The sequence below is a fragment of the Spea bombifrons genome, chromosome 1 (assembly GCF_027358695.1).
Source record: "Spea bombifrons isolate aSpeBom1 chromosome 1, aSpeBom1.2.pri, whole genome shotgun sequence".
Taxonomy (NCBI): domain Eukaryota; kingdom Metazoa; phylum Chordata; class Amphibia; order Anura; family Pelobatidae; genus Spea; species Spea bombifrons.
Genome location: NC_071087.1, coordinates 44,195,788 through 44,267,876, shown reverse-complemented (window position 1 = coordinate 44,267,876; position 72,089 = coordinate 44,195,788). Strand labels below are relative to the sequence as shown.

The window sequence follows — 72,089 nt, the reverse complement described above, 5'->3', positions numbered from 1 at the left end:
AAGACATGGTTGCTAAAAATATTAACTGACAAAGTCCAATGAGTTTCTGCTTTTAAATATACATATATACATACTGCATACTGTATATTATCAATTAAGTTTTTAAAAGAATTGTTGTAATGCAGCTAAAGCTACATATTATCTGGGGTTTTTTTTGCTAGCAATTCTGTCTTTTTATGCAGCTGACCAAAATAATTGGTGTGCATAGGACATGATCTCACTGTCTAACAGGTCAGTTTCCTGAGCAGACAAAATATAGGCTTATATATCTGTGATTATGAAACAGCTGGAACCAAAGCTGTAGCTGGCTGGAGCTACAGTTTGATGGGAACTGTCAGACTAGTGGTGTCATAGCGTCAATTGCTTCTTCAGGGAATTGATTATGTCATACATTTATTAATTAAAAAGTGTTTAGCCAATGTTGATAAACTGTAATTTCCACACCATGTCCACCAACATCTTTCATTGCTTTTGATTTTTAAAAATGTAGTTTTATAACATATGGTAAACTCATTACATATGTTAGACTTTTGGAAAGCCACATAAATTTACTCAGTATAATAATCTTTATATAGCCCTGTAAAATTAAAATTTACGCCAGTACTTATTTCTTAATAAAACTAAAAGTGCTACGAATAGTTGTTATGATTTACGTTGGATTTCATTTATACTTGAAAACAGAGATAGGCTCCAACATGGTGAACATTTACTGAAACTGTTTGATGTTAGTAAACCTTCCGAATCTTCAGTAACTTTTCAGTAACATATCTAAAGATGAGTGACCATTAATGAGCTTATTTGTCTGTATGTAATTATGAAGGATTGGAGTAGTAATGATGTAACAGTATTGTTTAATGTCCCTTCTGATGGTAAACATGCCATTTCATGGACATGTAATACTGGGTTCAATCCTTTAAGCCCTACCAATGACTCTGACTTGATGTCTCTGATGCTCCCGCTCCCTCTAGAACAGTAGAACTGGCAGCATTTAGGCCAGATATAAGGTGCAGTTTCAAGTTACTGATTTTACTGCAATTTAAGGGCCCAACATTCGCAAGGATCTCCTACAAGAAGTTGTGAGTTGGCCCTTCATAATGAATAGTTCAATTTATCAGGTGACTTACAGGATATCTCCAGAGGCGAGTTTTCGGTTAGTTGCACCTGGGTGCATTATTTGTTTGGTGCATCCCCCCCAACACACTAACATGCAAACTTGTTCAAATACTATAACACCATATGCTAACACACATAAAAGAAACACCATTCACTCTCTAACACATTCACGCACTTTTAAATCATACATTTAAATGCACCCTAACACACTCTAACACCATACACACACTCATATCTCTCTTACTTATGCTGTGCAGAGCCAGTAGGTGCAGATTTTCAATGCCTCTCATACTCCCTGGGCAAACTGACACACTACTACTGTTGCCTCCTGGGTTTCTTAGTGCCCCTGGATATCTCACAGATGTAACTATGAAATGAAGCAATTACAGATTAACTAGGTCTTCATACAGCATAATATGGTTTAACAGTTTAAACTGCAACTGTTTTGCAAACTCCCTCTTCCTATGTTTTTTCAGTGATACGACAATTTGCTAATAGAATATATACAATGATGCTAATCTGAATGGACTAAACACCAGTTGCAATAATGCATTCACATACTTACATTACCCAGGAAGAAAGAATCTTCACCTTGATATTAATACTCTGTGGCATCTCTTTGGGGTACTTATACCAAGAGTTTCTTTTAACTATTTATCATATAACATTTTCTAAAATCTGTTTTACAAATATGGGAACATTTACACGTCTTTAAAGAGCTTCTTGTTTTCTGTACAGTTCATTTGTATACAGACAATGTTTTAAATAATTATTTATAGGGTGTCCATCAATGAAATGTCACCTTTTATAACCCACTTGAAATCTTTATGGCTAACTCCTTAATCCAATTTCTGGCAGCATAAATCTATGCTGAAGCCAATATTCCTATACCCTGATCTCTTTCCCTACAGAGTTCGTGTGAAAGACATACTGTGCTATGCTAGTTCTACAAGGTTTTTTTTATTTTCAATTGTTCTATTTAAAATATATAGAGGCAAAGCTAAAACAACTGTTATTTTTAATAATAAAGAGTGAATAAAACGAAATTAGACCAAAAAGTTATTATGCTAAGGCATGAAATTCAGATGATTATTGACCATAATTACACTTTAGTTAAAATGTAAAAAATATGCACATATCAAACATCTAATACAGAGTAGACATCTGACAAATGAAGTCTCTTGAAACACATAGGTCAGAGATCAACTCAAGATTGCCTCTTGTTTTAGAACAAGAAGTCATAATCTAAATTTTAAATACTGAGAGGGTGGTCCATAAGTGGAGCAACCTTGCAGCAGAATTTGAAGAGGCTAATTCAGTGAGAACATTCAAAAATGTATTGGATACGGGCAGATTCAACACTCAACACATGCTAGCACCATATGCTCACACATACATTTTAACACCCTACATTAGCACATGTACATTCTACTGCCATAAAGTAACTCATACTAACTCCATAGACTTACATGCTAACAACATACAGTAACACACACTCACACTATCACCATACCCTTACAATTTCCAGCACCAAATACTTACACAAACACACATTCTTCAACATACATTTACACACACACATCCACTCTAACACCATACACATACTATATACTATATTCCATCATCAGCGTAGCTCCCTATCCCTCTTACCTTGTGTGCAGTCCTCTCTTCACTGCTGCTCCCACTCTCCATTCTACTACTACAAGGTCACAGGATTTTCTTATCTGAGCCATGATCCAGCAGCTGCTCGGGATAGTGGGACAGTAGGACAGTGTCTAAAAATCAGAACACGTTCGGGAGGTATCCACTTGCATAGTAGTGAACAAAGTCTTGATACCAAATTTAGTTTCGGTGTATGTCAGCATTATATACAGTACCTAACTCACTTAGTTTTTTAAAAATTGTTCTATTTTCAAAATTGTCACTCATTTTAAAATTCTAAATGTAAATATGAATGTAATGAGCGTCGAGTCCATCCGTTACAACACTGTAGCTCCAAAAATAAATTAATTATGAGAAAATACTACAGTGTCACAGACATTACTTACACAGACTTCAGCATCAGTCCAGCCGATCTACGAAGCAAGCTTTTTAATTAGTCCCAAATGTCACAGCACATATACTGTGACACTAAACCCTTCTGGAAACTCATATAAAATTCAGTCTGAATGTTCTGTATTTCACACTAGTCAAAGTATGACTTCTTCTTATACCACTTCAAATAATAAGCATGTTCCTCAAATATGTAACCTATTGAAACCACAAGTCATTAATAGATTTTTTGATATCAACAAAATAAACCATCTTCAGGTTTTATAAGACAATAATAAAGTGTTTTGCATAATTACAGGATTCTGCCTTTAATGTGATACCAGACTCTGTCGTTTTTAGTATTTATTGTGTAAACCTGCAGTATTCGTCATGCAGGTGTGCTGATTTCATAGTACATTATTGGCGTCTGAGTTAATATTAGGGTTCCCCTGAGTTACATCTGGTAGGATTTGGAAGATTTCATTCTCCATAAAAATATCTCAAGTTTCAATGCAAGAACCAGTAATTGGGCCAATCGTCCAACCAACAATAATCAACAGCAGTTAGAAATGTGACTTATACTCCAAACTTTCTCGTGGATAAAGTATTTTTCTACTTAAGCATGCAAAGTGATGATGCATACAGTAATGTAGGCTAACAAAACAGAGCTAGAACACATAAAAATGTGTAATGTAAAAACGATAACTGTTAATTTACTGATAATAGTAAAGTCTTGTGGAAAATATTTTTTTGCATACTTTTTGTGGCTCAATAAGGACACTAAAGTCTGTGGCACAGCCTGTGTATATCATTGAGGGGAATTTAGTGAAAGGTCCTCCACAAAGCCCGATACTGTATACTAGAGGACTGCATTGGGAGGCGGGTCCCGCCAAAAAACTTGCGAGCGGTCTTGCTGGTGTTGCGGGCGGTCAGTCACTGTACCTGCGGGTCCCGGTAATCCCGCGCAGTCCCGCAAGGCTGCCTTGGAGCTGCTCCCTTACAGTGTCTCCTCTCTTACTCCGCCCAGGAACAAAACAGAGTCACGTGATGTGACGTCACTTTCCGTGACTCCGCCTTGTTCCTGGGCGGAGCAAGAGAAGAGACACTGTGAGGGAGCAGCGAGAAGGCAGCCTTGCGGGACTGCGCGGGGACTCTGCAGTTCAGGTAAGGAGGTGGGCGTGATTGGCCACAAATGTGGCGGGAGCGGGCGGGATTGGCCACAAATGTGGCGGGAGCGGGGAAAAAATCAGCGGGAACGGAATTAAAAAAGCCATCCCGCGCAGGGCTCTACTGTATACCCCACATTCCAATGGTTGCTACATAATAAATATTTTGGGTTATTTTATATAACATTCATAGATAAATGTGCACAACAATGAGACAGTTTACTTGTTTAAGAATTTACTTTTAAATTTAAATCATACATTTAAGTTAGAAATACAAGTAAATGGACAAAACGTTACTCACTTTCATTGTATTTGCACTGGGAAAAGTGGAAGACAGAAACTGAATTAATGGATTTTCATAATTTCTAAAGAAACTTAAATGTTAGATTTATGGTTTCACCACCTGTCTAACACAATCCTTTTTATTTATTTTTTTAACAATCACTCATTATAACATTTTAAATGGAAGAAAAAGTTACAATGCCAAGCAACCATGCCAAGAAAGAATAATAACACACGAATGGTAACTGTAACACAAACCATCTGGAAAGCCCTTGTGTTTACTATGTTCATAAAATATCATATATTATTCATCAATGTTGCACATGTGCAGGGTACTCCGGCATATTTTTACTATATTTGGGACAATTAGACTGACAAAAAATTACCGATAGTTATAAACTATCGTAGTTATCATTCTAAAGTCATCTTTTTTTTACTTACTAAACATTTCCAAATGTGACATGGGACTAACCTAAGAGTTCAAAGCATGATTACGAAATTGATTAAAATAGTTTGCAGGATTAAAATTATCAGGAAAGACTAAGGGATCTGAATATATATTGCTTGGAGTAAAACAGAGAGAGTATATGTCATAGAAACATTTAAATACTTAATAGGATTTAACAAATTATGGAAGAGAAGTTTATACCAAAGGTGAAGGAATATTAGAACAAGAAGCTATGGTTTATGACTAAAGGGTCAGAGGTTTAGATGTATTGCAATGAAGTTGTACTTTACTGAGATGGTGGTAAATAAATGGAATAGCCTCCCAGCAGAAGTAGTGGAGGCTTATAGAGTGAGGCAATCTAAACATACATTGGTGGGCAAAAAGCTAGCTTGAATCTAAGACCAAGGACTGATTAAGGTCTAAGTCTTAAATAAAGGAAATGGGCAGACTAGATGGGCTGAACAGTTCTTATCTTCCATTAAATTATATGTTTCTAAGTAGAAAACATATCTTCTCTAAAATGATACTGTTTCCACCACATTTCCATTTTAATTGTATATTGTTAATAAGCCATTGTCATTAAAAATAACAGTGGGGAACTCCGATGTAAAAGATTCAACTTGCTTTCACCCTAGTACTATTCTGCTCATTGTCCAGGTACAATTTTCAATGTTTCTTTTCTATAAACTCCCTGATATAACATGTTTTTGATTCTTTTTATGGGTTTAGTTTACTATAAATAACTGTAAATTAACGTTAATTTATTATTATGAATGTACGTGGAACTTTTCATGCTTCATAAATTCTTCTCCCATAGAGCATCCAATGTTTTCATTGGCCTGCTTTTACAATTATCTTCATATATGAATTATTTCATGTTTAGAATTTTATAAAGCAGTAATACTTAAACATGCATGTCATTTTTTTAATAAAAGAAAAATACATTATGTTAGAAAGCAAAATATTAATAAAATAGTTTCTGCATAGTTTATATATAAATATATATTTGCATCCAATGAAATTACTGAGACTGGCCTAGAATGAGAAGAATTATGAGGAGAGTGAAGTCATAACATTTTAAAGAACACATTGAAGTAAATTCACTGCATACAGTTAAATCTCTGCCCTCTATTACAGAATGCAAATAATGGCTACATAGGGCCATTCAAATGATTTCTTTGAATCCAACAAAAGAGAAAGGGGTTTCATTTATAATTTTCATTATTCATTATTCATAATTCATCTTCAACTCTCATACTATAGTATTTCTTTAAAAGTAAAACTAATTTATGGAATCATAATAATAGTTAATTGAAATGTTATTAGGCTATGATTACTTTAGTCAGAATATTATATGTGCTGAATGTATTTGCCGAGAACATAATGATTTTTTAGATTAAGTTCTAAGACATTAATAACAGACACAGATATTATATTTATAAATTAGATTTTTTAATGTAAGAGAAATGCCTTAAATTAAATTCTTTTTAAGATAGGGAGAACTTGAACTTAGGGCAATATGGCGGCACTTGCTGTAATTTCCTCGATCCTCCAAGATATATATGTTCTTTGTTTTTGAAAAGTCAATTAAAATAACATAAAATGGTTCAGAAATACAGTGTAAAGATTGTTAATATTTTCAATGACTATTGTAGCTGACAACGGATGATTTTTAATGGAATATCTTCATAGGCGTACAGAGGTCCTTTATCAGCAACCATCATGCCTGTGTTCCAATGGCATGTTGTGTTAGCTAATCAAAATTTAAGTCTAAAGGGCTAATTGATCATTAGAAAACCCTTTCTTTTTTTCTGTCCTCTTTCTTCTCTTGAGGTCTCCTTGTACCAGCTCTCCCCATTGTTATCCCAGCCTGTTTGATCTCCAACAGGATGGAGCCTCCCGCTCTCCCCTCCAACTGGAGGAATGGAGCAGTGTCATGCGCCATGGTCCTGCCCTGTTGCGGAAGTTCTACCACTGGCCAGAGTAATGCAAACAAGTCCACAGAGAAAAAGAAGAATTTCTCCTTCCATTGGGGGAGGGGATGTGCCCTAAGGCAGTAAATCTTCCCCAGCAAAATTCCCCAGGATACAGTAATACCCCACATACTTGTTTTGGAGGAAATTAAAGGGTCAATTTCTTTTGATTATTTTGGAGTTATTGGATTTATCTTACTTTCTGGCTTTTTCAGACTTTCATTCTTATTTCTGCTGGCAGATTGTTCGGGGTCTTGTTTAACATTTATTTTTTTTTCCATTTCTTTTTCAATATTTTTTGCACTGCTCTTTATGAGGGTGCAGTCCAACATGACTACATACAAGCTTGGTGTCTTTGTAAACCCAAAGCTACTGCATAAAACCTTCTTTGAGCAAATATCCTTAATTAAACTGTGTTCCCCTTTAGCTCTTTGATGAGCTGTCACTGATACAAGGTCGTGTACAAAGGATAGACTTACCTTTTCTTGGGAGTCTTGGATGCTATCCAGCTCCATATAAATGTGAAGCCTTTTGGGAAAAGTAAAAGTAGGCCTTAATGTAATCATTATTCTTCAGCGGAGACAGAGGCATCTTTGTGTACCACCCTCATATTTTTTGTCGCTGCCCAGAGGTCAGCATTCTTTACTAACAGCGAAAGAAATGTAGTTTACTTTTAGAGTAAACATTTACCACCAACACATTCTGTTTCAGGAGGTGACCTTGGTTGCCTGGCACATTGGAGCCAATATTAAAATGGGGTATTTATTTAGGCTGCTTATATTTTATTTGAAGACTGCATCTCAAAGGGTCCCTTGAAAAAAACTGGGATATAAACATAGTATATGCCTTTACAGTAGTAAAATACGGTCATTTATAATATTTGTTATTATAAACAACAGCTTTTCGGTGAGATTTATATAACACTGCTATTTCAATTGCAATATGATTTATGTATCAACAATTTATTGATTTGTTGTAATGTATTATGTCTCATTATGCATTTCAAAATCGTTGTCATACAATAACTCTTAATGAATTACACTTAAAAAAAATACTGTAATTAACTAGGAGAATAACAAATAAGACAGATTTCCAACTATAGCAATGTATGGCTTCTACTAAATTGACCTTTATACACAGTAAGAAGTCCTCTAACTTTGAGGTCTACTTAATTCCTTAATTTAAAACCCTCTTTTAACACCATTAATGAAGCACCTATAGTATGGGAGGATAGTATGATCTGAACTTTAGAATATGAATAAAAAATACCAATCTGGTAACGCTTACCTGGCAAACATGTCTGTATATTACTAATATGCTGCATATATATTATATAATAGATCTTTTAAAGGTTGGTTTAAAATATCTATCACATAAAAATATTTGGAATCTGGTCACATTACATGCAATTGCATTGGGACAAGGTTTAGAAAATAAACTACTTTAACTCTGCCTCTGTACCGTACAAACACTTGTTTTATCCCTAGAAACCCAGCTTCATCAAGACTGTAGATTTCATCATCATATAAATTACTCAATATAATTTACATTTCTAATATGCATGATTCATTTTTTTTAGAAGACTTAGAATCTCTCTAAAATTTCATTTACAGCTACATTTTTTTATATTCCCATATATATTCCCAATTTGTTATTGCAATTATAAACGGCCTCATTTCCTCTGCCTCTGTACCACACACATACGTGTTTTATCCTCAGAAACCTAGGTTCATCAAGACTGTATATATCATCATCATCATACAAATTATTCAATATATTTTACATTTCTAATATGCATGATTCATTTCTTCCAACATATCATTTACAGTTACATTTTTTACATATATTACCAATTTTCCATTGTAACTAATGAAGTGTGTAATAGCTGGTTTTATTCTTCACAGGAACAGTAAATGATTCTATGTTTGGTTATTTTCTCTATTGCACATTGATGGCTCTTAAGTGCTATTTTGTAATGGATGTAACTTGAATGGAAAAAGTTAAGCAAACTGAATTCCGCAAATAAGATATTTTCATGAAAACATAGCCTTTTTTTTACTGTTTTTGGTTTGATCAAATCTGGTTGACTTATGTCTAAATTCTAAGAACTTATAACTGTATGTCACAGAAGTAAGCTTTAACAATGATGTTTCTATTCTATTGAGAGTTAGAACTGCTATTACTCTAAACATTTGTTTAAATAATCTTAAATTCTGATTGAGCCAAAGGAAAACTTTTGCTGGCAAACGCTCATATAACATTGTACAAGTCCTTTTAAATGCGCTGTATATTAACATAAGCCATGTAGTATGGTTTCTAGTCGTATAATATTTAACGTAAAAAGACAAAATCATCCTTTCCTATAAATCACTATATGAAACTGACAGGCAGAAAGTGGGCAAATACTGTTAATGCTAGCCTCAGATGATGGTTGGATTCCAGGCAACTGACCCCTTTACAGTGTAGAACACCTTAAGACCTAAGTATTGTGGTACCATATTTAAGTTGTTATAATAGGTCAAGGGTGCAAGTGCATGTTCATGACAGAAAATGTAAACCATAGATTGATTTCCCTGATTGTAGTCTAGCACACTTTTGTTAAAGTTGCAACCATTTTGGTTTAATCACTTGTTAGACCAAATTGTTTTATTCCCTTGTTTCTTTATTTTTCAACATCATAGCATGTTGGATTAGACATTCCTGCTTTCTTCATTCAGTTTTTAATGATAAAAAAAACTAGAACAAATGACCAATGTACTAAGTTAAATTAATTAATTAATTTAATTTATTCCATGGAGAAATGTATACTTTTCTTTAACCCAGCTGTGTTACAACGATCACTGAGACAATGTGTGGGGGTTATTAAGTATTTGACTAACATGAAATGTTTACTCTGATCAATGACTGTAAAGGTGTCACACCATGGGATTTTCCAGGAAAAGCTTGCTTTTCCACCTGCTTCAGGAGTAACTTGAAAAGAAAACAAAATGTGAAAGTGGTCACCAACTACAAGTTTCCTTTCACTGAAAGAAAAAACAAAACATGCAACAATTATTAAAACGTTGCATGAGTTGCATGAGTTCTATCCCTGAGAATTTTCATGTGGTCAGAGTGTGGTACCTTTCCTATATTTTTGGAGATGGACCAATATAAAAATTAGCCCACCTTTACAAGTGTATTAACTCAGATGGTTTTATTCACTAAAGGGAGCATTGGTAGTTGAGTTTGCCACACAGCTGTGGTTTCAACTCTCCCACACTAGTATTCATTAAAACAGCCAACACTGGAAGGTTTCTCTAGCAAGAAGATCCGTACTGGCCCTATATAATGTGTAATTCAATGTGTGAGGGGCTTTGAAGACTAAGCTAAGTATATCCTACAGCTGAAGAGCTCTAGGTTTGGCCTTCATAATGTATAGTGAAGTCAATGAGCTGAAACACAACTCTCATGCAAACTCTCATTACAAGTCTCCCTTTGGTGAACAATTTTCTAGATGTATCTTTCTAGATGTAAATTAATACACGTAGGTCTAGAGTTACTATAAAAAATATAATGTAAGCTTTAATATTGCCATTCAGATTAAAACCTGATGCAATCAAAGAAGAAACAATAAACAGTTCAATTCATTCAAGAATGTTATTGCAGGTTACAAATAGGAAGCTTTCTAAATAGAGAGTTTGGCAAAGCACGGGAAGCTGGTATGCCAAGATTCTTTATTATAGTGCCACATTAATTTTTATCCATTTCCACAAATAGTTTCATTTTCAGTAGGCCCTAGACAGATGGATGAAATGCAGACTTTCAAACAATTTGGATTCTTTAAACAATTTTCACATAATCATGTATTTCTGTATCTGAAAAATGTGGTAGCTTGATTTCAAAAGCTTAATGGTAACAAGTGTGGTGTTAAACCAAATATAAAATATATCACAAAGGTTTGTCTACATTAACAGATATTTAATAAGATACATTACACAGTAACCTACAATAGAGTGACAGCCCAACATACAATGCAACACTTTCCAAGACTAACCTGCAACCAAAAGCCCCAACATAACCCAGCGCACCACAGATTGGTCCATCCATGCAAGATGGTGGGCAGAGAGAGACTGAAAAGGCGTATTGAATCACTGGAGGTTTGCCCTCGTTAACATATCAAAAGACACATTTGATACAGGAAGTCCAACTATTATATAGAACATTTGTAATACAATCTGTTTCATTTTGCAAAGTAGAATAAAGCTTCTTCCCTTATGCTGCAATCTTAAATGTTTCAAACAGATTAAATAAAATATGAAAGTATGTAAATCATGTTCCAAATTCATCATGCTTCACAAGGATCAACATATATCTCAGAGATACAAAATTTACATTCAGATAGAAAAAAAAAGCAGATTAAATATTTTACTAAATATAGATTTTTTTAAAACCTTCTTCTTTTTCTCTAGTTACGATGCACGTACTGTAGTGTATATCAAATTACCATAGCAACAATAGGAAGAACACAAAATTAATATGTTCTGAAGCACATAGCACCTCGGCTATAATAAATTTTGAGTGGTACATCTTCTAGTACCTATACTTTATCTTTCAAGAACAGCTCTACAAAATACAGTATTTTTCATAATTATATATGGTTGGCATGTTGGAAACTTATATTAAAGCTGTGCTCTATTTTCTTATCTTTCTGCACATTGTACTGGCCAAGCTTTTAATAAACATGTAACATGCTCCCTCATGGCACATCCTGTATGATATCGCTTTTATACACACCTGCTCCATTACACCCAACACTAGTAATTTATATTTATTTAGTAATGTATCATTTATACTGTATTGTACAACTGTAGCATACCACAGATCTTAAAGGTGAGCCAGTTTGTACCTTCGCATATTGCTAGGAAAATATATAAGAACAACAAACTAGAATCCTTCAAACATACCCAAGTAACTGTTGATAGTAATGTGCACTTTATTGTAATCAAGGGTGTCCAAGTTTTTTCTGCAGTGGGCCACTTCAATGTATGTGTGCGTGGGCCGCACTAATTTTTCACTGAGAGAAAATACGGCCTTTTATTTTTATAATGCATATTAATACAGGCTTAATTTGTCAATAATTAAAAAAGCAGTGGACAAACAGTTTTTTGATCAACTTTTATATGTCATTGGATCAATACTTAATTACTTAAACAGTAAAACAAAGTCAGTCCACAAACCATTTAAAACAAGTTTAGCCAAATAAAACTGCACAGCGCTGGAGCACGCTGTGGGTACAAGCTGGTGATGACTGACGCACACTGGAGGCAGGGCCAGATTAAGAGCATCATGGGCCTGGTGCTGAGGATTTTGGTGGCCATTTTATTAAAATAAATAAAATAGAATCTTAACTCCTCAGCATCCATGTGTACTGGATAAAGATGACATCAGTGCTCGGCAGATAATACAAGATAGAATCTTATGTGATAGGATTGGGAGTACATCAGTACACTAAAAAATAAACGTCATCATACACGGGATGCCGGAAGTCACAATTTAGTACCACTAATCCGTTTGGTAAAATATGCAGATTGAAATAGAGTAAATAACACAAAACCTTTACTTTTCCTCTCACTGATTTCTGGGCTTTGAAAGTGTTGTCCTCTCAAGTGACTACAAATTCAGGAGGGTGTTTTATCTCTGGATAGGTAAAAAGGAAATAGTTATATTTATTCATACAGTAAGTGAAGTACCAGAAAAAAAGATGACCAAACACACACCAGGACAGGCTCTGCCACACCGACACCCAAACACACACCAGGACAGGCTCTGCCACACCAACACCCAAACACACACCAGGACAGGCTCTGCCACACTGACACACACACACCAGGACAATCTCTGCTACACCGACACCCAAACACACACACCAGCACAGGCTCTGCCACACCGACACCCAAACACACACACCAGGACAGGCTTTGCCATATCCAAACACACACCAGGACAGGCTCTGCCACACACACACCAGGACAGACTTTGCCACACACACACCAGGACAGTCTCTGCCACACCGACACCCAAACACACACACTGTCAGGAAACTGGGTCAATACAGACGACTGTAAAGACCCAGAGCGCCCAAAGATAGTGTTCAGGAGTTACGGTGCAGGAGCAGAGTCTCAGTACAGGGCCTGGTGCAGGTCGACAGCACTCTCCCGGTGGGCATCCAGGGTTGTGCAGTCACATACCAGCACCCCGACAGCAGCGGATGATGGCAGAACAGAGCAGAACTTGGAGATATCCTGCAGGCACCCTGGAGCAGTCATGAGACATAGCACTGGAATCATGTGCAGGATACTGCAGGCTGGAAGTAGGGACGCTAAGCAGACTATATAGCAAAAACATAAGCAAGCAAGGGATAGGGAGACCAAGAAAGAAACATAACCAGACAAGACATACATAATACAGGGCACAACAGAGAACAAGACAAGGAATACCCAAGATCAAACATGAACAGGACAGAACACCCCTCTACCGGGGTTACAAGACAAGACACCCCTCTACCGGGGTTACAAGACAGGACACCCCTCTACCGGGGTTACAAGACAAGACACCCCTCTACCGGGATTACAAGACAAGACACCCCTCTACCGGGGGTTACAAGAAAATGCCCCCCTCAACCGGGGTTACAAGACAGGACACCCCTCTACATACATACAGGAACTAGCCTAGGACTATATGATAACTATTGGAGATTCCGTCACATCTTATTGCCATAGTATGCTTAGCCCACCACTACGCCAAAGTACTCCAATGACGGTGGGTCCTAACGCTAATCCCTGCTGACAGTGGTACGAAACAAACCAAACATGTAATCCAAACACATAGCACTGAGACATACCTTTAGACTGCAGACTGAGACAAACAGAACACACGGGTGGGGCACACCTTATAAAGGAAACAGAGCTGAAGCAAAGAGCTGAAGCAGAAGCAAGGAATGGAAGATCAGAACAGAGCAAAAGGAAATCCAGGAATGGATCGTAGCAAAACAGGGAAACTGAAGCAAGAGCGAGATATGCAGCTCTGCAGCCTGGGTAGGACGTGACACACACCAGGGCAGGCTCTGTCATACCGCCACCCAAACACACACCAGGGCAGACTCTGCCACACCACCACCCAAACACACACACCAGGACAGGCTTTGCCACACCCAAACACACACATCAGGACAGGCTCTGCCACACTGACACCCACACACACAAACCAGGACAGGCTCTGCCACACTGACATCCAAACACACACACCAGGACAGGCTCTGCCACACCAACACCCAAATACACACACCAGGACAGGCTCTGCCACACTGACACCCACACACACACACAAACCAGGACAGCCTCTGCCACACCGATACCCAAATACACACACACCAGGACAGTCTCTGCCACACCCAAACACACACCAGGACAGTCTCTGCCACACACACAAACCAGGACAGGCTCTACCACACCAACATCCGCATCAGGATGGGTTAAGCTACACAAAGCATAAGAGATGCTTTCCATGCTGCTTTGTTGTTTCTGTGTTTGCCCCTTGTGTATTGATGCCCCAGCAAGGCCCCCTTTAGTATTAATGTACTCCCCCTCACTTTTGTATATTGCCCCATGTGTGGTCACCCACCCACCCCTTTTTGTATTGAATCATATGTGATGCACCCTGTTGTGTGCTTATAACCCTCAGCCGCCCTCTTTTTGTATTATTTAATTGTTGCCCCAAGGCAGCCCCCTTGAATATGGGTCCCCTTCCATTTATCACCCTACGTATTTTTTTTTTTTTTTTGAAGAGCCTCACTAAGACACTGTGGGGCATGGTGCCTGCACGCCGGCCACTTCAAAATCATTAAGTGGTCCGCGAAGGCTTCTGGCCAACCAGGAAATCTCATAAACAATAAATCACAATTCAGGTGGTAATAATTCTCTATTTGTTTTAGAAGGATACGTAAGCATAATGTTATATCACAACCATATTCTAGCAATATATTTACATGCAGATCCTGCTTTCATTCAAATGTCATATCAGATAAACATACGCAGAACCCCTGTTTTTTATGTTACAGAGTATGCTTCCAGGGGTTTCCAGTTATGGAATTTAAGGCCTTCTTAAGCGCTGCCCAGCAATAATGAAGCAGATGTAGAATGGTGGCTGGTGGTCTTGCTCTGGGCTAGTCCTTGGCCAACGTCCAAGGTAAATATGGCCCTGTGTCAGCATTGGGTTTGGAGCGTAAGAGCAGAGGATAGTCCAAAACAATGTCAGGAACAGTCCAATAGGTCAGGAGCCGGCGGCAATCAGAGAAAACGGTAGTCCAAGCTAGGGTCAGGAAACAGACAAGGGTAGGAGAGCCAAGGTCAAATAACGGAGAATCCAAAAAGGGTCTGTAGCAAGGTGAGCAGAGAAGAATGGGAATCTGGAGTCCAAGGGCATACAGGAACCAAAGTTCTGGAACACTGGAGTAAAGTGGTAACAGTCTGAGGGGTTTTTATAGTGCTGCAGGTATCTACTCCTCCCCTGCTCTGTACTGGATTGGTTGTGTGAACATTATTGGTGGATAGTTGATGGTGGAAGCAGGTTTCACCTACCCTCCACAGGTATGCAACATTATGCCGATGTCTAGGCAACACCTGGAAGTCTTCCCTGTGGTTTGCTGGAACTTTGGGCTGCGGTTTTGGCCTGCCATGATCGTGGGTAGACACTGCTACTACAGACTGTAGGCTTTGGCCTACTCTGCAATCCCGGGGCTTTTTGATGGCTTGCAGTGACAGAGGACAGCTGGGGAGAGCAGGTAAGAGTCAGAGGGGCATGACACCCTGTTTGTGGATAGACAGGAAAACAGGCTAGCAAGCTCACTGACTAGCTTGTTTGTATGTTCTTAAATTAATTTCTTTGTTGTTTCAGTAGCAATGCAAGACAGTAAGGTAAGTGAGTGGTTTGCATATTTTTGAGAGCATGTCTGGGGATGTTAGTGTGTATAGGCATCTGACACTTGTAATATGAGGGTGGAGGTGAAGCTGTACATCTTAAACATAGGACCCTGGGGAGAAGGGGATGACTTCATTATGAAAAGCCCTGTGAAGTAGAATATGTTTTTTGTGATGTTATTGTGTGGGCAAAATGCTGAATATTTAACACAAAACACCCCAAGTAGGATTTAAGAGATTCTTGGATGTAAAACCATGTTTGATTAGTGAAAAATTAATTCACACCGAGCTTAAAACAACTGCAGTGAAAAGAAATCAATCTGTGGTGATAAACCTAATATGTTCTAGAGCAGAAAAAAGTATCAATGTCTTATCAAATGTTTGTGGATTGAAGCAAATTGGAACAGTGTGTAACAAGTCAGTCTCTTAACTACCACTGGATCAGCGGAAGTATTTGTTGCCCAAAGAAATCTATCCTACCTACCAGAATTGCAAGTCACACAGGGATCGGGTTCCTCTACACAGTCCCCCCAAAAAAACCAGAATGTTATGCTATAGTTATCCTATTTTGTCTGCCAAAAGTGTATTTTGTTTGAACAATGCAGGCAACCAATGAGGTTAAACAACATTATTGCACTATGATCTTGTGCTACTGATGTACGTATGAAGTATAACTACCTTTTTTACATTTAAACTGTAAGCAAATGTTTGGTCTGTCATATAATGCGGGCTTTAACAGCTAGTAATGTGGAGCAAGTGGACAATCTTGTTCCTGCATGCAGTAGCTCATAAAAATGTTTGCTGTTGACAGATATTATCATGGGATATGGCATTAATAGGAAGAAACAGGTATAGTATTAAAGAGAAGGAGTATTAACAGGTAGGGGTAGTAACCGAAGCAGTGGGTCACCACATGAAAGCAAGATCAATGTTATAGCCTTGTCTACCAATAGAGACGCCAAGGAAATCCTGCATACAGTATTTGGTAATATATATGTACACAAAATTTTAAGCAGTTCCGTAAATACTCAAAAAGCATGCTAATCCATGTCCATCTTTCATTGGAGAATTGCACCTCTCGTTTTAGACTACAGTTATAGCATGGGACATTCTACTCGTGTCATAATACTGTAAATAATTAATTGACCTTTACTTTTTTTGTAATTTCCAATTTTTGCAACTAGTAATAATTTATTTCCAATAAATATAAACTCATATGTCAATGACTGTATGAGGAAATGTCCACAGTAAAGCTCTTACTTAAAAAAATTCCATAATTTCATGTGTTTTGCAGCCTCCAAAAGGGAATTCAGTTATAATGAAACAGAATAAGGATTATGAATGTAATGTGCAATTCTGTTTTTTTTTTAATAATTTAGTCATGCTTTAGTAAAAAGACCACATGCCAAAGTTTGAACCAGTATCACTCTTCAATCTGAAATGCTAGTTTCCAAAAAATAATAGCGCTTATGCATTTGTCTATAGGTATTGTGCAGTAAATTTTGATTTCTGATGAGATTTCATAATCTTTTTAGATCCTTTGGCAAACCGTAAATCATGAAGTAGCTGTCATTGAAGCAATACAATTAGCATATTTTATGCATTATAAATTCAGTGTGGGCTTGAGCAAGTGTCAAAGTTTGTTTTGATTAAGACACTCAAAAGTTGTGTGTTTGGCTTCCAAACTTTATCTCATCTATTAAAATCTTGCAAACAACACAGAAAATGAAGAAAAAAAATCTTGGCAGATTTCTTTATGAAAACAAGATGTTTTCTAAAAAAAAAAAAAGAGAAAAAGACTAGTTCAACTTGGTGTCAGAGTAAAGCAGTTTTATTATAATTGTATGTCTAGAGGAGGATAAAAGTTCAGTATCATGCAAAAAGTCCTCCCCAGATCATGCAGGTCATTTGTACTGCTTTACCACAGTTTACAACTTCTGCCTACGTTTTTATAATTATTATTTATTGATTTATATAACATCATCATATTATGCAGTACTGTACAATACACAATTAGAAAGAGAGAATTCAGTTATGTATCTAAATCAGAAAATAAGCCTCTAAATGATTTACTCTATGGTCATTGTATAGTACACTTTGCAGTAATTAGCATACCTGGGAACTCTCAGTGTTTGACCTTGAGTCTCAGGGTTTTTTGCTCCAACCTCAAGGTGTCAGAGTGATGGGGAGATTCTCAGGGAACATAGTCTGGAACTGGAACTAATCTACACTGTTCTCATCCAGACTGCTTGTATGTACTTTTGCCACCAGTATGTTATATCTGATACCCCTGTCTGAATGGTGGTGACTCAATTAGGCGTATTTTTAAATAATGACAGGTCAATGAGGAACAGTATTAGAGGCATTTGGTTAACATATTTGGTGAGTCAGTCACAATATAGAATCTTTACGATGGGCTTCTAAAGGGTTATATATATTAAGAGTCTTAGGGTCAGCTAATTTAGAAAGTTCTCAGGAATAATAATTAGTGATTTTTCATAGCAATATTTCCCAGAATGGTCATTTGTGGTGATTTTTATTTTATACAAAAGGTATGTAATATGGTAACATAGTAATTAAGGTTGAAAAAAAAGTCAATCAAGTTCAACCCTTCTACCTATCTTTCCTGCTTTTGATCAAAAAGAAGACAAAAAAATTACACTATTTTATGGATTTTGTGACTCCAAAAAGGCATTGAGATTTCTGATTGGATTGAGAAGCCCAACACTATCAATGTTTATTTGATCATTTATAGTCCTGTAAGTTCTGTTTTTCTAAAAAAATAAATTCCAGACCCTTTTTGAAGGCATCCATTGTATTTGATAGAACCACCTCTCTTGACCCTTCTTTTGCATTCTATCTTTTAGCCAATTTCCAATCCAGATATATACATTTGCCCTAAGCCTATTTCTGACAATTTGTACAGTAACATTTTGTGTGGAACCATATGAAATGTCTTGGTAAAGTCCAAATATATCACATCTACTGCCACTCCTAGATTTATATTTTCACTGACTTCTTCATAGAATGCTATTAGATTGATTTGACAAGACATGTCTTTCATGAAACTATGCTGACTTATACTAATTATATTATGGGAAAAACCCTTGAAATAATTTCCCCACTACTGATGTCAACCTCACTGGTCTGTAGTTGGTCGGCTGAGATTTTGATCTCTTTTTAAATATGGGCACCACATCTACCTTACACCCGTATATTGGCATTATACCTGAACTGAAAGAATCTCTAAACGTGAATGTTTAAGCCTGAAAAAATGGTCCATGTATCATCTGATTAGAAACTCACTGGTATTTGTTAAAACAATTTTATACAATTATTACTATATATATATATATATATATATATATATATATATAAATTCACCAGCAGTTCATCTACTTGTTATGCTTTTTAATCGAATATGTAAAAGCAAAGAATATGTGTCTACAAGGCCATAGTAAGAGATTTTCTTAAGTTCTTTAAGCAAAATTCAAACCCCAAAAATACTATGTATGTGCAGGAGGTTTACTATAACAGTATTCTTCCTGCTTTCAGTGGAGGCAGTCAGGGGGAGGAGGACAATAAGATGTGAGTGCATGCCTAGGAATACAGTAAACTAAAATGAATTTAGAAGGTACCAAGATGTTGTATGTGGAATTGCAAATGAAATGGTAAAACAAAAAGAAATAAACAAAAATTCTTTCCTATGACGATTTGCAGGTTTCAATCCCTAGTAAAACAGTTCATTTTTTACTTTGTATGCAGAGCCAGTTTTTATTTCAATGACATAACTAATTCAGACTCATCTTTCTCTACAGTATCATTCTCATTCTTGACATCTACAAACACCCACACTATTGAAATTCGGTAAAAATTGCTTTGCATATCTTCAATTTATCCATATCAATGCTAGAATGTGAAAAACGTTGTAATGCAAAATAAATGTGTTCGTGAATGTAGTAATCCATGAGCTCCCTCTAGTGCACAACATTAAGTATTATCTCCCTTTACTGAGGGTATTATGTACATTTTTACATTATGTTTCTTTAACCACAATTTTATGGCAAGACAGGCTCCTTTTCAATTTTTCATGTACCCAAACAAATTATATATTGTTTTTTCAAGGACAGATAAAGCTTTCTATTTTTTAGATGAATATTCCAACAAAAAGTATGAATAAGTATATATATTTCTGGTAATATTTTCCAACAATTATTCTCCCCATACTAGTTCAGTTTACCAAAACACAACAATATATATTAATGCAAGTGTCTAGAGTATGAAAATACCAACATGTTTAGGGTTTTTTTATCGGTTTTGGAAGTTACGGTCGCACAATTGAAATTTTTTTTTGCGAGTCCTATGTTTCATTGGAGACTGTTTAACAGCCCACCAGCTCAAAATACAACCACAAAATTATTAAAGAAAAGAATACACAGGTTATTTGGACACTTATTATAGAATCATTTAGTCACCAATCTCTGACAAAGCGAGCATCATTAATGTCCGTTGTATTTTTCACCAATGTTTCCATATTTCCTAAGATTGTTTGCACAGGTTTACATGCAACTTGAGAGAAATCCACCAATATATATTCAAATACATCTTAGATTATCGAAATACACCAAATGCAAAGGTTTTTGGGGGGTTTTGGAAGTTAAGGAGCACAAAATGGAACATGACCTTTCCCTTTCTAAACTTTAAATTTTAAAATGTTATTATAAAAGCCCCACAAAAGTATACATTTTTGGAGAGCAGACCGCCCAGGGTATTTCACTAGGCGCACTTGGACACATAATGCATCCATTTGGCTACCAATCTATGGTAAAATTAGCTATAGCATTAATTATTGTTTCTTTTTTTCACCAATATTTCCATGTTTTTTAGGATTGTTTGCACAGATTACATGCAACTGCAGAGAAGCCCACCACAATATATTCAGGTCCCTCTCCAGATTATGGAAATACCCAACATGCACACTTTTTTCATGGCTTGTGAGGTTACAGGAAAAAAAAATGGAACATGCCCATTCCTTTTTTCAACATTAATGTAACATTAATTTTTATTGCTTTGTTCAGTAACTTAGGGGCGTACCTAGAGTATTTGGCACCTGGGGTGGATCCTGTATGTGGCACCCCCCTCCCAACACACACATAGCTGCATAGCTACTATCATTATATACTGGCACAGACTGGTACAGCATTACTGTTATCATTATATACTGAGGCAGACATTAATGGTGGTACAGCATAACACCTACCACTATATACTGAGGCAGACATTGACGGTGGTACAGCATAACACTTATCACTATATAGTGAGGCAGACATTGACGGGGTACAGCATAACACCTATCACTATATACTGAGGCAGACATTGACGGTGGTACAGAATAAATGTTATTATTTTATACTAAGGCAGACATTGACGGGGTACAGCATTACACCTATCACTATATACTGAGGCAGACATTGACAGTGGTACAGCATAACACCTATCACTATATATTGAGCCAGACATTGACAATATTGAACCATAACCCCTATCACTATATACTAAGCCAAACATTGATGTGGTGTAGGCCTACCACTTCAGTGTCTGGCTTAGTAGTAGAGATGCACCAAAATGAAAATTCTGGACCGCAACCGAAAATTCTGCATTTATTTGGCCGAAACCAAAAATGACCCCCCCTACCAGAAAAATAAACATATCTCTCACTAAAGATAACAGACCAAAATTGGACAAAAAACTCAATAACAATATTAATATATATATATATATATATATATATATATATATATATATATATATATATATATATATATGATTGCTAACAGCAATCACACTAATATCATGCCCAGGTTCTAGCATGTACTGGATGCCTGGGCATGATAGTAGTGTGATTGCTGTTAGCAATCATATATATATTAATTTTGTTATTATTATTGTTTACATGTGAACTCAGCATCGAATCAGACATACAAATCCCGTATTTGCAGGTATACAATAATAATGTTTAGAAACATAGCATTGCAGGTATAGATTAACTGGAAATCACATACAAACTCATCAATAAAGGTATAGATAAAAATTGCACTGGCTGACGGATCCCAAAACGCGTCCCAGTGAACCCTTTTCTCATAATATATCTAATTTAAGTATTATTATTTTTTAAAAAAAATTATTATTTGAAGTATTAATAAATTGTTTGAAAACTTTTAAATTAATACAAACATCTTGAGTGATTATTCTCAGAAAGGGGCTAGGACACCGCCTTAAGAGTGTCCATATGTTTCCTTTATGAGCCTAAATTTTTAATTTGGCTCTGAATACGGTGAGCAGGCTGTGTATAGGTTTTAACATTTTCATTTTATGCACTGGATGTGCATAATGTTATGCATTTGATGGTTTTTTGCACTATGATGTCTCTCTTTGCCTTTTATATTTCATACGATACCTGCATTCAGGCCCAGACTGGGACAAAAAATAGGCCAGGGCATTTCAGACTGAGCAGCCCATTTTTATGAAAAAACATATATGTACATACATATACATAATACTTGGTCATTCAACATGGGAAGCCTGAAGCCACAATTTAGTGCGACTAATCCTTGAAATAAATATTATAGAGTAAATAACACAATACCTTATCTTTTTCACTAAATGATTTCCGGGCCTTGAATGTTTTGTCCCCTGAAGTCACTACAAATTCAGGAGGGCGTTTTATCTCTGGATAAGTAAAAATGAAATAGTTCCTACTGTAAATTAAGGAAACAGATAACCAAACACACACACCAGGACAGGCTTTTCCACACAGACACACACACCAGGACAGGCTCTGCCACACCTACACCCAAACACACATCAGGACAGGCTCTGCCACACCGACATCCAAACACACACACACCAGGACAGGCTCTGCCACACCGACATCCCAACACACACACACCAGGACAGTTAAAAAAAGAAGAAATGGTTCAGCACTCAACTCCCAGGAAGCTGGGAGCTAGCAGGAAAGAGGGCAAAACAAAAACAGAAAGCATAACAAAAATAGCAACATTTCGGCCAAACAGGGCCTTTTGAGCTTGACCCTGTTTGGCCAAAACGTTGCTTTTTTGTTTTGCTTTCTTTGAATAAAGTAACCTAAGGATAGGAAGCTGATTGGAGTGCTGGGGTTCTTTTCTGTGTTCGTACACACACCAGGACAGGCTCTGCCACACCAACACCCAAACACACACCCCAGGACAGGCTCTGCCACACTGACACACAAACACACACACTAGGACAGGCTCTGCCACCCTGACACCCAGACACACACATCAGGACATGCTCTGCCACACTGACACCCAGACACACACCAAGACAGGCTCTGGATAGGCACACCGACACCCAAACACACACACACCAGGACAGGCTCTGTCACACCGACACCCAAACACACACACCAGGACAGGCTCTGCCACACCGACACCCACACACACACACACACACACACACCAGGACAGGCTCTGCCACACCGACACCCAAACACACACACAACAGGACAGGCTCTGCCACACTGACACCCAATCACAAACACCAGGACAGGCTTTGCCACACTGACACCCGCATCCGGAGGGTTTCCACGGATGGTTTCACTCAGCCTGCCTGTGGCATCTTTGCCCCCATAACAGCTTGCCTGTGGCAACTTTGCCACCCAAACAGCCTGCCTGTGGCATCTTTGCCATCAAAACAGCCTGCCTGTGGCATCTTTGCCACCAAAACAGCCTGCCTGTTGCATCTTTGCCCCCCCTTACACATCCATGCTATCACACACACATATTCATTCACTCGTTCACAAATATTTATTCACTAATTCACAGATAATCATTCACTCATTCAGATATTCATTCACACATTGATACTCATTAATACCCTCATTCAGATACTCATTAATTCCCTCATTCAGATACTCATTTACATATACTCATTCACAAACATTCATTCACTCACTCCTTCACAGATACTCATTAATTCACTCTTTCATTCAATCTCACATACTCCATACAGCCTCCCTCACCCCCTTACCTGAACTGATGATGTACGCGCCGCTCGCAGACTTCCGCGAATCTGCACAGGGGAAGCAGACGTGCGCAGCAGGGTCATGTGACGTACGTCACATGGCTCCGTTGGATTCCTGCATCCCCCTGGCGGTAGAAGAGACGCTGCTCGCGCGTGTCTGCCAGGTAAGTAGTGGGCTCGCTGCTAGAGTTGCGGCCCCGGTCGCAGTTGCTGCGGGCTTAAGGGGCAGGTGCCCCTTTTTCCCTGCGTTAAGGACGGCCGCATAGGCCCAGTCAGTCCGTTCCTGACTGGGCCTGTTTTAAGGTAGGGGCCTGGAGCTGCAGCTCCATTAGCCCCTAAGTCAATCCGGCCCTGCCCCGGCCTGGCCCACCGGGCAAATGCCCAGTGTGCCCGATGGCCAGTCCGGCCCTGCCTGCGTTTGAGAGACATCGATTGAAAACCACTGACCGACCTATGCACGCTCAAGTTTAAGTATTTTAAGGTTACTTTATAATCTATACATTCAATATTTTATAAGCGCTTGGTTAGAGAAATACTCTTTTTTACTGTTTTACATTTGTACTATTGCATATTTAGTTGGCAGAGTTTTTATATGCACTTTTAAGAGTTTCTCACCATAGCAGCTTATTAACTCTTATTGGTTATCTCATACCTGTTATTTTAAGCGCAACCTTTTTTTACCTCTTTTTGGCCACAACTCCCATCCCCCTTATCATCAGCCTGGCTGAGGGTGATGGGAGTTGTAATTCACAGAGAGTCATCAGCCCATTTCTATATAAAAAGAAAATGTTTATAAAATGGGTGTAGGGTATTTATTGTTTTGTGGTTGATGTTACTGGAAGGCACATGACATCAGGGATCAGACAGCTTTCCATTGTAGCAACCTGCTGGCACCTTTTTTTAACATTTATTTTATTTTTTTATAATTTTTTTAACTTTAAATGGCATTTAGCAGGTTGCAATGATTTTGCTGAGGCTGCTGATCTGTCTCTGACCTATCAGCACAACTCATTCCGTGTAATTGAAGCCTCACGTTAAGTGTAAACGCGAGGCATTCATTTACATATAAAGGAATTCTTGCACGGTCATATAATCGAGCAAGACTTTCGGCGTGGGCAGGTTTAATGATGGTGCCCGAGGACTGCCTTGGTTGCAAGGCAGTCATCTGCACTGCGAACCGCCAGGTAGCGGCATGCACGTGGGCACACCGCTACTTTAATCATGATGTTCCATGTCATTTCATGAACACCATGAAGATTTTAAGGGGTTAAAGAAGTATTTGACTTTGCTTAGTGCTCCGTTAGAAAGGGTTGGAATAGAGGCATCCTAGTCCTGGCAGGCTTAGCCTCCCTCTCTGAGCAGTCCTCAGCATCCTTCTCACCCTGTGCTGGAGCTATACATCCATGCAATGGGTACAGGCCATTAATAGATGTAGGAGGAGATTCCTTTGCCTACTGAACCCCTATTGAATCTTTCCTCCAGTTAACATTGGACATAGGGAACATGACTGCACATTTCCTGACTCACCCACTAATGTATATTTTGTATGTTACTATAACTTTGAGAGGCTCTTACCACTATTTATGACATAACGTGGTAGGCTCCTGTGGTCAGCTTTGCTACTTGTATCCTTTCCTGATACAAAAATATTCAGAGACCAAATTTAGCATGGCACAGGGACAGTCAGATTAAATGTGTATAGCTTTTTGTCACTAGAGGGAGATAAAGTCAAATACTTTTTCATACACATCTTCTACAGAATACAAAACCCACTCCTATATTTAGCAATTTAGTGTACTCCATGCATTTACTGTATTTGATTTTGTACAAAGTTTAACACAAAAAATGGTATTGCCGTATTGGCCCAAAAATAGAATATTTCTGTATTTCCCCCAGAGATGAATGGTGAGAATGCATTAATGAATATGTGTAAATTATTTGTGTGAATGAGTCAGAGAATGAATAATTGTATGAAGGAATTGTGTAAATGACAGATTGAAGGAGTGACTGTATAAGTGTTTTGTGTGTGTATGATAGATTTATAAGTGATTAGGGGAAAGGCAAATATGGCACAAGCAGGGTGTTATTTATTTGATCTATACCTTCAGTGCTGAGTTTGCATGTGGTCCCCAGTTGATCTATACCTGCAAAGCTGGGTTTTTGTGTTAATCTGTTGGACTATACCTGCAATGCTATACATGTAAGTGTTGTTTACATGTGTTGTTTATTTGATCTATACCTGAACTACAGGGAGGAAGGAAAAGAGAGGTGTGGCTTAGTGAATGAGGAGACAAAAGGACTCTGGGGAAGAGTACGGGAGAGAGGGCCTTTCAAATTCACAGTAGAGTCAGGAGGGAAGACTGCACTGACTCTCACAGTCTTCCCCTAATCTGCAGTCAATGTGGATTTTTTTCTTGGTGTGGGAGCAGAGGGAATGATTGAATGCTAGGGTGCGTGGAGGGGGTACAAAGGAAATAATTGCCTAGGGTCCAATTTTTTCTGTCTTTTTTCCTATATTTAATGTATTTAAGGTACATTATTGTTACCAGTGTTTCCAGTTATATATTATTGTGCTTGTTTGCACGTGCACATAAATAATCTCTAATTAAAACTAGATTTATTCCCTTTCTTTTCTGTCGAGGGGGAGCGCCAGAGAACTAGTCCGCACAGGGCGCCTGAACACCTAAGGCCAGCCCTGAATACAGGTTACAGGGACAGGCCACACACATAAATACCAGTAAAATAACCAGTAAAATACCACCGATGCTATGAGAAGGTTGCTGCCACCAACTGTCTAAGACCAGGATGTTACCATTGCACCTCTCCTTATGCCACTGTGGCAGTGTAAAGTAGAAAAAAATGGCACACAATGTAAAGGTAATGTACGAGAGGATCCCGTAAGCTGAGTATGCCAGGCCACAGAAGAATAAAAACTAGACTATGCTGGAGACAGGAGATGAGAAGTAGACATAGTCAGGCAAGCCAGGTAAAAGCCAGAAAAGTGATGTCAAAGTCAAATCAGAACATTTAGAGAGCATGAGAGAGAGTGAACTAGATTGAAAGTGTGAGTGAATGTGAGCCAATGAGCTTTTTTCAATGAGATTTTTTCATCTGATTTGTGGAAGGTCTGGCCTCATTTTTGGGACTTTGTACAACTTACCAAACTTACAAACTTTTGTTAAATTTGCAATTCGGACAAATTTGAATGCACAAGTCGAAGCCAAATCAGAATTCAGCAGCCAAGTCCGTACAAGCCAGTCACAATGGGTTAACTCGCATCAAATTTAAGCAGGAGCAAAAACATGGTCTACACCAACCAAGGGTACTGGAAGAATGAAGGTCCCAAGCTAATATAGGCAGTCTGGGGCGAAAACAAGGTAATTGCGGTCACTACAGGTCATGTATACGGGTCACACCTCTCTGTTGGAGCGTGCAGCATGCTGCACGGTCTGCAACGCTATGAAGACTTGTAACACCCAGGGGAGGTCTCCGGAATGGGTCCCCCTGCACTAGTCATAGGAGGGCAGTGGAACTGGAGGGGACTGGGACGCGTGACAGACAGATCTTATTAGCTATTCAATCATATGTTTCTGTTTTATAATGAAACAACACAAGGTTGAGCAATGAATATGTCAGTGAGTCATTCATTAATGCCTAACCAAGTTTATAGCCACCATAAATCGTAAAATCCTGAATCATTTATATTTCAGTTACAACTAAAAAGGTAACCTGCTTTCTCCAGAATTGCATTTATTGTTCACATGACCATTCACAAATCTGACCTGAAACCAATTTTGATGCTTACTTTTCATACTAAGATAACTTGAGTTGGAAATTCTTGAAGGTAAGTTATTTCTTTCTAACAAAACATACACAGTATGGCATGATAGAAATGCACAAAATAAGACAGGTTCACCAAAAAAACGGTTACTCATCACTATATGTGCAATGGTACATTGAGTGCCAGTGTTAACTGCACTGCTGTAAAAATGAACGGGCTCACAGAAGAGTTCTTCCTGACAGGGAGAGGATCGTCATGTCAGCAGGGGGAAAAAAACACAAAAATGTTAACATTACCAAAAAAATAGGGGTTATAGGAAAGTGGACCCATGTTCAAGGGTGGTAATACACATGGCAGTGGGGGCATCAATAGACAAGAGGTTGGTTGGGCATCTCATTAGCCAATACAAAAAGGGTGGGGGCATCAATACACAAGGCAGGGGATTGGCTGGGGCATCACATAAATCAATATACACAAGGTTGTGGGGGACACATTAATCAATACTAAAGGGGGCTGGGCTGGGGCAAAAATACAAAAGGGGCAGTTAATGGCAAAGCAGTGTAGAAAATGATGTTTTTTTATGCTTCAGTGCGGCAGAGCCTGCCCTGGTGTGTGTGTTTGGGTATCGGTGTGGCAGAGCCTGTCCTGGTGTGTCTGTGTTTAGGTGTCAATGTGGCAGAGCCTGTCATGATGTGTATGTTTGGGTGTTGGTGTGGCAGAGCCTGTCCTGGTGTGTGTGTGTTTGGGTGTTGGTGTGGCAGAGCCTGTCCTGGTGTGTGTGTGTGTGGTTGGTTGTCGGTGTGGCAGAGCCTGTCCTGGTGTGTTTGGGTGTTGGTGTGGCAGAGCCTTTCCTGGTGTGTGTGTGTGTGTGTTTGGTGTGTCAGTGTGGCAGAGCATGTCATGATGTGTGTGTGTGTGGGGGGTGTTGATGGGGCAGAGCCTGTCCTGGTGTGTGTGTTTGGTTGTCAGTGTGGCAGAGCCTGTCTTAGTGTGTGTGTTTGGGTGTCAGTGTGGCAGAACCTGTCCTGGTATATGTGTTTGGGTGTCTGTGTAGCAGAGCCTGTCCTGGTGTGTATGTTTGGGTGTCGGTGTGACAGAGCCTGTTCTGGTGTGTGTGTGTTTGGGTGTCGGTATGACAGAACCTGTCCTGGTGTGTGTGTTTGGGGGTCCGTGTGGCAGAGCCTATCCTGGTTTGTGTGTGTTTGGGGGGTCGGTGTGGCAGAGGCTGTCCTGGTGTGTGTGTATGGGGCTCGGTTTGACAGAGCCTGTCCTGGTGTGTGTGTTTGGGTGTCTTAATCCAGCCCTGCCTCCAGTGTGCACCAGCTTAAATCCAGCTTGTACCCACAGTATGCTCCAGCCTTGTGCAGTTTTATTTGGCAACACTTGTTTCAAATGGTTTGTGGACTGACTTTGTTTCACTGATTAAGTAATTTAGTATTGAAAGAATGACATATAAAAGTTTTCCACTGCTTTTTTCATTATCGCCAAATTAACCCTGTATTAATATGCATTATAAAGCTAAAAGGCCATATTTTCTCTCAGTGAGACATGAGTGCGGTAGCCTACTGGGGAGGGGGGCACTCATCAGCACCAGGCCTACTGATGCTCATAAGTCAGACTCTTGTAACAATTAAAGTGATATCATTAATAGCTACAAAGAAGCATTTTTTTAAAATTGATAAATCACAAGCAGACCAAATCAGATGCAAACAAGTTTGTTTTTATTTTTGGGGAGGTTTGCTACCTCAAGGTGAGAATTGCTTTGTCTGGCAACATGTGACGGGGATCTAAGCAGGTTGTAGTATTAATAAGTGTTTCAGGAAACTCATATAGGGTCTTAAAAATTAAGGTCTGCTGTTTTTTTTTATTTGGCGGGATGTTCATGCTAACAGTAACTAAGCCACAATATTGCTTTTGGGGAAGATTGTTTCGACCACTTTTGGGTTTGAATACTGTTGTTTGTTTGTTTCCCTGCAAAGTATATTCCTTATCTTGTTACATCTCCCATTAACTAAAAGAAGACAGCGCTCCGGCAAAGTGTTAATATAAAAATATATAATTTATTAAGAGAAAAGTAAACAAATATTAAGCAAGAAAAATATTAAAAGTACATTTAAAAATAAAATAACAAAAAAGACATACAATGATAATCAAAAAATATAAGTGTAAAAAGTAATAATCATAAACGAAACGCGTCCTGCATTTTGGCGCCAGCCTGGCCAGGCATTACTTATTCTACAGCGAGTTCTATAAAATTTCTTTGCATTGTCGTATATAGTTGTTATAAATGTGGCCAAGGCATTACAGATCTATAGAATCATGTGTACAAAGGAGAGCTTCCATATAACCATGAGAAGCATGAGGGGGCAGGGTGCAGCCGGCAGGTGTGTTAATTTCTTTCTCTGTTTTACTGTCATTGTCTGCCCTTCTTATCTATCTCCTTCTTTTTGTGGGGTACAGGGCCCATGCAACCCAACTGTAATGAAAGGGCATTCAACCCAGTTTAGGAATTAAGCAGCCCCTAAAGCCTAGTATGGTAGCGACAGAACACATAAATATTGACACTTTGAGCACACTCAGCCACAATGATGCACACTCAAGCATATGTACAACCATCAGCTAACACAAAATGGGCACCAAACAAGCATTACTGCCAGCCACATAGACTTATCATTTTCAACCACACAGGGTAGTGTGTATAGGTGTACTGTAGTGTTAGAGTCACTGTGTATGTGTATATGTATAGTTCTAGAGTCACTGTGTGTATGTATAGTGTGTGTTTACTGTAGTTTACTCACCACGATTGCGGATTATCATAGCGGATGACATCAATTGATATTTATTTCTCCTGAGGAAGCCCAGTGAGCGGCGAAACGCGTTGAGAAGTTTTTTAATCTGCATGTTCCTGATCCACTTCAATGGACATTTATTTTGAATAGCGACTTGAATTCAACCATCCTGTAAGTGCTTTTTTAACTTGCGCACATACTATTAAGGAAGATACTGCACCATATGGTTGTTTTCTTTATTTTATGCTCTTAGAGATTTTAAAGAATAAAGAACAGTCTTCATACCTCAGACGAGCCTGTTGTGCTGGCACTGTTTGTGAGTGCATTTTACACCTTCTACATATCTTATTGTTTTTGACAATATTACACTATCAGATTATTTCTTTTTTCTATGTACACATGCGCCCCGAATTTTGCTGGTTTGTAGTATTATCGTCAGATTATATATGTATTATACACTTGTGTATTTATACAGTACTGTGCAAAAAATGTTGACATCTGAAAAAGGCATATGCTAATAGTTTAGTGTTTTTGAGCATATGATGTTTGCGTGTCTCTGTTACTATATGATGTTAGAGTGTGTAAGTTTATGATAGTGTATGGTGTTAGCATGAATCTGTGTTAACATTTAGTGTTAGCATTTGTGTGTGGATGGGTGTCAGTGTATGGTGGTAACAAGAATGTCTGTGTCAGCATATGGTGTGACATGTCAGGGGTGAGTCTAGGGTTAGTGGCACCTGGGGGATGGAGAGGAGAAGCAACAGAAAGAATATTTCTATATAAGTGTACAGTGTTAGAGTAAGTCTGCATGTTAGTATGTATGCTTGTTATTCAAGGGGGGCTTCAAAGAAGCCATTAACCTTAAGATAGCTCTTGCTCTCATAAGATGGGGTAATGGGAGGGGCATCATGGCCCAGGCTTTAAGTCTGTACTGGGCACCAAGACTTCTGGTGGCTTTTGACAAAGCACTATGCGCGAAACATGTCCAGCATTTGCCTGGTTGCAGGATGAATTTGTGAGATTAAATTGGGACCTTCTGTTTGATAATGCTCTGCCTGCTACAAGTATTACTTGTCACACCCTTTTTCTTTCATTGAGCCATTATTTTCTTGGAAGAGCACTCTCTCAAAAATGTTTCAGATACTTTGTATATGCACAAAAAAGGGTTGCGCTAGCTGCTCATAATTTTTTACAATTTAATGGTGGCAAGGATTCATTTTATTTCAATTTTATTTATCCTCCCCATATCCCTGTTCTGAAGTTGATGTATGTTGGGTTACCCAGCTTACCCAGGTGACTTAACTCAGCAAACTAATGCTGTGTTTAATGCTGTTTCTTAAAGTTAGGCATATTGACTATAAGACACCAATGGGACCAACAGTTTTGAGAAACAAATAAGAATCTATAAATGATGAGACCTCTGTAACAAGACCTTTTCATTAACTAGAGTGCCTTGCTTATAAATATTTCATACAATATGTTGAAAGCAATACAAGATCCTGTTACTGGAGATAACAGTTGACAGTAAGACCATATCTAACACAGTGTAAAAATACACTGATTTTTTATGTGTGAACAGTTGTCTGTTGAGTACATAAACTAATGGTATTTGTATGCATGAAAATATTAAATTTACCAATGTAGGAAAAACTGTAAAAGAAATAACAAAAATTACGATATTAGAAGCTTAACAATGAAAAAATAAAAGAACATGTATTATAAGATTCTTACACAATCAATCAAAAAAAAACTTACCAGTAAAAATGCAAATGAAAATGAAGTGTAATAAACCATCATACATACACTGATGGTCTCATACATAATGTAAAGCAGACACTTATAAATCCCTCTATACATTAAGGACAGGGGTCAGTTTATTTGAGGGTTAATGTAACTGACCCATCTCGACTGAAGTTGCATGCCCTAAAAATGGGCTTGTGAGTAGTTTGCAAGGGTCCGTGACTTCAATGAGAACTTGCATGTCCTTGCCTGAAACTTCCAAAATCACTGTCACTGCAATACAATTAATTGGAAGAAGAAAAAACCCTGTTGTCTAGGGTGAAGATTAACCCCCACTTCAGGCATTTGGGGCAGAAGTTATTAAAGGTATATACCCACCCCCCCTTCAGCCCATTCAAGTTGAGATGGGAAGTTAAATGTAAACTCCTTAGGGGGCATAGTATAGTAGGTTGAAAAAAGACTTCAGTCCATCAAGTTCAACCTTTCACACATACCTAGTTCTAAAGTTGATCCAAAAGAAGGTAAAAAAACCCCACTTGGGGCAATTACCAATTATGCCACAACAGGGAAAAAAATCCTTCTTTTTTCCATAGTGGTAATCAGATTACTCCCTGGATCAGCTTTCTAATACAATTGTCTTTGCAGTTGTAGCCCTTTATGTTATGCTTAACCAGAAAAGCATCCAGACCTTATCTGATAAATATAGGCAACCTTGCTATAATAAGAGCACCTATGTTTCTATATGTATCCTCTTGGATATAAATGTTGATGTCGAAGAACATGTTGTTTCATCTGTATGAAATTGTCATTCAGTTATGTGTGATTATATTATGGGATAACTACTATAAGTGTAAGGCGCACATTTTGAAAAAAATTAAGCACCACTTGTAAGTGTGTTTGTGTGCCCATCACCGCTGATATCATTCTAGAACCCCTCATAATGAGGTCCCTGTAGCAAAGCATTAACTTAAGGTCTGGGCCCTTCTTCACCCAGAGACCCATAGTACACCATGCTTCTTGGCCTTATTTTCACTATTTTCACTACATATGTACTTGTCCTTCAAATATAAGCATGGTGGTAATCCTAGTACATAAAAAGTCACTGAGGTTATACGTGGTGTAGTACAAGATTCTTGATCTGTTTTCTGATGAACCTGTCTGCTTCAGAGTAAGTGTATGTATAATTAATAAAGTAACAAGGTTGTTGACTGATGTCCCTCTTAATATCTGCCTGACCTGTTGAGGCAACCACTTAACAGAATAGGAAAACGCAGCTGACTCACTTGTAAAATTGTTATCAAAATCAGCAGGGGAAATATTCTTAACAAACTAATATTAATATTTTTTTATGATCACATTTTTGCTTATTAAAAGCACGCAGCCTCATGCAGCTATGGGCCATCAGAGAGAACCCCCTGGGGCTCCAGGGACTCTGGTGGTAGGCAACACTCTCAAACTCTTGAGAAGTCTGAGACGACTTCAGCAACTTGGTGACAGAGGTCTAGGAGGAAGACTTCTGTGCTAAGGGGCCTGTTCAATCAGGTGCTGGGCCTCCCTGGGAAGTCACCGGCAGATCTAGAACAGGCTCAAACAAGCCTTATGCCTTATGCCCCCAGTGGGCTCGGGCACACCTTTTATTTTATGGGCAACGATGGCACATAGAGGTAGTATTCTCCTTAGTTTAGCAGGGCGATCTCATTGTGCTGGGTGGTTATCTGATTACCAAGGTTGGTGTATATGGGAGATGACACTTAGCGGGGTTATTCAACAGTCATGTTGCGTGATGTGGGTAACTTTGCAGGTTGCTGGGGAGTTGGGATTGGGAATAATATGTTTATGCTTGGTACCACAGGATCATGTGGGCTCTCATGTTTATTTTTAAGTTTTTCTTCTTTAATCGCTCTTTTGGTAGGACGGTCATTTGGTAATCACCTTCCACGCATCCTAGAGGTTTGGGTGCCTGAATATCGAGCCAGCAGAAGAGGGGGTTTTCAACTGTTGAGGCTACTTTCCTTTGGCTGGTATATATATATACCCTTCTCCTCTTCCTTTTTCTTCTTCTTCATCCTGTACCTGACCTTTTAACTCTTCTTCTGTTTCTAGTGATATGGCTGGCTGATGTTAGCACCCCTAAGGAGGGCTTAATTGGGGGGACGGTGGTAGTGTAGGAACTTAGTATGAGTTGCTTTCACTCCTGTTTATGTCAATTTATGTCAATTTGATCTGGTAATCATGTGCCGAATCTTTTTACTTTTTTCCCTTTTTTTATTCTGTACCTCATGTTGAAAATCAATAAACATTGACTTACAAAAAAACATAGTTCCTTTTCCTGAAATTTTCTCCATTGTTCTCACCCACCTTTTTTTCTTTTGTGTACACAATGTATTTGAAAGCTGTGACAGCTACTGTCCCCTGGCAATGAATTTGTCTTCAAAACATACTGTAAATGTGGATTATACTGATGAAATTAAATTTTCAAATGGGTTGTGTTCTTGTTTATTTATTACATTTCTTTGATAATCCAATTATTGAAACATGTACGGCAAATGAAGGTGTAGTCTGTACAAACATCCAATGAAATATTAAACCTAGCACATAACTAGCAATGTCTGTATGCACAAGGATCTATAGAACTTGCATCTGTTGTTAATAATAGTGTTTTGAATTTAAGGGATCTGGTTTAGGGTTCAGGATACAATTAAGAATTAATAACTAGCTCAGGTAGCTAATTTAATATGTTCCTTTATGTCCACATATGCATATTCCCACGCTGTCAGCTGAGCAACAGCCATTAATACAAAGACGGTGATTAATTCATTGATCTATACATTTCCTTTTCTTTATAACAACTAAGGTAATTCCTAAAATAGTAAATTCATTTCTATCACTATTTTTGCTGTCTTTTTGCGAATATATCTTGGGTGCATTTTGATTCGAATCAGAAAGTTCCAGTACAACATACAATGCATTGACGGCTGCAAACAGCTTACATCATTTGGACATCCCTGCTTGAGCACATGTATCTAAAAAAAAATATGAATTGATTTGTTTTCAAGCAGGGATATAAAGAATTCATCAGCAAGGGTCAGTGAATTAATACCGAGGTATATATTTTACAACTGATTTTCTAATTATGATGAATTTTATATCTGATTTATTTAATATGATCAATACATCTAAATAAAGTTTATTACAATCATGATAGGTTCCTACATCAATATACATAGGTTTTTTTTTCACATAGTATAGAATAATGTCTGAATATTGTATTCATTTGTAATCATTTACTATTGATTCTATTTGGTGAATAAATATTTCATAGGTATAGCAATTTTTTTATGTAAAATATTAGGCATTATAAAAAGATACAGGATACATATTTTTTATTATTCATTTAATTAGCATCAGATAATGTGATTGCGCATATATGGCACCTTATACAATATGTGCTCATATTAGCAACCAATGAATAGTATAGACCTTTCTCTATAAGTCTACCAAAGGCTGCACCTCTGCTGATAACAGGTATAGGCAACAACTGGTACTTTTTGACATTTCACTAAATGCTCCAAAAAATGATCAGACAGAGCTCTTACTTCCAAAAATCATACACAGAGTAGCATATTTTCCATCTATAATAACTGAAAGTATCTCCTAGTGGTAAAATATACATTAAATTCAGGCTTTAGTAGTGTCAGGAATAAAATTGGTGAGAGCTTCCAAACCCTGCACACATTTTATGGTTTTAATGATGTATTTTCAGAGCAGAGATGTATTAACATTGTGTCTGTGGGTCTGTTGGGTTGGAGATACAGGAGGGGTGGTGAGATCATAGGATGAAGGACAATATGATGGCAACATCAGGCTTTGTGGAGAATATCCAACTCAATGCTTTATAACTCCCTGAAAAAAACACTTACAATAGACTCTAGTGCCTTATGTTTGTTGACGTTGCATACCCTTGGTCTGCACAGTTATCCCTTACCACTTTTCTGTATGCTGTTGGATGATGCATATAACTAGGATGTCATATTCCAGTGCTTCTGGTCATACTTTTTGTGAGTAGTGAGAGAAATAGCAAAATATACTGGTCTAGGCCATCTAGGTCCAGGGGGCGGCAGTACCCTCAGCAAAAATAAGGGGAAAATTTGCCCTCTTGGGTGACCAGGCTTTCTTTGTGTGCCATTCCACTGGCATCAATATCAACACAAAAACTGGGCGGCAGGAGCTACATGGAGTGGGTTTCCGTGACCGAGCAGCTGCATGCAAGCCTCACATCACCAAGTACAATGCCAAGTGGATTGAGTAGTGTAAAGCACCCTGCCACTGGACTCTGGAGCAGTGGAAACGTGTTCTGTAAATCACGCTTCATGCTTGGCAGTCTGATTGGAGAGTCTGGGTTTGGCAGATCCCGGTTGAATGTTACCAGACAGACTGCATTGAGCCAACTGTAAAGGGGGAGAGATAATGGTATTGGGCTGTTTTTGAGAGGTTGGACTTGGCCCCTTACTTTCAGTGAAGTCTTAATGTTTCAGCAAGACATTTTGGACAATGCTATGATTCCAACTTTGAGGGAACAGTTTGGGGAAGGCCATTTTCTATTCCAGTATAACTGTGCCCCAATGCACAAAGCAAGGTCCATAAAGACATGATTGAATGAGTTTTGTGTGGAAGAACTTGACTGGCCCGCACAGAGCCATGACCTCAAACCCATCGAACACCGGAACAGAGATCGTGAGTCAGGCCTTCTCGTCCAACATCAGTGCCTGACCTCACAAATGCTCTATGAGATGATTGTGCAAAAACACAGACAGAAGAAAACACAGACAGGCTACTGATTTTCCCAAGTCCTCTTCACTACAGCCTCTCACCTTCTGTCTCACTTTAACCTTCTAATAAACTGCAAGCTTGTAAGAACAATTAGGCACAGGGAAATCATAAAGGAGAGACATGAGTACTTAATGTGGGATGTATGGAGAGTATGTGTTCATTTACCTGTCATGGTTGATTAACCGTTTTGTTGTCAACTGCTGTTAAAGTGAGAAATCTATATGTTTGATGTTAAATGTGCTCATTTTTCTAGTACAGTGAAGCAAAAGTTCACTAATGGTTAAAAATATATGATTAACTATAATCAGGCTTTCTACTATTGCAAAAATTGCCTACTCTGTAGAACACTAAGATCCACAGGTAACAAAATTACTACTCTTACGTCTTCAATCACTAATATACACTACAAAATAAAACATCTAATCACGTGCAAAACCAAAAATGTGAAATATTTATTATCCTGTCCTTGTGGCCTACAATATGTGGGCCGTACTTCCTGTCCCCTATGCGTTAAATTAGTGAACACATCAGAAATATTTGAAGTAGTTACCCAAAACATCAACTGACACAATGTATTTATACATCATCAATCTTATAATGCATGTCTCTTTTAACCCTGTGTGAGTAGTATAATAAGGGAGCGGGATTTTAGCTCCCTATACCAGGCAAGAGTCCAGCTTTTCTTCTCCATTTTTGGAATATATCCACTCATTTTTCAGCCACACATTTTTTTGTTTGTTTGTTTGTTTAAAGCTCTTTGCTTCGTGTTCACCGCACTTATTTTGAATCCTTTGACATGAACACTTCACTAATTAGGGAGCAGGATTAGCTTCCGTTTTAAGGCAAGAGTTTAATCATATACTGCTTATTCGCTTAAACTTTTTGTAGACTTAACATACTACTCTATTTGTCCCCTGACGAGATACTCATCAAGGACTGAAAGTTTACATGCACTGTATCCAGAGAATACTTTGTATCAATTTCACTCTCACCTTTGATTGTTGTATAGTTTGACTGTGTTTTTTTTACGATTTCATGTATTTGAAGCTTGGCATTTAGTAATCTGGTTCACAATACTCAAGTATGTGTCTAGAGTTAATATGCAGTATTTCAGGTTTCTGTAATAACTTTGAAATACAACAATTTGACATACTGGTGTTGGTAAGATATGTTGTGTTTCAGGTTTCTATACTAACTTTAAAGTACAACAATGTGACTTACTGGGGTTAGTATGATACGTAGGGTGAACTCTTAGATCACATACTCATAAGCACAGGCTGGGGGGGGGGACAACCCTGCTGCTGTGACAATAAAACAGAGAGAAACACAATCAGGGAAACAACTGACCTTTAAAACTAGACCATACAGGGAGAGGGCAGACGGGACAAATTCTCCCTCTTCACCTTCATTTAACCCCTTTAAGCCTACAACAGTGAGGAAGGAGAACGCTGACAAGCCATTAGGCAAAGGCCAGCAGTCATGTCCCCTTCCTCAATAGTCCAGGTGGGCCCTGTATGTTCACATGCATCCTCCAATAAAATATAATGTTTAGTTGTCATTTCTCTAATGAAATTGACTACGTTTAAACATTGCTTATGGCAATGATGCCTGCTTTTACTTTTTTTGTAGGCATAAGTGAAGTAGTGCTTTTTACAGGACTTCTTATAGCTAAAAAAGCACCATTTCACTTCTAAGCACTGCTTGATCACAAAACACAAGGAAGTAGAGGGGGGTAAAAGGATTTGTAAATCAAATAATAAAGCGTAATTTCTTTTAACAATGCAGAATTTAAGTTAAGATAAAGTGAGGATGTGAGTAAAATTTGCAGGTGTGCATTAAAGTTCATATTAATGTAAGTCAACACCACTTTAAATTGTAATTGACAGAAATATGTGAACCAGTACAATAAACTCTTTTTTGATTATTTATTAAACATTTTGGGATATGTTGCTTAGTTAAATGAGGGTAAGAGATCCTAGGCTCTTCAAATGGGAGTTTGCAGGACAATTGTACTTTTTACTACTTGACTTGATTATGGATTATAAGGGTCCAACCCTGGCAAGATTCTCCTGAAAGATGACCTCGGCATGAGCCTGCACGCTGCATTATTTAAACAGGAAGGTAACATTCAAGAATAATCACAGGTTTAACTATGAATGATATGGGGCTTAGCATGGAGCAGATACTCGTGGGCATTGACCTATCACAATTTATAGTGAAAACAACTAATTTGAAGTAAGATGACCCCAAATTCAGGAATTAACCCCTTCACAACCGTAGAACATATCATTAAGTACTATAGAAAATGGTGGTTTAGATGACCATTAGGGCATAATACAATGTTTTTGTACATGCGGAAAAATTATCTGGGTTTGACCATTTCAAAGGCACATATACAGTAAGTAGGTAAAAAAATATAATCTCACCTCAAATTATCTACAATGTGAGGTTGGATCTTCTGATTTTCACTTGCAAAACTAGGGTCAGAGGCTTTAAGGCAGATCTGTTTATTTTGCAAATCCTATCATCTATAGTTCAGTATTCTAATTAAACCCAGATAATAGGATAGGATTACATCAAACAATAAAGATCAGAAACTCACTGTTTTAGTGTACCACTGGATAAGAAATCCTAATTTCCTGTTCCTAAAATCTTCATGATTACTTCTCTCTATTATACTATAGTTCCTTCTGTTAAATTGTTTATCTTGTTTGGTCAAAATTTGTCATGGCAGGCTTATACAGGACAGGGAATTAACTAAAGAGACAGTACACTGTCCCATGCAATAGGAGGAGCTGCAGCACACTGTGTCCTCAATAGTACTGTTTTGGTCCAGTTTTGTCCGCTTGCCAATCAGTAGCAAGAAAGCACTCCTATTGAAGAGAATGTGAACCCTTTCTGTTCATGTGCGTGGGCAGGGGGTCTCTTTAGTCCTTTGAGAACTCTAGTGTGTGCAAGGTATAGTTCACGTGCATAGTGGGTAGCAGGAGATGTTCTCTGCCAAACACATCACTTACAAGCCAACGATCTGGGGAGTGAGGAAGAAGGCAAATGCATGCCGGGATTCTACGGAATCCTTCCATGAATTTGCAAGAGGTAGAAAGTACAAATGTTTCGATTCCTAGAAGTAAGACAGTCTCTTCCTCTTAGACCAAGTATCTCCAAAGCAATTGCTTTCATTAAAAGAACACACACAAACCATGGATTTAATAAATCAATGTTAGTTATGCTAAAAGCAGCTAATATGATAATTAAGTAGACAGAATAACCTGCTTTAATGCTGCAATAACAAATTATTATTATATTTTACTTTATAAACAATTATAAAATGTTGAACAAGGATCCTGTACAAAATACCGGTAATTATTTGTATTTCCTACCTTTATTGATAGTTTACTAGAATATTAATTTGTGATAAGAATCAAATTGCATTTGTGCAAATTTCTTGGAAATGACAAGATTAACGATTTGCTACAGTTATGTAAAGACTTCAAGTTGTGGTACAATGTGGTTATTGTGTGGGAGATTCCTACATGTTAGCAGTGATTTGTGTATAGTTGTATTGTCTTATTGACTGTGGACAGCTGAGGTTCCTAGTACAGAACGCCTCTGATTACATTCCACTAAACACAATGGCAGTGTGAAAGGATGTGCACTCAACAAAGCTGTATTGATCAAATCAAATAAAGAATTGTACAAATGTCTTTTTTAACACATGCTTTTTGTTCACTGTTTTGCTATGTTTTTTTCAGCCCGCTCCTTTACATAAGTTAGAGCTAGCTATAATGGGACCCACTTGAAAATTAGGAGCTGACTGAAGGCATGGAAAGAATACATTTTCTTACATGCACATACATATTCACATTCATACGAATATCACTTAACACAGTCACACTAACACACACCTACACACTCATGCTAACAGACACTGTACATGTTCATGCACCAAATGCACACTTACAGATACACACTTATGCTAACACTTATACACACTCATACTAAAACACACTCCCTTTAACAGACACATACACACTCATGCTTACACATCCATGCTAACGAATGCACACTAATACATACACACTCACACTATATACATACATAATCACTTCATCACACTCTCTTACCCTCTTACTCCATATCTACTGTTATCAAAGCTTCTACAGGCGATATCACAGTAGTAATTAAAATGGCAGATTAATAAATTACTAGAAATTAGCTGTATTGAGTTGATTCCCTTTCTAGCAGCTGAGAAATACATACCAGACAATAAACCTATGCTTTCTTCAAGTTAGCTTCCAAGCTAGTCAAATCAAGGGTATTTGACAGTGCTCTAAACCATCTGGACTGTAGAGTATAAAAAATATACTCTATAGAGTTATGATACTTTTAAGAAGCTCCATTGTTTACTTCTATATTTGTTTTCATTATGCATACTGTTCTTACTTGCTATGTAAATGCTATTTGTGACAGCTCGGAGGCTTGAGCTATAATGTATAATATGGATACACACTCCTTATACTGTATGCAACTTGACTGCGACATTGTTGATTTGTAGGCCCTGTTAGTAGTGCCCTAGTGACCCATTCCCCAACAGAAATAAAACACAGATACCAGGCTGATGGCGAACAATCAACCACATTTTAATATGTATGGGAAAACAAGTGGAACTATTAAATACGTTTAAAGTCAATGTCAGAATTACAACCTAATGTAATACAATATACCGCTTTCTTATACAAATTACGACTGACAATGATACCTCTCCCCATACGTATAGCAACACAATTACACCAATACCATAACCAACCAGGAAAGGTGCATACTGAGATTCCTCATACCGCACCAGGTTCTGAGCCACAGACCACCAACATAGGCCAATCAACCTATTTCTCATTCTTAGAAAACATTATTCCACCCCCACCTTACTCTGACCAGCCCCACCACCGTGACATTGACAGGAAGAAACAACTACCCTATCTACCCAAAAGAGTGCAGGACAAGTTGGAAGATTCCACTTAGCTGTGCTTTTCCATAGGTTACATTAACTACTGTGATATTATATTATGGCCTTTCCAAAAAGTATTTGTTAGTGTATTTGTTCTTTATATTGTCATTATTGGGCCTTCTTTATGTTTCCGTCCGCACAGATATCAACATAAATATGTTTTTTATTGTTCATTTAAGATAAAGAAGCTGCAGTAATTCCACATGGAACATTGTTATGGGTACTTTATTGTTTTATTTATTATTTTTATTATTTTTATATTTGTGTTTCTTCCATATTTGTGCTCTTATTGTACTCTTTTGTACTAATGTCAACATTATTTGTATTTTCTGGTATGTTCTTAATAATATTAAGTACAGTAACAAAAGTATTAAATGTCATGCTTGCAAAATAAATCAAAATACATTTCTGATTCAGCAATAAAATATTTCTGGTCCTTATCCATAAATGTAATATATGTTCTTAATATGTAGACACTCACTTACCTTTATCAAGATAAAAAAAATAATAATAATAATAATAATAATATATATATATATATGTTGGTTGAATTAATGGTCGAATTCTCCTCAGAAAAAGTTTTTTCCTTTATTTAGATTATGCGCATAATACACAACACACAAAAGTCGAAGCGTTGTCTAATTACGTATTTGGATTACATGGTTTATATAACTTCTTATACTTCTTATCTGCTTCTAATATCATGCATCATTCTGATTGGTTACTTTTTAAGCAGGTTACGCCTCTTAGTAGATATGTTGGCGCAACTCGTGATACATCATAGACTAGACATTTTCTACTGTCTTTGTCAGCAATAATATTTATGATAACATAAGCATTTTTCTAACAATATATATATATATAAACAAATAAGACTAATAATACTGTATACTGGTGTGCCATCCTGGTGTGCGGGTTTTTAGTAGTGCTGTATTCAGACTATGATAACATTTTATATAAAAGTGCAAATATATCATTAATATATCATTGCATTTATCTTTTTAAACATCAACACAGTTTATAGATTTTTTTTTTCATTTCACAGGTCCATTTTCCCTTTAATGACCAGCTACTGTAGTAATGATTAGCTTTACATTTTAATTAAACAAATTAACTATACTATATATATATTAAATATACTGTATACTACTGAGAAACTCATAATTACAAAACAAATTATGACATTTTACAATAATAATTATACCTTTCTTATGAATGGTCACATTTTTACACAGGTAATATAAGTTCATCAATGCTTTGGGGATCGGTATTTGCACCAATTATTTATACAACTTTCTGTGTTTGTGTACATTATTCACTACTTGAAAATCCTAGCTCTAGCCTATACATAGGGCAGGGTGGATCATCAAACAAGTCCAACAAGATTCAGTAGTGTTTCAAAGATTTTCTTCACCCTGCAGTCTTTTTAATTATGATTTGAACTTAAATTATTTCAATTTATTTAATTGTGATGCCATTTGTTGATTAGAATAAAGTGCTGGCATTAATTCCTGCTGTATATGACCGGGTTAATAGAGAAAATAGTTTAAAAAAAAACTATGCAGACAGAGTTACCTTTAATGCATTTATTGATGAGATAGAACCAGTTTTTTGTCAATGATAACCTTTATGACTATCCATTATTGTATTTCATGGTCAATGAGAAAAAACTTGAGAAGAATTTGCTTTAACTTTGCCTGTTGTGATTTCCTAACGAGTTTTGTAGTTAAGTCATATTAATAGTAGAAAAAATGACACTAGCAAACTCCCGTGAGTTGCCAAAAAAAAGAAAAATGACTCTTAACTCACATATTAATCACAAGTGAATTCCAACTTCAATAATTCACCCCGGATCCCCATTCCCTGAACACATTAAAAAAACTGAATTGAATAAAAAATAAAACATAAAAAAACTGCGATGTATTCTCCATTCACTTAATTGACCACACAGTTTCTTAGTGGCAAGACCCAAAAGTATAGTCTTAAGTTCTAAGGGGGTATCAAAATGTAATGCATATGATAGGTGTGTGGTCCCTTTAAATTTCCATGTGGTCTGTAGTGTTGGCTGAATGCGTCTTCTTGAATGTGATATACTCTCTAGTCAGCTCCAGCGCTCGCTCTGCCCAATGTTGCTTGCAGGGGTCTGTTTAAACTCCATTGCGCATCTGCAAAGTCTTCCCATTGAATTCAATAGAAGCCCTTTTCTGCCACTGACAGGCTGCTTAAGCTCTTAGCTGTCAGTCGGTGACAGGAATACCCCCATTGATTTCATTGGAAGTATGTTACAGCCACTGATTGACAGCTAAAGCAACCAATCAGTGGTAAGAAATTTCGGACCAATTTCGGAAATTTCTATGCATTTTACTGCAGGCTAATCGATTGATGTATTCTTCAGTCATTGGAGTTGGGACATTAGACTTCTTCATCTCCAGGCTGTCGGTACTGAAAGCAGGAAGTGTACTTAAGTACGTTTCCTGTGCATTCACTGTAGTGCTCCCATTAGCAGCACACAGTACACTGCCACTGAAGTCAATGGGTTGTTCAAGTACCGCTCATGATCGGCTGCCATTACTTGCCCTGAAGGGGACGCTACAGAACATGCGCAGAAACTGTGCTTAAGTAAGCTTCTTGCTTTAGACTTCCTAGTTTCAGTAAAAGACAGCCGGCGGTGGACAAACATGAGACAGAATTCTCATTTTCTAACTCCAATAACTAAAGAATACATGCACTGATCTGCATGCAGGAAAATGCACTGAAATCCATCAAAAATTGGCTCCTACATGCAGTAAAACATTTGGAGGACTAGACTGTCCTTTCAAGGTAAAATAACATTTTCAAAAGTCTCATCCATTTGGTAAAGTTCTGAGTACACTGCCAGAAATGAGCAGGTTGCAATAAACATTGTGGACTCTATGCGGTGTCTGTAAGTGAAAAAGCACTTAATATTTTATTCTTTATATTTTTGATTGCTGTAAATATTATTTTAAAATTAGACAAACAACAAGAATATGTTCCATTGTTGTGGTGATAAATATGCCTTGAGGCACCTGACCAGTCCGACCATGTCCCCAGTTTCTGTTAAAGGGAAGAGGCTGCAGGCAGAGGCTGGGAGCGCTGGTTATGGGAGGAGTTAGCGCTGGGAAATTGCATGAAGTTGCTTCAAAAAGGGCTCACACACACTGTCACTTTCCAGACAGCAAGGTGAAGCAAGAGGAAGAGACGGTGACAGCTCACACGGAGAGGTATTAGGGGCAGTTTAACGTTTAGGGACAAAAGTCAAGTCACCCTGCACAGCATGCAGTGAAGAGCAACATACACCATACGACAATTTCCTCCACCAGCCCAGGGCTATAAAGGCGCCGGCAGAGTCTTGTGAACCGGCTCAAGCGTCGGGGACCTTCCCAAGTCCCTTCTTTCCTTTTGGTCTGTAACCAGCACATGGAGTAGCTGGAACGCTCCAACTTTATTGTAGACAACTATACATTACAAGGAGGACGTATAGAAAAGGTGAGAAATGAGTAGAATTCAAGTTAAAATAATGTATATATATATATATATATATATATATATATATATATATATATATATATATATATACATATATTGTTTTATATTAGTGTTTGTATTTATGCTGCAGATGGTGACTTACAGGCATTAATTGCAGCATCATTTTAGGTATTGTTACAGGCAGGTGTACTACTTGTAACCTATTATGTCATATCTATGCATTGTTTTCAGGAGCCATGCCCTCGCATACTTATTTCACATATTGCATATTTCTCATATGCGTTTTTAAAGCAGGGGGACTGTATAGAGCAAGGTGTGGTATAGGACAAGTGCCATTATTATTGACTCACATCATTTGCCGCTCATGAGCAGCGTTATCGCAGTTTAATGACTAACTAAGAAGTCACTGGGGGTTACTAAGCGCAGAGTGGAACGGAGAGGTCAATGTGCAAGAACCATAAAATTCACCTGCAATGGATTTTTTTTTTTTATTGATTTGGAAACGAAAAACTAGTGCTTGAAATGATGAAACAACTTAATAAGTGGATACGTGTGAAGCATCTACCTTGTCTACTTAACTACCTGTGTACTAGATGTATCACTTGTAATAGAATTGCCAGTCATACGTGCTATATATAACGCTGCACCCTAAAAAACTTTCTGCTTCATTATTTCATATATGTGTGTGTATATATATACCGTATATATATATATATATATATATATATATATATATATATATATATATATATATATATATAAATATTACCATTCCAAATTTATGAACCAAAATAACATCAAGTGGATCAGAAATGCTTTTTAGTGTGATATCTATCTATCTATATATATATGTATATATATTATTACAGTGTTACTCTAAGTGCTTCATTATCTCCTAAACCCTGCCTCACCAAACACGTGTACACCTGAACATTATATATGGACTGGGTGTGTGTGTGTGAATATATATATATATATATATATATATATATATATATATATATATATCCACACACACACACAGTCCAAAGGGACAGCACACTCACATCGAACAGGTTGCAAACTCTCAGAACTATAGTTTTCATTAAGGCCACTTAAAACACCTTTCCAAGATATCAAAATATGATAGTACGTATTTTACAACCTTGGTAAATATTGCTGTATGGCCATATCATGTGACTTAATCTCCAATTTTGTTACCTTGGAAGGTGTTTTTTTAATGAAAACTATAGTATTGAGAGTTTGCAATTTGTTTCATGTGAGTGCGCTGATGCCTTTGGACAGTATAGATAGATGCTGGTTCTTGTGAACGCTGCATGCAGGGATCTGTTTAGACCTAAGTGCGTATGTGTAAAGTCTTCCTATTGATTTCAATGGGAACACTTTCCTGGCACCAGTTAGCTACTTCACGCAACCAATTAGAGGCAAGAAATGTGAGATCATGGTGGAAGAAGACAGTTTCGTACATAGTACTTTATTATACATCCAAGGACATTAGGCTGCCTTTAATACATTGATTTCTCAAACGGATAGGTGATAATTAACAGGCAAGTACTGTATATGTGATTTACAGAGTAGTGATACACTGTAAATGTGGTGCAATACAATGTTCTCCCTAACCATAAAATCTATATAAAAAAACCCATATTTTATATTAAACTATAATGGCAAAATCTCTTTTTTCTTTATTTTGATTTTGTTTTCATTATTTGCTGTCTTAAAGGAACAGTGATGTAGTCTGACATTGGCTGACTAGATGTAGGGTGGCAACTGGCTAGTGTGGGGGAGCAGTAGCCCTATTGGACTATCAGAATCTCCACTGCACCAATTACTCAATGGGCCGATTGGGGAAGTCAGAGATTGCGCTTGTAACCAGCCTATTTTCTGGGCTTCCTTGGATCAGTCCTAGGTCAACCTCCAGCCTAAATACACCACTACTGAGTGCCAGGAGAAGGTGTCATACTGCAAATCCCAAACAAGTACAGCATACTATGGAATTTGTATTTTTATTGAAATGTTCCTCATATAGTTAATGGAAAGTCATCGATTTAGACTGTGCTTCAATGAACCCTGGAAAAAATCAGACATGACTGCCCTTTTAATGATTTGGTGTAAGCTTTTGTGACATATTTGTTTAGGGTGACAAATTAATTTTACATTTCCGTTCTAGCAGTTTTTGTGTAACACTGTTGCCTGGCACTATGTTGTTGTGATACTGTACACTTATTTGCAAATTATAGGGGAATGTGAAATTGTACACTAAGCCTTCCGGCTCCTTTTTATTAACTAAGACGCCTTCCTCTGTTTCCTTTGTACCTTACTGTTGATTTTGCCTATATTTATACAGATCAGTGATAGCAACTTGTGTTAGTGGCAAGGCTTGATAAGAACTCAGCAAGCAAAGCAATCTGTCTCCTTTCCAGAAGTCTTCATTTTACAGTTCTAAACACTAAATAAACCAGTTTATAGATTAAAATAAACAATTTTTGTGTTTTATAGGCAGCTTTATGCTTTACGCATACATTGCGATGTGAGGTATTAACATTAAATGTTGCTTAATTTCCTTTTCTCTAGGTCTTAATGATTATTTTTACCCATAATTTTATCTGTCCTATTGTTGAGTTGCTGATTATTTTTCTTTGGTTAGGCAAGGTTTGTAAGTTGGGTGAGGAGAAGGGCAAGAACCTAACAAAAAAAGTGCCATGGAAAAATTCTCCAATACTTTTATTAGTCAGAGTTCAGCTGGGCGAGCCACTGTACACAAGAACTAGAGCTGTTTTCGCCCCTTAACTTCAACTGGCACGCCATGTGCAAAACAGTCTGCTAACAACAATTGACGTGCCTGGCAGCTCATTGGGTTAAAGAAAGTAGTCAACAATTACTTTTTTGCTCAGATGGGGTTGCTGCAATGGCTATATACAGGGCCGGACCAAGACTTAATGCCGCCTGAGACGAAGTTTAAAATGACACCCCCCCTGCCGACGCCGGGGGGGGGGCGGCATTTTAAACTTCACCGACGCCATTATCTACCCTCCCTATTATCTACCCTATCTCCCCTCCTTTGTACTTACCTTTAAACAGTCCTGCGGCGAGTCTCCCTGCTCTGCCACGGTGCCGGCTTGTAATGCTGAGCGCCGGAAATTGACGTCACTTCCGGCGCTCAACATTACAAGCCGGCACCGAGTCCGAGCTAGAGGGCTCGCAGAGGAGAGAGAGGGGCGTCAAGTGGGTAAACGAAAACCACTTGGCGCCCCTCTCTCTCCTCCGCTTCAAAAAAAAAAAAAAAAAAGCGCTTGGGGCGGCAATTGCCCCACTCGGCTCCATTGTAGGGCCAGCCCTGGCTATATATTGAGGCATTCAACAACACCAAAAAAAAAAAAACACGTAAGGGTGTTGTGGAGTGATTACATTCATCTATTTGAAAGACACCATGATCAAAGTTCACTTCTGTCGCTCAGGGGCTATTGGTGCATCAGCAACATGTAATCAGGAAAAACTAATGAATTTTTTTTGTGTGATTTTACTTTGTAATTAAATAATGAAATTGTCAAAATGTTTAGTTAAATAATTAATTTCATGTGCACATTTCAGTTTTTCAAAAACACCAAAAATACCACCATCTTAAATACCATGAGGTGTCTAATTTAAAAAAATGTCTCGTTTGATAGGGTAAATTGCATTGGTTGGCGTCAAAGAAATCCCAAATAAGTTATGGGCCCTGGATGATCAGATCTGCAAAACATGGTTTTGAAGTAGCAATATGCTACTTATTCCCCTATAATTTGCACAACTCCCCCACCAAAAAGTAAACTGCACAATATGTTTAAAAATATATTTTTTATTTTATATTAGTAATAAAAGAAGTTCCTGTCAGACAAATGCTTAGATAATGCCCTACCACTCCAAGACAAAGAAATTTAAGTTTTTCCAAAGCATTCACAAATAAAAAGCATAAGCTAAAGGTAATTTGGATTAATAAATATAAGTATTCCTTATTTGTCTCCTTTTTTTCTGTGGAAGAACATGTCTTTCATTGAAAGACTTATGGATTTTTGCCCAAATATAGGTGGCACTTTCTCCCCCGCTTTAAGTCTTTAAAGTGGGGGTACGGCCTTCAATTGGGGTTTAGCGCACGTATGTGCAGTTTGTATGCTTGACACCCGGGATATGCAGGTCCGGGCGCTGGGCGGGTGTTTTTTTTTCTGCAGGGAACTCGGATCCTACTCTCCGGCAGCCGGTGGACGCCTGCGTGATGCGCATAGACTATGCGCGTAGACTTCCGTCGGGGCTTCTATGGTGGAGCACCAGCGTGACATAACCTTTCCGGTGCTCCACCATAGAAGCCCCAGTGGAAGTGCCGGCAGTGGAGGTTGTCTAAGCGCCTCACGCAGACGTTCACCGGCTGCGGCGATGTGTGTAGACAACCTCCGCTGCCGGCACTTCCGCTGATGCCTCTCCGTCATAGAAGCCCCGGCAGAATTATGTTTTACCATTCCACTATTGTGTATTTTTTCTTTTAAAATAAATTTTCTTTAAAATAGCACCAAACTTTTAGGGTGCGGCCTATAATCGGGTGTGGCCTATATTCGAGCCAATACGGTATATGATAGACTTTTCCAGACAAACAGGCTCTGATGTGGTACACTATCCTGATGTTTTTCCCTCTGGCAGTGCAGTAGTGTTCACAAATGAACCAGTGGTACCCAGCTGTGCTAATGTAATGCTAGTCTTCTAGATGGGTTGGAGGTGCCAGGAGCAAATTGAGGTTGGACATCTTTCTTTTTCACATTAAACCTCCACCAAGCTCTAGTTCCTACATAATATATTGTGATGGCAGCTGCATGCTGTCCTTCCTTATCTACAAATATATACTTAATCAGTCCCTCTACAAATCTGATGATTTGATGATCTAACGTTATCCAATGAACTGATATCTGTCTATTCCATTCTCTACCTTTGATATCCCCAAAATCCACATCTGCAGAGAACCATATTAACTGACCGGTTAACTTTCTGCCTCACCTTTACTAGCCTTACCCCTGCTCTCAGTCTCTACCTAAGTTACGCCAAGATACAGTTAGCTGTCCATTTGCATTACTACCTTTTGTGTAATATACATTACAATGAGGCGACCCTGGCACTTTAAGGCGACAGTTGGATATGTGCAGGTGCACGTTTTCATGCTCACATAGCATGGAATATCCCGGCGTCGGCTGCATACTGCAGCACCCGATCTGCCACTGGTGGAGTGTACATTTTCTGTTCACTTTAACATGATAGTTTGCTGGAATGCAGCCACCGTTCTGTGACAAAATCCACACTGATTTTTGTAAATGAGTTACGAACAAGGCATGAGTCAGTTTAGATCTTTTTGAAACTAGCATTTTGGTCTTTTGCTGGGTTCAATTAACACTGGAGATACTGCCTTTCCTTTCCGCATTGTAGTAATCACTGCTCAGTAGAGTAGGACCTGCTTGCAGACAGATAAATAATGATTATGACAGTTGAAATAGGTTTATTATAATGTGTAGTGACAATAATGCCACATTTGTTAGAGATCTTACGTCATGAGAATCCTTTCCTTCTAGGAAATCTAACGTAGCTCATAAGAGCAGTGTGTAAGGATAGTCCGCTCCCATGGTATGAAGTGACCTTGCATGCTTATGTTTTCATAATAAATATAGATTTCTCATAAGCACTTCAGGGATTTGGATGCTCTTATGTTGTACTTTTGATTCGTTTTCAAGTATAGGAGAATATGAACTCAAAACTGTCCAAACAATGTAGTTGGTGACAGACTCAACATCTCAAACCAACCAGCGTACTGTATCCTTTTTTTGCCTGAAGTTCTAAAACGCTAATTATAATGACAACCCAGGAGTGTCAGGTTCCAGGTATGGAAGGCTGTAAAGCTTTTAGGTTATCCTCTCGCAGTTTCAGGTGAGTTATCAGATTATTTGCTGTAACTAAATTTAGGATATATCAAGAATTCATAGCCTACTTGTAGCCTTGAAGATCTTTATTTCCTAACTGATGCATTTATTTTTGTTTGACCGTATATGATTTGACAGCAATAAAATTCTATTCTCAAATTGTGTTAAATACTCTACCGTGACCTGTCTACAAGTGTGTGACTACGTGAGTGACTATGCATAATCAGGCATTTTTCAGTGTATTTCAGCAAATATTTAGGAGGTCAAGCTAAATACTTAAACCCAACAGACAATAGGAACGGAGGCAGAAAGAAAAAAACTCTGACTTGGCATTTAAATCAAGCCAACAAATACCTATCCCACTTGATGTTTCAAATAAAATATTTCTATGGGCTGATCGCAATGTTGTGGTTGAGCTGTAAACTATAATATTTTATAACCCACTGATGGTTAAGCTTGAAATCATAGCCAGCTTTCTGGGCGAGCAGGTATTTCACCAGTGTGGTGACATAAGTATTGTTGTCAATGTTTTTGCCAGTTGAACTCTTCCTGTATTACATGTATTTGGATATGTTAACGAGGACACACCTACAGTGATTCAATATGCCTGTTGAATGAAAAATCTTAGTTCAGTCTCTCTCTGCCCATCATCCTGCATGGATGGGGTAATCGGTGCTGTGCTGGGATATGTTGGACCTTTAGGTTGCAGGTTAGTCTTGGAAAGTGTTGCATTGTATGTTGGGCTGTCACTCATTTATTGTATGTTACTGTGTTTGTGTCTCTTATTAAATACCTGTTAAAGTAGACGAACCTTTCTGAGATATTTTTATATTCGGTTTAATCACCACAACAACTACATGTTTAACTACATCAACAGGATACATCAGTAGAAATGATCGACACCAACAATATGGGCCTGTATTACAAGGCTTGTTAGCATAGCGTAGTTCTCCCTCTACTTTTCCTTATAGGAGTCAGGAACGTGGCTTTGGCTGCAACCAGTATGTTATGTGCACCTCGGTGGAAGTGAGCGAGTATGACCAAACACTGCTCCCTTGTCCATGAGATTGGAGACACTAACAAGGAGCCCCGAGGAAGTAATATTTCACTTAGGAGTTTCAGACTGAAGCCCAGTAGCCCGTCTATCCACAGCTTTGTCCAGGCCCGGACTGGCCATCGGGCACACCGGGCATTTGCCCGGTGGGGCGGGCCACGGCAGGGCCGCATTGACTTAGGGGCTGATGGAGCTGCAGCTCCAGGCCCCTACCCTACCTACGGCCGCATTAACGCAGGGCATAAGGGGCACCTGCCCCTTAAGCCCGCCGCAACTGCGACCGGGTCCGCCACTCTAAGGGGCCGGGAAGTCCCCACCAAGGCCGGCCTTACGAGTCTGCAGCCGCACAGGGTTTAAATTAAAACATCGGGGTTTTTTTTAACTTTATTTAACATCCTCCATGTTAAATAAAGTTTTTTTTAACTTTATTTAACAATGGAGGATGTTAAATAAAGTTGAAAAAAAAACCCCCGATGTTTTAATTTAAACCCTGTGCGGCCGCAGACCCCTAAGGCCGGCCCTGGTGGGGGCTTCCCGGCCTCTTAGAGCAGGGGGCGCAACGGGGGGCGGTCCGCACCGGGCGCCAACTTGCGCCACCCAGCACCCCTCCAGAGACGGACAGTAATGTCCGCCGCTGGAGGAGTAGGCTCGCAAGGGAGCGGTATCGGAGGTCTTTAACAGACCTCCGGTTCCCTTGAGTGATTTTAAGCCGGGTTCAACCCGGCTTAAAATCACTCAAGGGAGCCGGAGGTCTGTTAAAGACCTCCGATACCGCTCCCTTGTGATCTGCGCGGCAACAGCTGCTGTGCGCCGGGGTTTGTTGTCAGATCCCGGCGCACAACACTGAAGCTGTCCGTGCCCTCTGACCCGGAAGAAGACAGAGAAGACAGAAGAACTGAAGAAGAGGAGCGAAGAGGAGGAAAAGGAGCTGTAAGGAGAAAAGAGGAAAGGTAGGAAAACATTCAGTGAGAGTGGATTGGTATATATGTGTGGATTGGTATATATGTGTGGATTGGTATATATGTGTGGATTGGTATATATGTGTGGATTAGTATATATGTGTGGATTGGTATATATGTGTGGATTGGTATATATGTGTGGATTGGTATATATGTGAGGATTGGTATATATGTGTGGATTGGTATATATGTGTGGATTGGTATATATGTGTGGATTGGTATATATGTGAGGATTGGTATATATGTGTGGATTGGTATATATGTGAGGATTGGTATATATGTGTGGATTAGTATATATGTGTGGATTGGTATATGTGTGTGGATTGGTATATGTGTGTGGATTGGTGTATATATGTGTGGATTGGTATACGTGTGGATTGGTATACGTGTGGATTGGTATACGTGTGGATTGGTATATATGTGTGGATTGGTATATATGTGGATTGGTATATATGTGTGGATTGGTATATGTGTGGATTGGTATATATGTGTGGATTAGTGTATATGTGTGGATTGGTATGTGTGTGGATTGGCATATGTGTGGATTGGTATATGTGTGGATTGGTATATATGTGTGGATTAGTGTATGTGTGTGGATTGGTATATATGTGTGGATTGGTATATATGTGGATTGGTATATATGTGTGGATTGGTATACGTGTGGATTGGTATACGTGTGGATTGGTAAGTGTGTGAGAGTGATGGGTGTTATGCTGTACCATTTCCAATGTCTTTTTCATGATCTAATTATGCTCTAAAAGTACATCATAACTCCCATCACTCTATACTGTTCCATACAGTGGCAGAGCTGGGAGGCAGAGGCCTTGCACCCCCACCACAGGACTCCTGAAAGGTAAGTGAACTTCAAAGAGGGAGAGGGTAGATAGTTAGGAGGGGGTAGTTGTGGCGGGCTTAAGGGGCTCTGCGTTAGTGCGGCCATATAGGACCAGTCAGTCCAGTCCTGACTGGACCTATTTTAAGGTGGGGGCCTGGAGCTGCAGCTCCATCAGCCCCTAAGTCAATCCTGCCCTGGCACAGGCGCGGTCGCAGTTGCTGCTTGCTCTGGAAACAAGGTAAGTAGGGTGAGGGAGGGGGGTGCAGTGAGAAGGGGCAGAGGGGGGTTAGATAGTGAGAAATGGGGAGAGGGGATAGATAGTGAGAGGGGGTACATATTGAGAAGTGGGGAAGGGGGTACATAGTGAAAAGGGGGAACATAGTGAGAAGAGGCAGATAAGATGAAGAGAGGGGGTAGTGTGAATGTGTATGAGAATGAATAAATGTGTGGATGAATTGTGTGAATGCGTATGACAATTAATGAATTCATGTAAGGATGAATTGCTTGAATGATTTGTGAGACTGCATTAATGAATGTGTTAATGATTTGTGTGAATGATTAAATGCAAAGATGGTACGGGTGGGCTTTAACAATAAATAAATAAATAAATATGGGCTGCTCAGGCTTAAATGCCCAGGCCTATTTTTTGTCCCAGTCCGGGCCTGGCTCTGTCTATGTATTGCTGTATTGGCAAGATCACTTCTCCTGTAGGATGATCACCTAACCTGCCAGTATTACTTATGTGCTGAGGATAGGACTTTCATTGCATATGGTTGCTGAAATGCATGCACCTACACTGCTGTTGAAACACTTAAACACTTTTGTAGTAACTAAGAGGACACATTTGCCTTAGGATGTATAGTCAGATGTATGATTGTGGCCCAGGGCCTTACCTTGACATATTTTTTGATATAGTGTTGTATTTGACATTGTTTTGTAATTAAAACATTTTGAACAATGATGTACTTTAATTACACTTATGTATAAACACATATTTCTGTTTTTTTTATTAATGTGACTTTTAGGGCTGACCTTTTGTGGTTCTAGAAAAATGAGCAGGAAAAACATTTAAAGAAATATGGGTCACAAAGAAGGAAAGTCCATTCTAAATATGGACACTCTTTAACATAATGCAGAATACATATAAACATGAAATATAAGTGCATACATCGTTAAACTCAATATTTTAAGCGTCCAAACTATTCTTTCAGGATACCTATGAGGTTTGGTTTTGTACATTCAATGCAACTGCACGTGTCTGAAAAAAAGAGTGTTTTAGGTTTTGCTTAGTGGTAGGTGTAACAATTGGTGCAGAACCTTTCCCAACTCTTAACAGAAACTGTTGCTCAATTTTCATTCATGAATGATTTTTAAGGAAGCTATTTCTTATAAGGAAACTAGCTTCACTGATCTCTGCTTTGAAATGATGCTTGTTTTTCACCTGGGACAGGTGACAGGCACACAACAGAGCTTGGTTAATAGTACACATTGCTGCATTGAGAGTGCATGCCCCGGTGCATTCTCCTTTTGGGAATGGGCACAGTAAGAAAGGATGGTGTACCTCCTAACATTTCAGTGTGGAAAAGCGGGACTACCTTCTTTGCAGGCATACTTTAACATACTACCCCCTACACACACTCTTACTTTTATGCTCAGCAAATTAAGGTAGAAGGGAACCACTGAAGTCTTTAAGGGGAAGCGGTCACCAAAGGGCACAGCCTGCAACCTTTCCAGAAAAAATAATTCTTCAAGACCCAGCTCAATTCTATTGCAGAATTATAAGTGAAAATAAAAGTGTATCCATATCAAAATCAAATCACATGTATTGAGACTCACTGGTAGAAAAGCGATATATAAATGCTAGAAACGTGAGAAAGAAATATGAATGTCAATTGCTGGTGATATAAAAATGATATAAATATGTTACACACCAGCCATAGGCTAGGTCTGTGAAACAAAAAAAATGAAAAGGACATGATGGGACATGGGTCACGCTCAGTGTGTTTGCCGGCCCAATAACAAGTGAATGTGAATTGTACAACCTACAGTGCTAGACTCCCCTGTGGACTGTCTGATGACGTGAACCAGAAGGTTAGCGGAGGACACAATATCCCCTGCAGGGTCTGCCCCTGCTGGCCGATCACACACATTGCAATTCCCAATGCAAGTCTATGGAGACTTGCTTGCTGATCAGTCTGATCAGTGCAGGGAGATAGCAGGGAAGAGAGTGAGTGAGAAATAAAGTTTCTCCCTAGACCCACACGTGGAAAAAGTATAAAAAAAAAAAATTCATTTTTTAAAAAATAATGTTTTTTAAATAAACAATAAATTGAGCTATGTGATATCATTGAGACATCACTGGCATAATATTTGAGAGGTCCCTACAGGGATCTCTATCCATACTGCCCTGATATCAGTGCAAAAATGAAAACAAAAAAGTATAGTATAGTAAAGATAATCATTAAAAAAACAACTTGCATCACATTTTCGTACACGTAAAAAGCATACCCCCCTTGTTCATTGGCCCCAAACCCATTAAGCCATAACTATTAAAATTACTACCCTATGGGGTACTATGTAAAGGATAGATGTGGCCCTCTAGAACATAAAAAATACGTTGCGTATGTCTGTAGTGACTGTATACACCCTATGTTTTTTTTACATACTAGCACTCTCAATTATTTTTTTTCATGTTTGTATGGTTTCAAGTGAAAGCTATATTTGTTCGAAAAAAAGGATGTGTAGTTTGTGTGCGTACATCAAACATGGACAACAAAGCATCTTAATGAAACCCACACATGGTAAAAATGGCAAAAAAAACACCTCTGGGATGTAAGATACCAAAAACCCCTGGGACTGAAGGGGTTAAAACAGCTTTGAAGCGTCCATTAGCAGACTTATTTAACCACTATTGACAGGAGTAATTTCAGAAGATTGGAAGTTGGCAATTGTGGTATCACTTCACAAAAAAGGTAGCAGAGAAGACTTTGCTTAAGACACAAGACCAGTAAGCCTTATGTCATGAGTTGGGAAATGAATGGAAACCATGCTAAAGGAAAAGATTGTTAAATATCTGTAAATGGTTTTAAATAGCTTTTGCTTAATGTAGGGAAATCTTGCCAAACTAACATATTTTTTGTACTAGATAACTAATATAGTACTCAAAGGGAGGAGCAGTAGATACAGCCTTCCTAGATTTGGCATTTGATCAGGGATCTGTTTACCTTAAAAATGGGTGCTGTGCATTAAGGTGCATCTGGGCTGTGCTGAGTTGGCACAGCTTCCATAGTGTAAATGGGTCAGTGTAGGATGTTAAAATAGTTGAATGGATAAGGCAGTTTTTGAGTGACAGAAGGTTATTCAGAGGCAGATATTGTTACTAGTGGGGTAATATTTGTATTAGTAATATTATAGAAGGTTTTAATGGTAAGATATGTCTTTTTGCAGATGGTATAAAGCCAAATGGCAAATTATTTAAATTAATGGTTAAGAGCGTGGCAGCAGCAGTTCATAGATTAACCAGTCAGACGAGATAAGTGGGTTTGAAAAAAATCCTTAAAAATGCTTTGGAGGTATTGTAAAAATAGCAGAGGTACACCTTGATGGCATCATTGAGTTATTACTCAAGAACCTGAATAAACTGGCTTTCATTTTCATTACAGGAGAACTTTACCAAAACAAGTTATATGACAATACTAATGCTGACCAATGTTTTTATTTTATCTTCCTCGATCAGTTTTGTGTGGTAGCTTCACATGACTACTCATTTTCTTTAACCCATGCCTAATGTTAAAATAGCTAAACAATCAGTTATACTACTTAATCTGTCTGTAACATATGTCACACTGAACAGCCCTAGGAAGATATTTTGTGCAGATTTTATGCATGCATGAAGTGTAAATTGTGTGTACGGGTCCCTAGGGTGGAGTATTTAGAGAGCTGCCTGGGGGAGGTTTCCAGAGCCTGGCTTAGCTGGCTCTTGCGGGAAAGTTAATGAATAGTTGGGCTGGTCAGTCTGGGCCAGCAACATGTAGCGAGTGAGGGCTCCAACTTGGAGGTAGGCTTTTTTGGGGATATCTGTTATGCTCACTGTTCCTGAGCCCTAATGTCCTAGAGGACCGTAGTTACGATCCATAAAAGTGACTTAATTGACCTTCAGCCACAAGATTTTGCCATACATACATAAACTAATGCACATCAACATTTGGTGGTGCCTTTGTGTGTGCTTTATGTCGTACTTCTCTGTGGCTGGGATATCGTTGACCTTAGATGTTTCCACTTCACAATAACAGCACTAAAGTTTAACATAGGGTAACTCTAGCAAGGGAGAAGGTTGATCATCATCGTGGGTTGCCATCTTTCCAAGTCACTTCAGTTTTGCAATCAGGTTAATCTACTGCCAACATTCGTCTTTGGCAAAGTTCTGTTCTTTATTTGATATACCGGTTGGTAATGGGTGTGGCTGAGATTTTTAAATCTAGTCATTCAAAGATGTTGCCACACAAGTTTAGACATGTTATGTATGTTACCCTTTAAATACCATCATACATTTGCCCCACTATAGAATGTTGAATTTGGAGCAACTCTGGAAAATCTATTTTTAGTTTGGTCTTGCTTGATGTGCAGATGTTTTAGTTCATTCTATTCACATTTATGCTTTATGTATATATTGCAGTTGGGAAATCTGGATAGATAACTTCTTACTTCATGTTACTTCATGCATACTATTACAGTAATATGCAATCAGAAACAATGTCTTGCTGTTTATTGTTCATGCACAGGGACCTATTCTTATGACTGCTGTTTGCCTAAAAATCCCTAATGCATCACAAAATTAAGTCCCTAGCTTATGCTGCCTAATGATATGTTTAGAAAAAGTAAAGAATCCTATGTGTTACGGTAAGGCCAACTCCTTTTTGAAACTCTGGGATTTTAAGGGAGGGTAACCCTCAGTCTTGATTGGATTGAATTCCATTAATATTCAGGTAGTGGGCTCTCTCCGTTTCTCCTTTCTAATCCTAATGCTCCACTTTTCTTGGAGCACAGACTGTTTGGTGGGTTCTACAACGCTAAATGTAACAGTAATGTATATAGAAACGGCACCAAATATGTTTATAAAATTACTTGTTTGAATAAAGTACTTAATTTGCCTCCTGAATGATTTACTCAATTACAAAATAACATAATATGAATCCTTCATAAATACACATAAAAAGTTCCAAGTAAGCCCTGTCCTATAATAATGCCCCCTAAACTATAAATGTCCTTTTTTGGTCATTTCAAATGTTATAAGGTATGGAGATTTACCAATGACAAAAGGGTAAGTAGCGTCATGGAATTTCTGGTTCCTAAAAGGAAAAATTGTGAATTTGAATAGTTTATGCAAGAATTTTTTAAAACCTCTTACGTTTAATCACTTAACTTTTCAGAAGGTTATTCAAACAGCCAAACATTCTTTGGTGCTGAAATACCTGGCATATTTCAAATGTTTGTCACTGTAGACACAAATTATTTCCCCCTACCCATTAATATCAGCTCTAAGTAACAGCGATACTGCACGCTTTCTCTTATTTTTTATGTTTTTGATCTCACTGGTAACTGCATTTTCATATTTATTCAAAAGGTGGAATATTCCACAGTAAGATTATATATGCTTTGTATTCATGACACAATCACTGCTTTAACGTTGTTTCAGTTCTGACTTGTCCTGACATTTTTTCCGTTCAGTGCCCTTACAAAGGATTCCTGAACCAATCAGGGCTGAACTGTAAAATATAGGACTATGGAGATGACAGATGATCTTTTACCCCTTCACTCTCCCATGAACGTACCGGTACAGCCACAAATAAATGTGTCAGGGAGCTCTTTAGGATATTTGCTGACTCCCTACCGACTGATTCTGTGTAATTGTAATTTTAAAATAATAATAATAATAATGTTTTGTGTATTCTCATGATTTTAAAAGAATATATAATTTGTGAGGGTACATCAACTATAGAAAAGAAAATCCTCCAGTCTTTAGGGTATGAAAAACATCTTGCCCTGATTTATACACATTTTTTATTACTTATTCTTACACCGATTAACGATTATTAAGGTGAATGCCAGCTTCTTTCAAATTTATGTTTATACGTATATATATATATATAAAAGTGAGTACACCCCTCACATTTTTGTAAACATTATCTTAAATCTTTTCATGTGACAACACTGAAGAAATACACTCTGTTGCAATGTAAAGTAGTGAGTGCACAACCTGTATAACAGTGTAAATTTTCTGTCCCTTCAAAATAAATCAACACACAGCCATTAATGTCTAAACCTTGGCAACAAAAGTGAGCACACCCCTAAGTGGAAATGTCAAAATTGGGCCAATTGCCCATTTTCCCTCCCCAGTGTCATGTGACTCATTAGTGTTACAAGGTCTCAGGTGTTAATGGGGAGCAGGTGTGTTAAATTTGGTGTTATCTCTCTCACACTCTCTCATACTGGTCACTGGAAGTTCAACATGGCACATCATGGCAAATAACTCTCTGAGGATCTAAAAAAAGAATTAATGTTCTACATAAAGTTGGCCTAGGCTATAAGAAGATTGCCAAGACCCTGAAACAGAGCTGCAGCACGGTGGGCAAGACCATACAGCGGTTTCACAGGACAGGTTCCACTCAGAACAGGCCTCGCCATGGTAGACCAAAGAAGTTGAGTGCACGTGCTCAGCGTCATATCCAGAGGTTGTCTTTGGGAAATAGATGTATGAGTGCTGCCAGCATTGCTGCAGAGGTTGAAGGGGGGGGCAGTCTGTCAGTGCTCAAACCAAATGCAGCACACTGCATCAAATTGGTCTGCATGGCTGTCGTCCCAGAAGGAAGCCTCTTCTAAAGATGACGCACAAGAAAACCTGCATACAGTTTGCTGAAGACAAGCAGCGTAAGGACATGGATTACTGGAACATGTCCTGTGGTCTGATGAGACCAAGATAAACGTATTTGGCTGAGATGGTGTCAAGTGTGTGTGGTGGCAACCAGGTAAGGAGTACAACGAAAAGTGTGTCTTGCCTACAGTCAAGCATGGTGGTGGGTGGCCCAATTTGAGGGGTGTATTTAATTATGTTGCCAATGTTAAGACATTGATGGCTGTGTGTTGAGTTATTTTGAGGGGACAGCAAATTTACACTGTTATACAGGCTGTACACTCACTACTTTACATTGTAGCAGAGTGTCATTTCTTCAGTGTTGTCACATAAAAAGATATAATAAAATATTTACAAAAATGTGAGGGGTGTACTCACTTTCGTGAGATACTGTATATATATATATATATATATATATATATATATATATATATATATATATATATATATATATATATATGTATATGTATAGCATGATGATGTGATATACACTTGTATAATATATATTTTATGTATTTCTTTATTTGTTGCCAGGACTTATATTTAAGTACTTTTTTTCTCTCTCGACAGCCATGAAACCGTTTACAACAGTTATTATTTTGTTATGGATCAATGTTGGAGTTACTAAGGCTGCCAAAATTCTTGTTGTGCCGCCAATAATGTTTGAAAGCCACCTATACATTTTCAAAACATTGGCATCAGCTTTACACGAACAAGGTCACCAAACAGTTTTCCTTGTTTCTGAAGGAAGGGTTGTTCCCACATCAAGTGATTATCAATGTCAGCGTTACCCGGGACTTTTTAACAGTACCTCATCGGATAATTTTCTACAGTCCAAAATGCAAAATATATTCTCTGGGAGGCTCACAGCATTGGAACTGTTTGACATTCTTGATCACTATTCACAAAACTGTGACATCATGGTAGGCAACCGCGATCTAATACAACGTCTGAAACAGGAACATTATGACTTGGTGTTAGTTGATCCAAATGAGATGTGTGGGTTTGTCATAGCCAACATTTTAGATGTTAAATATGCAGTTTTTTCTACCGGCCTTTGGTATCCAGCTGAAGTGGGTGCCCCTGCTCCCTTAGCCTACGTCCCTGAGTTTAATTCACTTCTCACAGACCGCATGAACTTGTTGGATAAGATTCAAAATACTGTTGTTTATCTTGTGTCGCGATTTGGAGTAAGCTTTCTAGTCTTACCAAAATATGAACGGATAATGTATAAGCACAACATTTTGCCAACAAGGACCATGTACGATTTAGTCCAAGGATCTTCACTATGGATGCTCTGCACAGATGTAGCTCTAGAGTTTCCAAGACCTACACTACCTAATGTTGTCTACGTTGGAGGTATCCTCACCAAGCCAGCAAGTCCATTACCTCAGGTAAGGCTTCAGAATAAATACTTATTCTTTCCATGATTCCTCTAAAGTTGGAATGTTAAGTATTGATTTAGACTGATTGATTTTGTTTTTAGTGATTACCAACTCACGAGTAAAGCATAAATGTAGTTTGCACACAGGGCTGCCATCCTGTAAAGATTTTGGACTACTGTCCAGAGGTAAAATCATGCCTTTATAAGGTGTGCTTACATGTTTAACTTTGTTACATGTGTACAGTATTGTACAACTTCAATTATTGAATAACATGATGCTTGATACTGAAATTCAGCGGGAAATGTAAACACATAATCCTTTATTTTGTATTTAAAAAATATATATTGGAACAACTTTCAAGTGTCCAATTTTTGCAGGACAGTGCTGATTTTTGGTTGCTGTCCTAAGCAGTTGCTTTACTTTTGCCCAGGGGATGTGGGGATCATGGTTTGGAAAGATCCTCTAGCCTCCCTTGACTGGCCCAAGAAGAGATAAAAATCAGTGGTCTATGCTGTTGCAGCATCCATTGCAGCTTCTACGACTTCTTCGTAAGCAAAGCTGCTGCCAGTACATAAAATATACAGTATACTATGCTGTTAAATTATTCCTTACATGAACACAAAGATAGGCTCTGGGTAGCTGGAGCTAAGAAGTTCCCAGGTATGCCAATATCACACATTAAACCTTTTGTCATGGACTTTGTCATGAGTTTTCTCTAGTGTTGTGAGCTCTATGCCTTTTCACTGGGTGCTGTTGGTGGTTCTTTGTAACTCCACCTTGCTCTTGCCTATATAAGCCTGCAGCCTGCAGGATTCCATTGTCCTTGTGTTTTGTTCTGGCTGCCATGTTCCAGATTTTCCTGTGTATGACCTGGCTTCGTGTGACTTAATGTGGCTCCTGATTCCTGTCTATTGTACCCTGACACCGCTGACTCCGGCTCATCTGAAAGCCCGTTCTGGTTCTTGACCCTGACCCATTCATAGGACTATGATTTTGCATTATGGTTTCACTACTTTATTGTTTATTTAATAGAGGTATTCCCACATCTATAAAAGTGGACTTCTTTAAATTCTTCATGGTGCAATTACAGTAATTCAGTGTATGGATTTTACATACTGACAATCAGCACTTGCTACAGACTCTCCTGCAATTGATTAGTGGCAGTCCCATCATAGGCTCAGCTAAAGTCTTTGTGGAATGCTTGGGAATTATTGCAACAATAGTATTTTCCAATCTGAAAATCATGTTCCCATTTGTAAAATATGCCTTTGGCATTTGTGTTCTAAAGGTTTAGTGCTTTAGTCAGTAGTCAACTGGAATTACATGCCAGGATTGTAGTGGCTAGGAATTACGGCACATCCAAACCCAAATATCATATTACAGTTAGTGATTATATACTATTCTAAAATATTATTTTATAGAATTATTATATAGAATTATATATTTATAATAATGCGATAAATACACAATCTTGACTCTAACTCTTTATTGACCCTCTTCAATTTTACTAATGTTACTAATGGCCTACTCACTGCAAAATCCAAGTGCCACTACTCTATGCTAACTGGATTACATCTAACTGGACTTTCCTGCTGCCTTTGATACTGTGGTAGGGCTGCAACTAACTATTATTTTCATAATCAATTAACTGGCCGAAAAAAAAACGCAATTTTTTAACTCATTTAAAATAATTAAATGAGGGGACCAGGGACCGGATTAAACCGAAGGCAGGGAGGGGGTTTATTAGGGACTGGGGGAGTATGATGGGAACTGGGAACCAGATCAGACTGAAGCCTGGCAGGGAGTTAATGCATACCTCACAGCTGCCTGCAGTCTGGCATGTCTTCTCCACTCAGCTTTGAAGTAGCATCTGTTTTAAGTAAGTTAAACAATAGTGCATGCTCTCCTCAGACCAACTAATTGAACAACCAACTAATGGATACCGTTTTTCATTATCAATTATTATTGATGTAGTCTATTAGTTGTTTCCGCCCTACACTGTAGACTACCCTCTTATCCTTAAAACTTTTCACAATCCTGGCCCTAGTGACACTGCTCTCTCTTGGTTCACATCCTACCTTTCTGATGGTACTCTCAGCGTCCCCTTCTCTATAACACTTCCCCTCCATTTTCCCTCTCAGTTGGTCTACACCAACCCTCAGATCTAGGACTCCTTCTGTTCTCACTTTACACTACCTCACCAAACTATTCCTAACCATCAGCTTTCAATACTACCTATATCCTTATGATGCTCAAATCTACCTATGCTCTCCTGATCTCACTCCTTCACTCTTAGATCATGTAACTAACTTCCTTGCCTTTGTCCCTAACTGTATGTCTGCATGATTCCTAAAACTTAATCTCTCCAGATACTAACATTCCTTTTAACAGTTTCCCTCAAAGTCAATGGTTCAATCATCTTCCCTTCTCCTGCCCCACATCTAGTCTGATTCCAAAAATCACCGTCTTCATCTTAAAAACATTGCCTTCACTCATCCTAACATTATCTCCTACCTTTAATACTGTAACCATGTCTTACCTGGCCTCCCTCATACCTGTCTTGCCCTTCTACAATCAACCATGATGTCTGCTGCCAGACTTAACTTCCTCACCCCTTGTTTTACCAACATTGCTCCCCTATCAGTCTCTTTGCTTGCTACCTGTGAACTTAATAATTCATTTCAAAATCCTAACTCTTACTTTTAAAGCTCTTTATAGCTGTTCTCCTACTTCCACCTACTTACTCATCTCACAACACACTCATTCCCAGTCTCTCCACTTATGAGATGATCTCCATTGTCCTCTGCTCTGATTTCTAGTTCTCTTTCAGGCTTGCACAATTACTCAGGTGCTGCCCCTATCCTCTGGACTGCCCTTCCCCAGCCTATCCATCTTTCCTCTGCCTTTGGTTTATCAAAAAAATCCACTTCTTTAAAGACACCACTTCTTAAAGCCCTTCTTCCTTTATCTCACCTTCACTAGTCCCTCTCCTGCAATACCTATTCTAGTGTGACTGATCCATCCCTAACAGCGACACTTTTACCTCTTGTGTAATACAACCTAACGCCCTCTAGATTGTTAGCTTGCAAGCTCCCTACCTCTTGTTTCTTTAAGTCAGATTGTTACATACTGCTTTTTGTGTCCTGTTTAACCATAGTATAGCACTGTGGAATATGATGATGCTATATAAATCAATAAATAAAAGTAATAGAGAGTGTGCTTTTTCTATGTGGAACAGATACTGTTGTACTGTATATGTGTGCGTGTTAAATCTGTATTTTGAATAAATGTTAAAATGCATCAAGTTCTATAAGATTTGTGCGTGTAGATTTGTGATTTGGTTTCATTTATGCCATTGGGATCTGTCATTTGTAGTGTTTCTCTCTGCTGGTTAGCACCAGCTGGGCCCTTGCACTGTCACTGCAGCTGTACATTAAGATATTGAAGGCTGTACTGAATAACTAATGGAACAAAGACCGCACAGTGCGATAAAACAGTCCATTCTTGTCCTCACTTGTAGTCATGCAATTGGGAAGGGAGGCTAATAGAATATTTATATAGGGAGATGCCGGTACCTGAAAAGAGCATCTTGAAGCTTGTGACGGCAAGATCAAGCTTCTTTTACATAGTTCTAAAAACATAAACATTTGTTAAAGTGACCTATGTGATGATTAGTTCAAGCAGAGGTGGACAAATGACTGTATTTGCTCAATTATAAGACAACCTTGATTATAAGACGACCCCCCAAAATTTGAATATTAATTTATGAAAAAAAAGAAAAAGCCCGAATATAAGACGACCCTATAGGAAAAAAGTTTTACCAGTAAATGTTAATTCATGTTAACTATGTGAACAATTTTTTTTTAATAAAAGCTATGATTGAGAAAAAATATTTTGTTTTTATTTCCTTTTTTATTTTTCAACCTGTCCCCCCAGTTATGCACATCTGCCCCCTGGCTAGCCACTCTGCCCCAGAAATGCCTTATACCCCCTATATGCCACTGTGCCCCATGATATGCCTTTTAACCCTCTAAATGCCACTGTGCCCCATGATATGCCTTTTGACCCCCTATGTGCCACTCTGCTTCCAGAATTGCCTTATACCCCTATATGCCACTCTGGCATTTAGGGGGTTAAAGGGCATATTATGGGGCAGGGTGGGATATAGGGAGCTATAAGGCATTTCAGGAGGCAGAGTGGTGTATAGAGGGTTAAAATGCATTTCTGGAGGCAGAGTGGCATTAAGAGGGTTAAAGGGCATTTCACAGAGCACTCTGCCTCCAGAAATGCCTTATGCCCCCCATTTAATACTCCCTCCCCCTCCCTCCTCCAAACTTACCCGAGCTTCTGAGTCCCCGGTGCATAGTCCGGGCAGCGTGTAGACTACTGATGTAAGAGTTACTGGTCTGTAGTTGGCCCGGTTCCCCCTGCTACCTTTTTTATGAAGTGGTACTACTGGTACTCCTTTCAATAGTGAGTTAAATACACCTGCCAACATTTTTAATGAGGGCATTCCAGATCTCTTTTTAAAACTTTGGTTATATCCCATCTGGTCCCATGGATTTGTCTGTTTTAACTTTGGTGAGTTCAAGAAGAACTTCTTGCTCTTAACACACATGCTTTACACATTTTCCCGTTTCTCCTTTCTAACTAAGGTCCCTACCCCATTACCTCTGTAAAAACATAATAGAATGATTTTATTAGGTAGTTGGCTAGATCTTTATCGTCATTGAAATAGCTCCATTCATTTGACTTAAATCTAAGTATTCATTGTTTACTTTTTCTCCTTTCACAAATATGTCTAAAAAGGTTTTATCACATGGCAACTTCCTCCTCTGTGTCTACTTTGGCACATCTAATAATGCATGTTGCCTCCTTAAGCCCAGCTTCCTTATTCGCAATCTATTTATATATATAAAATGCTACCTTCTTCTTCCTTAACAGTTGTACCACAATTGTTTCATTTTTCTTTTATTCCTACTAATATGTTTAATGCACTATTCTACTGTTTTTAGCAGAATATATTTTAATTACCCTTGGACTCCATTTAAAGATGTCCAGGTTAACACAGACTCACTTACATATCTTTCCGTTTTAGAAAAATCAGTCTTTGTAAAATCTAAAACCTTAGTTTTGGTGTGGCGCAGCTCATCCTCTGTCTTTATATTAAACGGCACTGATTAATAATCACTGGAGCCCAACTCTCCATTTGTAAATACCAAATCCACCACAGCCTTCTTCCTTGTTGGATTCTCTACAATTGCATGTGACACAATCCCTGTAAAGACTTTAGGATGTCTCTACTTCTAGATGACCACGCTGTTGATTTTGATTTGTCCAGTGTTCGTCAGGGAGATCAAAGTCATCAAAACTTTCATTAACATCTTAGCTATTTCTTCAGCTAGCAGATGATCAAGCTCCTCTGATTGTCCATGGGTCTATATATCACTACTATGTGAACAACTACTTTGTTTCCAAACTGTCTGTAGGCTAAATGAGAAATGATGCCAAATGCACATAATTATTATTGTTTATATCTGTTTATATTGGTACTATTCCAATAATAATAATAATACTGATAATAATGAAATACTTCTTTTGTGTAAGGACCTTCAAACGTGGGTGGATAGTGTGGATGAAAATGGCTTTGTTCTGGTCTCTTTTGGAGCTGGAGTGAAATTCTTATCAGAAGATATCGCTCTTAAGCTAGCTGGTGCGCTTGCAAAATTACCTCAAAAAGTTATTTGGAGGTAAGTAAACAAAAAGCTTTGAGAATATATCTATATATCGGACAGAGTATATCTCATTACTGTAAACATGAAATGCCCTATATATTTTGTGTATTGGGTGGTGTCAGTTTTGTTAAAATAATCATAATTACATATACTATGTGTGTGTATATGGATAGTGTACCCTATATAAACTTAGCACCGGAATTAATTCCATTTATCATCCTAGCCTAATTTTTATAATTTCTGAACCGTTAATACCAACTTAATTTAGTGCATCATCTCATTCCAATCTTTTGTTTGCTTTCCTCATTTCTGTATAGACTTCTTTGACTGTGGCATTTACTAAAAAGGCAGCAGGGAGGCATCTCTCACTAGCCTCCAATGTTTAAGGGTTATGATCTAGTTCACAGACTGAGGGGGGAGCTCCAAAACTGCAGTCAATGTACTTACTTGGAATACTCCTCTTCACTGCCCTTTATGATACACTGTTGCTTCGCTATAAACACTGACCTGGTGGCCCGGTAGGCATTAGCCCTTTGTGCCTAACGGCCAGCCATGGCCTGGATGTACATGTAGTTCTTACTGTGTTAATTTATGGCATGTCACTTCTGTGATTCAGATTACTACACAGTTCTCTTTCTGTTTTGCCACTATTAAACCTTTATATTACAGGGCTTTGATGATTACATACTGGAATGCCCCTCATTTTGCTTGTTATTGCCAAGTTCAGTATTGTTTTCATATTTGTTTTAGGTTTTCTGGGACCAAGCCAAGAAATCTAGGCAACAACACAAAACTTGTAGAATGGCTGCCGCAAAATGATTTACTTGGTAAGAAAACTTGGAGGTTCATTCTCACTGCCAAGGCTGCTTTTAATGCTGGTAAAAAGAGGAAGCTGTCACTTCAGGGGTCCCTAATAACCGTCCCTCTGGGTCCCTGTTTTTGGGTACACTCATGAAATTGGTAAGGTTCCCAAGGTTCCCTTGGGAACCTTGTGTTGCAGCATCAGAGTGGGCTGCCAAATTCAGATGGATTTTGAAGGCTAACTAAGGCAGGAGTGCCACATGAAACCCCGAGGCTCTCTGGTGTGGACGGGCCCCCTTTATAAATATAAAACGCAGTTTTGCACAAAATATGAACCTGTGGTATGTTAACAAACACATTGGATATGCTCAATAATTGTTTTAAAAAGGTACATATGTTATTAACGGAAGCTTAGGGCCAATTTCAAAGACTGAGAGTGAGGGACACACAAAACATACCAAGACATACCAAGGTCTTATTCAAAAAACCATTGGTGTGTACCTCACAACTCCTAAACTTGTGTGTTCTTTTTTTTTTACATAACACCTATCTCTTATTATTTCTAGGTAACCCCAAGATCAAGACATTTCTTAGTCATGGTGGTTTGAATGGTATTTATGAAGCCATGTACCATGGAGTGCCTGTTGTAGGGATTCCACTTTTTGGTGACCATTATGATACCATGACACGTGTACAGGCGAAAGGGATGGGAATTCTTCTGGAGTGGAAGAAGATGACAGAAGAAGATCTATACAGCTCACTTACATATGTTATCAATAATGAAAGGTAAAGCATAGATACTTACTATATAAGTGAATAATTTCTTCCAGAGTTCCTCTGACAAATATGTTTGCATGGTTCTTGTCCACATACAGTCAAATATAATGTTCATCAGTGGTTAGGGGATCTTACAAAGAGGATAAAAGGGGTTATGGTCTTTGGTGTAGATATGTAGGATCTAAATTGTGCCTGTGTGAGGTCAGGTAGTTGGTAAGATGAGTTGGAGAGGCAAACAAGTAGAACTTTAAATTTTAAAACTGAACGTTTTGCAAAGCTATGTCATAGTCTGGTCTCATACTTATTCTCAAGTCATTATCATTCTGTGAGAACCAAAGTAAGAGCAAATTCAGTAAAAGTTTGAAACAAAGCAACTTCTCACAGTGCCTGTTTTGCTGATCTTTTATCAGGGCATTTGGTGATATAACCTTACTAATCAGAGTTGTTTTAAGGTTTTTGTTATTGGTTCCACAAGATCAAAATAAAATTTCAAACAGTACAATGGCAACCATGAGCACCTTGAGAGGCATTAACCCAAATCATAGGCAACCACAGTTAATTTTACCCAATTTTAAATTTATTTTGAAAGTCACTATGCATTTATTTATTTATTTTTGTTCCCAGTTACCGACAACAAGCTTTGAAGCTGTCTAACATTCACAAAGATCAACCAGACCACCCAGTGAGCAGATCTGTGTACTGGATCAATTACGTCCTTCGCCACAATGGGGCTAAACATCTGCGAGCTGCTACTTATGAAATTTCGTTTTATCAATACTTCTTAGTGGACGTGGTTTTACTTACTGTTCTAGTCTTTACTTTAGCATGGTATGTCTTTTCCAGATTAGTTAGCTATATGCAGAGAAAGGTTACAAGCACAGAGCACAGCACCCATAATGGATTTTACCACAATGGATTAGCAAATGGCAAACACAAGAAAAACGGGCACATCAAACACGAAAAGAAGGTGAAATGAACAAAATTATGTATTTTTTTTAGTCAATGGATTAGAATGTAAGATATAACTATTTTCTTATCAGTTGCACTGCTACAAATATTTATTTTGAAGGCCTTAACATTAATTTTCATCTTAAACAATGCCCTACTCAAGTTATTATAACTCATAAAAGGAGAAGTTCCACCTGATAGTATATGTTATGTGTTTTAGAGCAACTTACAATATACCATTTGTGCTATTTTGGCATGGGGGAGTTGATGTATCAAGACAAAAAAGAATACTGATGTCACCTGTTTAATGACATCACAACATTTTGTTTCAGGATGTAGCGGTGTCAATGACATCAGAATCTCGTTAAACTGGGCTGTTAATTACTTTTCGGTGTACTAAGCTGTGTGTGTGTGGTTACTTTTTGGTGTGACTTCCAAATGCCTCTCTTTGCCTTGCATATTGTTCCATTTGACTCTCTACCTGTCTGTGTTTCATTGAGTTTTTATTCCTCCCTCGCGTCATAATTATGTGTACAGAATACCTATCTCTTTTGAGAGAATGATATAGAAAGTTCAGGGATTTGTTTTTCAGATTTACACTGCAGGATTAAAAGCCACATAATATCACATCAGTTTGTTGATATGATTTGTTACCTACAATACTGCAGATAACACAGGTGATTTATTTGAGTTGCTCTACAACATATACATTTTATAATTATTCTTAAAGTTAAACCATGCCCACAATATAATCTCAATTAAAAGTCCTAAACACTCCTTCACCGTAACAGACATGCAAGTTTTTAATTGTTTTGTTGTTCATGTTAACTTCATTCAGACACATATGGTTCTACATATTCCAATACAATTATAATTATATAATTGTATATTAAAAATAGACTGTATATACAACTTAATATATATTGTTGCACATTTTGATGTATATGTAATGATGTGTATGTATGCATAAGTGTGGTATATGCATATAAATACATCTGTGTATCATATATATATATAACTGTATCCCAAATATTTGCCAAATCAGGCTAATTTCTTTATTAATAGTAATATG

General features: G+C 38.2%; 1 protein-coding gene across 1 annotated transcript; it reads left to right on the top strand.

Annotated features, from left to right (window-relative positions):
• Positions 1-45,294: 45,294 nt before the first annotated feature.
• UGT8 (UDP glycosyltransferase 8) lies at positions 45,295-71,305 on the top strand. The gene is made up of 6 exons (XM_053461441.1): positions 45,295-45,680; positions 61,942-62,765; positions 68,364-68,506; positions 69,242-69,318; positions 69,859-70,078; positions 70,694-71,305. The coding sequence occupies exons 2-6, from the start codon at positions 61,944-61,946 to the stop codon at positions 71,043-71,045; spliced, it is 1,614 nt and encodes a 537-aa protein (XP_053317416.1). The 5' UTR covers positions 45,295-45,680; positions 61,942-61,943; the 3' UTR covers positions 71,046-71,305.
• Positions 71,306-72,089: the final 784 nt, after the last annotated feature.

Bases quoted from the DNA above. Each gene is read 5' to 3' on its own strand.
- UGT8 (XM_053461441.1), top strand. From the start codon at position 61,944: ATGAAACCGTTTACAACAGTTATTATTTTGTTATGGATCAATGTTGGA. The intron at 62,766-68,363 runs GTAAGGCTTCAG...CTTTTGTGTAAG, and splicing joins CAGCAAGTCCATTACCTCAG to GACCTTCAAACGTGGGTGGA. The intron at 70,079-70,693 runs GTAAAGCATAGA...TTTTGTTCCCAG, and splicing joins TATGTTATCAATAATGAAAG to TTACCGACAACAAGCTTTGA.